This window comes from Columba livia, chromosome 4 (assembly GCF_036013475.1).
Source record: "Columba livia isolate bColLiv1 breed racing homer chromosome 4, bColLiv1.pat.W.v2, whole genome shotgun sequence".
Taxonomy (NCBI): domain Eukaryota; kingdom Metazoa; phylum Chordata; class Aves; order Columbiformes; family Columbidae; genus Columba; species Columba livia.
Window position 1 is genome coordinate 44,316,870 of NC_088605.1, and position 72,089 is coordinate 44,388,958.

The window sequence follows — 72,089 nt, forward strand, 5'->3', positions numbered from 1 at the left end:
CACCAATTTACATTAATTTCCTTTTGTCTGAGAAGAAGGGAATTTTCAATCAGTTGCATTTTTTTCTATTTGCTGCTTACCAGCACAGATAAGAACTTTTTTTTTCTTAAGCAAAAACAAAACCAAAAACCTAAACAAACCATTTAGGATAAAAAAAATGTGCTTCTTGAAATTAGTGGTTTCTAGTGAATGTATAAAATATAAAACATCAGAAGACTTATTTCTGTTACAAAAAACTTCATAAGCAGGACTGTTCCATGAGATCTCTTACCTAGGCTTTTTTACTGGGAACAGAAGTTAAAGACTACTCAGAAATCATAATATATTTTTCCCTCTGAAAAATGAATTAATATCATTGATCATTTTGATACCCATATTTATCAGCTGAATTTAGCTCTAAGAAGCCAGGCTTCAGAGCTAACATGAATATTGCTAAAGAGGGTGAAAAATACTTTTCTTATGACTGTTCCAAAATATTTTTAGTAATTTTGACTTGGATAATCTGTGTAAAATCATAACTACTTTACATATTATCAGGGACAGCTTAATCTTGAAACTGCTGTATAGAATTAGAGCAGCATGAATTGAATAAACTTTTTGTATGCCAGACTACTAAGTAGGGATGGGAAACAGCTTGTCATATAAAAAAGAAATTGTGGGTAAAAACACTTATCCAACAAACAGTAATTATTAAAAAAAAAAAGCCCCAAAACCAAAAAAACTTGGGTACTGTGGAGACACAGCCATTTTTCATGGAATTGAAGTCTGTGGCCTGAACAGAGGAAAAAATGAACTTCCTTGGTAGTTAAAAATATTTTGTCTTTAACATATACAAAAATACCATGATACTGGAGAATATTAATCTTAAGGAAAAGGAAACCTTGTGTTCATCATCTACATCCCTCCTAAGGAAGCTCTGCTATTATTGCAGTTCGTACTAGAGTTAAGCCCAAAACAGTACTAAAAATTTATGTGTCCACCAGTGTCACTTTTTCCCCTGAGCATGCAAAGGCTCTGAATGCCCCATAAAGCAGAGCACTGAAAATGTAAACTTTAACCATGGGATTTTGTGAGCTTTCATCTATTCTTGTTCTGCCCTTGGCAAAACTTTAAAGAACTGGTTGGCTTGTATCTGCATTTAAAAGTGGGTTAATAGGAAAAATGTGCAGGGATGTTGATAGCATAATTACAAAATAAATTAAAGTTTATCTTATCAGTAAAATACTGCTTGTGCGCATTTTGGAGTGGAGAAGGTACAGAGACTTCCTTCTGGTGCTTTAAACTTTTCCAATAGCCAGTATGAAGTCCTGTTTGAAAAGAGTCAAATACTTGCTGAAGCTTTGTACTTGTGTTTGCACATTTATATCATGCATTGCATTATTAATTCACCATGCAGAATGCATATATAAGAAAGTTAAGTTTTAATACAATGTGTGATGTGATCTATAGGAATTTGATCAAAAGCACTTTGTAGACCATTCTTACTTCAGGCAAAAAAAAAAAAAAATAGAACTTCTGAGATTTTTCCAACATATTGCTGGGAGCTCCTTCACTAGATGCAATCTTAACAGTGCCCTGGGAACAAACTACCCAACAAGATTCACCAGAACCATTCTCTTCATTTTCCAAACAAATATTAGTCTTCTATGAGTGATCAGTAGCTCATAGGTACCAATTAATTGACCTGAAGTTTCAAGGGCACTTGAGAACATAATTTCTTCCTGATGTAAGGTTTGACATCTTGGAAAATGGTGATAATGCTGAAGGTGGCACAAGCAACTGTGTGTTATGGAAGTTACCTATGAGTGAGTACAGGTTTTCATTCCAGCCTTGACCTTATCTCAAACACATCAGTGTCAGCAAGGTGGTAGAGGGAACACTGCAATTAGGAATTTCCCACTTACACCAAAATTTGTTCCTCATGTAGAAAAGCAAAGAGCAGTAGGCTGAAGAAAGCACAAGAACCAGTTCATTGCTGAGAAATAATCTCAATTAGCTCAGAAAAAAAATAATCTAAACTTAAATGGATGTTTTCTTTATGGTGCTCTGATTTTCAGCAAGCATAAGGAGCTTGTGTTTCTTTAAAAACACTGTTGCCCAAGAAAGCAATGGATTGTCAAAATGCTCCTGTGGATTTAAACCATGTTTTTACTGGATAGTATCAAGGAATAAAACAAAGGTCTCTAAGCAGAAATGACTTTTTATTATAAAAATAACTAAAAAAGATTAATTTAAGAACATTAAAACCCCTTCCAGTTAGAAGTATCTCACTAATAAGACAGCTACCTTGAAAATCAGAAAATATTAGCATCTGCTATTATTTTTCTTAAATGTATTTTAAAAGTTGGTGTAAAATCAGGGAGTGCTAAAGGAGAAATCTCTTTAAAATTCTTGCTAAATGAAATATTTTCATTAAAAATTCTAGCAAAAAGACTTTGTTTTTAATTTTGAATGTGTTCCTTGTTCACACTGAAAAGCTTAACTGACCAGTGTGGAAATTACCTACAGAATCACTTGCTTAAAAATGCTCTTACCAATGTTAAATTCTTTCAATAAGAACAAATTCTGCATTTATTAAATACGTCAGAATTATTTAAGCTTTGTTTTCTCAATAAGTCAATAAAGCAGAAAAACCGTGTAATCCATAAGCCTCAGCTTGTGTCCTCTTCTGATGTTAAATAAGAATAGACAGTAGCTTTTAAGTGGTAGAGAATATATAACTAGGCAATGCATTTCTTAGCTGTTTCAGGCCTTCCTGCACATTTCCATGACACAATGTCTGTGAGTACAATGGCATAATGCCCACTGGGGAAAAGACTGGAATGCTATTTGTTCCCAAATCTGCATTTCCTTGTAAGGGAACAAGCTTAACTTGGTAAATGGTTTCCAACCTTTTACCACATTTTCAGATAAAAATCAAGGTCAGAGGATTAGGGAAGGAGAAGTAAACATCTTTTTGTGGTCGGTAATACTGAACACAAAGATTCTTCCTTTCACAGATCCTAAGAGGTTAATTCTTAATGTTTAATAAACAAGCTATGTCAAGAGTTATTTCTTAATTATATAAATAGTTACATAGTTAAACCTAACAATGACTTCAAGTCTCCTAATAAAATGCTTCCTGCTGCTGCATTGGTACAGCATAATGCAGGGCTGCACTGATAGGAAAAAGCATGGTCTCTGATGGATGCTGCTCTATAAATGTTTATAGCATAATAAAAACATACTAAATTGCATGCACTGACAAAATATTTTTTAATTTTCTGCAGCTGACTAACACTTCTTCCAGAACAGCAGCAATTCCAGAAATGGCCTTGTAGGAAAGAGCTGAAAAGTTGTATAGTACATTGATTGATACCGCCTCTGAATTTAGATCCGCAGTAACTGTTCAAGCATTTGTTAAATATTTGACATCATGCTCCTCATAGGAACTATTTCCAAGGCCTAGGATAAAGCCATACCATAGCATAAAGCATAATTTAATTTCTTTGGAGGTTAGCATTTTCAGTAATTTTACTTGAATGAAAAATAATTTAGCTATACTCCTTTTAAAATACCCTCCCCCTTTTCATGCATTACTCCTCTTTTTATGGCAAAGGGGGGATTTTGAAGATGGATAAGATTCCAGTGAGGAGGAACAAAAAATGATGGAAAATGCTTCACATTTTTAGAGCAATAGCAGGTCAATCTAGAAGCTGGGGGAGATTAACCCCAAAGGAAGCTACACTGAGGATTAAACTAAAAACCCATTAAAAGTTCTGTGACTGGAAGGCTGGAAAATAAATGTGTGAAATAAAACTGAATGGGAGAAAAGACCCTGACAATTAATTGAGCTGGAGAATGAAAAGGTGAATTCTCAGCAGTCAGAGACATGGATGACACTCCTGTGGAGTAGGAAGCCAAGCCTTCAGGCTCACATTTTACCTCCTGGCTCACTTGTAGTTCTAAACTTTTTTCAGACTTTGTAAATAAACTAAAGGGTCTCCATTTTCACCTGGAGAGAAGACACTCAACATACATCTGATTAAATAAGAATCACCAAGACACAGAAGCCTGGCAAAAGTTCATACTTCCTTGGATTTACCTGTCATCATTCGTGAAAGCTGGGCCTGGGCCGCCCTTTCCTGTATACAACTCAGGCAGTATAGCTATGCAGTAGGCTTCAGGAGGTCCGTGTTCCACATTTGAAGCGACCATGTTCTGATTTAAAAGCTTTCTGTGGAACTGAGGAGTTTGCACGATGTTTCAGTGCTGCTTTAATATCCGCCTGTACACTAATACATGAAATCCATCCTCTTGAAGCAAGTAAAGTTCTCAAACATATCAAGGTCCACAAATGCTCAGTTCTTTACCTTGCACATCCTTAATTTGCAGCTGCAAGTATATAAAAATAGCCCTTGAAAAGTTTGTCTAATTAATCAGTTTAGTGAAAGAACACTTTACAAAGAGGCATACAAAACTTATTAACTACTTTTTCCTAATAAAGAAAAATCAAATCTTTAGGAAACATCTGGCTTCCCAGAATCTGTAGGAAGTCTATAGTTGACTCCCTCTATAGAAACATAAGAAGCATTTGTTGGCTTGAACAGGAGTAATTTAATAAAGCAGCAAACAATCTCGCTTAGGAAAATTACAGTGACAGATAAGACACTCACAAAAAGTGTACGTGTTTACTCAGTGTACCTAAAGCTGCTACAGTGGGAAAAGGAGTGTTAAATAAGCACGACAATACTGAGCAGCACAAGCCGGTACTGAACACAATACTGCTAAACTTCAACAGGGCAAGTACCCCAGTTGCCACATTTGTTTACAGCTAAGCCTTTGTAAGAAGAAAATTTGAACAAAGTCCTACTCAATTATATATAATTATTTTAAAAAATATAGGGGGAGGGGAAGGAGGAGGTGTTGGAATACTGAAAAAGAATAATTTCTGATTTTCATCCAAAAAGCGAAGTTCTGATTTTAAATTGTACTTCAGAAGCTTGAGGAAGACACTGACTTTTTTGGCAATGCAGACAAACAGCTGAACCACGGAAGAAGTCCCGAGAGGCATTCCACAGCTGGAAGGCTACCTACAGCTATTAGATTCGGACCAGACTACAGACAGAACGCAGTTTTAAGATTTTGCTGCCATCTAGTGTCTCTCCTCTCCTTCCAACCTTTAAGAAAAGCGCCCATCCTATTTGCCAAATAACTCCAGAAGATAAAGTAGGCAACAACACACTATTCTGCAGCTGACATTGCAGAGGAAGACAAAATAAATGATGCTGTACATAAATTTAAGGTCTTGGTGTAGAAACAGGATGGAAGGTCCTTTGAAAGTAGTAACTGCAAGTCCCTGCTAATGAGTCTTGGTTTGTTTCAATGCAATAACAAGAAATATAATTTTATGTAGAGTGGAAAGGGATATTAAAATATATGGTTAAATTTTATTTTTAATATGTTTATTGGAAAGAAACTCCTAAATTATGTGACAGTTGGGAGCATCTCAAGTTTTGGGGACATGTAAATAAGCAAACACCTAGAAAATAAATAAGCAAACACCTACTGCCTACCAGCTAAGCTGAAATGAGGCTCTTTTGTTACAAAATAGTAAGTTTCAACTTCACCTACTCCAATTGTTATTTTGCTTAAAAAAAACTTGATATAGCTGGAATTCAGCCTACAGATAATACTACCTAAAGAATATCGTCCATATCAACAGTGCAAAACTGTAAAATACTTGGGCTCAGAAACTTTCTGTATTTTTGATACCTAATAAAATTATTGATAAAGTTATATTATTATGGCAGTAAGGTTTCCTGAAGGATCACTAAAATAATTTCAGTTTATGCTGAATGTTTATGAAGTGAGCACAAAAACCTAACTGTAACACGGTGCCCAGGTATGTATGTGATAATAAACATAAGGAATCAGAACTGATGCTTCAAGGATCAGTCAGGGATTTAAAGTGCTTGAAAAGAACAGTTGCAACAGGAAAATAACTGTCCCAAACTGCCTGTCCATGACATAAGAGGGTGCACATGAACCCTGGAGGGCTGTAGTTAATGTGTGCTACTACTTAAACACAGCTCTTCAATAGAGGTCAGCTGATGGTTGCTGGCATAAAACAAGTTTTCTTTGATGGTGTAATAAGACATGAACTCATTTTATATCAAAGAAACTACACCAGAGCCATGAAAACAGCGGTGCTAGGGCAGACTGAGCAATAAAGGCTGTCTTGCTGAATAGAAGTAATTTTTCCTAAATTCAAGGATCACTGTTACATTGCATTATTAATGCAATTAATGTCTGTTCTTACAAAACATGTGTTAATGCTGGTTTAAAATTAGAGATTAATTGTTCATATTATGGATTTCTATTTTTGTAAGTCAAAGCTGTTCTAGAGTAATGACACATGCAAAAATACAATCACATTCACTTGCAAATGGCAAGGGCTTTTTAATGGAAAAAAGAACTGAACTTTCCATCACATTATCAGCTAACAGTTTACTAATTGCCTTTTATGGTTTGGCTAAGATGGTTAACTATAGAAAACTGTATTCACAAATACGACTGCAGCCTAATCTCCATTTAAGAAGCACCTCTAAGGCTTTCATATGCTTCATGTACACTTCTGAAGCTTTATTGCCTGTGCTTTGGGAAATGCTTTAATTTGCAAGTTTAACCTCAAAACTAATCTCAAATTCTAAGAGAGTACCCTTATTCTGGGCCAGCTCTGATTGCCTGTGGAATTTATCTAGACAACGTGCTACTGACAGAATGAGTCTACGCTTTATTTCATAGAATCATAGACTAGTTTGGGTTGGAAGGGACCTTCAAAGGTCATCTAGTCCAACCCCCCTGCAATGAGCAGGGACATTTGGACTAATGTTGCATTTTGGGGCAGCCTTTCCTATTAAGATCCATGCAACTTCTATTTGTGCCTCAGCCAGCCACACTGAACCAGGGCTTGGAGTGCTATATATTGAAACTTGTCCTTGCAGGTTTGTATGTGGGCAGGTTTTGCTTTAAGTTGGTCAGAAATCTTGCTGCTTCACAGAGTGTGTGCAGGCAAAGTCACATGAATGATAACAGTACTTTAAAATTGTAGCCAAGCATGTTCTGCAAACTTCCACCAAATGTCGAAATTAGGTATCACTGTACACAGAATCATAATATTCAGTCCTAGTGCAAGTGCCCAGCACAAACAATGAGGACATACAGGAGAGGATAATAATATTTTGGAGACAGTGAGGCATCCAGATGCTCCTGTTGGAGGTTAGATTCTACAGCTTTTCTTGATTTATAAGCAAGAAAAAGACGAAGGACAAATTTTGAGAGCCTGTCTAGCATAACTGCTAGCTAAGTACAGTCCATTACATTTCTCAAGCATCTGCTCCTAAGCAGCTATGAACACCAACTTGGCCCTATATGTTAGGACCTTGGCTAGTACATTTAGAAAGTCTGCTGAAAAAAGGGCCTTGAAAGCACACATACTTCTTCCTAGGAAGAGATCCACACTTAAATACTGAGGAAAAATACAGTCTGTCAATTCCACAACCTACCATCACTTGTCATCAATACTCAACTTTACATTTTTGCTTTCAGTCTCTGTGGTATACCAGTTGCAGAGAGAAAAGTAATTTAAGTCTTACCCTTATAGACTATGCTATTACATTACTTGGTCATAATATTACAAAATGCTATTGTGAATCCAAAATGTAGAGGGAGACTGAAAATCATAATTTCAAAATGCAAAGCATTTCAGGGGCTGGCTTATCCTTTCTACAACCCTCCCATGAGTACAGGTACTTATTTTCATCTGACGTCCTTCCTTCTAGCTGAGTCCTTGCGTATAACCTCTTTCTCTGCATTCCCCTCTCCCGCAACCTCTTTTCCTCATTTGACTGATCTCACTGACCAGAATGCTGCATATTTGATCTACAAGTATTCAGATTGACCAGAAGAAGTTCACCAGCTTTGTGGCAGTCAGATACTTGAAATCTGGAAGAGAATGAAAAATATGGAAGGAACATTGCTCTCTTTTTATAGCAGTTGCCAGGTGAACTAAAACATGCCCTCTTGACTGAAAAATTAAGGAGATGAGAGAATACCAAGAGGATTCTCCACATTCAACACAGTTTACCAGAATATACTCTTTTTTTTTTTGTGAGCATCTCTCACTGTAATTTGACAGAAGTTTGAAACTGAATTCATTTAGTCTGTTGAAAATCCCACCCTCAGCTTTTGGAATCTAACCAGGTATTTGTTTTGAGCTGCTTTGCACTTACAGATTCCCTCACTTGTATTTAGGGAAGCACTGTCAATGTTTTAGGTGGAATTTAATAAACTGTACTAGAGATATACAACAGCAAAAGTGTAACTGTAAAAAAACCTCAGACTTGCTCTATGACTTTCTCACTCATCCTTACCTAGGTTTTTCATTAAAATAACCTGCCACCTCACTGTTTAGTAAAACTTTACTAGTCTGAACACAATCCTTGAACTACAGCCCACATGCCACTGCTACTACTTTAGTTAGGCGAGCATTTTAAACACTCTTGGGATATGACCGAGTTGACAATCATTCACCTCAAGTAGCTTGTTTGTTGTGGAAAGTATTTTGAGCTTTTGAGCATCAGAAGAGATGCCCCATAGAAGAAAATCTTCAGCAGGCTGAGGTGGTAGAGAAATTGGGGGGGACATGTCACAGCTCTGCAGCAGACATATGCCCCAGGTTTTGGAGACAGCCAGATTCATTCAACAGGCAGAGAGCCACAGACTTGTTTTGTGTCTGTGGTGCAGGCAGATTCAGAGACCCTTGACTAGTGTCCTGCAGCTTCTGGGAGAGGTTTCTAATCAGGAGATGGCTTTCTGAGGGTAGTTGCTCTGGCTTGATCACACTGACCAAGGGCATTGGGTTGAGGTAGCTAGGCATAGCTGCCATTGAACTGCCTTTACACTTTGGAAACCAGGTAAAAAGTAATCTGAAATATCATTAAGAGTTCAGTCTTAACATCAGATATAAAATGGTGTCTGTATTTTGGATTCCTGGTAACAGAAGCTAAAGCTTGTTCTCCATGCACTGGAGGGCACTGCAGCACTGAGGAAGAAACATGCTTCAAAAGGACATTCCAGAAAATATTGACATTTCAGATACCAGAAGAGGCTGGGGGAATCAGAAGACAGCAGAGCACCAGTCATTCATTACTGATCTGGCACACTCAGTCCCCCTTCAGTTGGAAGTGTTACAGCTTTATATAGACCTGCAAAGGTCTCAGCAAACCTCTATATAGGCAGGCTCCGTAGCCTCAGATATGTGCTCAATGTTCCCTTTTCAAGTACAGTAATTTTCTTCAAGTACTTAAATTTATTTTTTTCATGTATTACAGTATGTTTCAGATTTTAGTGAACAAAATACACAGCTAATTCTGCCCACCCAAAAAGAGCCAGGTAAACAGCAGAAGAGGTCTCAGTTTTGCAGTTTGTGTGTTATTTGGTCTGTCCATAATACAAACCTGAATTGGGTCTTTTTTTTTAGCTCAGTGATGTTTTCCTGAAAACCAGGATCAGGTGCCACAGTACTTTTTCCTTGTTCCTCCAGCCAAATCCTTTATGAGAGCTCCATCTCTCTGCATTCAAGGGAAGGAGAGAATCTTAGAGGTGATGGCTCTCCACTGCATAAGAAACAGAAAATAAAAAGGTTCTCTGTAGCGGAAACAGGAAAAAGAGTGATTAAAATAATAGTTAAGATATTTTAAGAAAAATTCTTCCTGTGACTCTCAAAAGCAAATCCGAGATACACCGTGTAGGTGTGATGGCATTCCTACCTTTGCATAGTCAGAACATGGATCAGAAATATGAATCCTTTTTTCACTTTTCCTCCCACTCATAGTATTTACACTCCTTTTCAACTCCAGTTGTCAATTATCTACCACTCAGGCACTGTAATAAATTGCAATTCTGTCATTTTCCATGTTACTGCTCTAAGTCTTATATGTTATTTCTCTCCCATTGCAATTCTGTCCCTTCACCCTCCATCTTACTAAGAAGTGTCCTCCCACCTTCCTTTTACTTGCCAGTCTCCCACTCTGTGTCTCACCCTCCATTCAAAATCCACCAGCTACATCTCAAGGTGGTTCTTTTGGTTTCAACTTTTTTTGCACCTCTTCTCACACACACACACTTGTCTCTCTGCTATATGTTTACTCAAGGTCACAAGTTTCTTCCCTGTTTGTTGAGGAGAGGCCTGGCTGCAGCCCTCTCCTGACAACTCTGCTCAGGTCTCTTGCCAGCTAATGGGGAAGGGAAGGCTGACAGCAAGAGAAGTAACCATTGAAAGGAGTGAAACTGTGGTGTAAAACAGGTTGCAATGCTAATGGGAGAAACAGGCAGACAGATCTATTTAGGGTTTCTGTGAAATTGCTCCCAAACTCTGATTTCATGCAAAGCAGTAGGATCAGTTTTTACCTCCCAGGTTGCAACAACCTCAGGGCATGCACATCATCAATGCTTAGGTCTCTGTCTCAGGGTGGCAAACAGTGATTTTACAAAGCAGAAAGCTATGCCACTTTGTGAGGAAAAAAAGGATGGCAAATACAATTACTTACAAGAGACAACATTAACTCCCAGAGCCTGGAACAAGGTATCAGGAAATAAATGCATTTGTCTTACAAGCCTATGATCTTCAGTCCCACCCATGCTGGGCTGTGTACCAAGTTAAGAAAGCAGAGCTAGATGTGCTTTAAGCTTGTAGCAAAGACCAAAGCAAGCTCTTGCTGTGGCTGTAAATCACATTCTGTGCCAGGTTTCAGCAATATAAGCTAGTTACGCAGAACTGAAAATGAAAAGAAAGTGAAGTGATTATTTTGATTCAGTAATATCTGTATCAATACAAATTAAAATTTTGTATTTTAAGCTGCATGAAGTTATTTATCAGTATAAGTAAAGCTTTCAACAACACCAAAATGAATTCTCTATTTGAACCTTATCCTAACAGGGTTTAGTTCCTCTGGTCCTTACACTTGGTTAGTTTTATTATAGAACCAGGCATCTTCCCAGACAATAAAATATATATATGTATACACTCAAGCTTATAAAACCTAAGTAAAACCAGATTTCTTGCTGTCTGTCTACTAACATCTGTGCTAATCAGTAATGGGAGGAGACAAGAGGGGAAAAAAGGCAAGAGCTATTTGTGTGCTTGGCTATGTCTTGTGATAACATTATGCTTGAATCATTCTTCCATTGCCCTGTCAAACTTGTTTAGATTAAAAAGGTCAATTAAAAAATGCAGAATACAGAATTACTTGTTCTGAAGTGAAGAGGTGTAGTATCCAGAAAATGTAAACTTCTACTCACACAAAACACCATTTTCAAGAAGATCGCAAATCTGTACAGCATGCTACAAATCAAATAATTTGTTCTGACATAATTTTGATATAAACTTAAGCTTTTCATGCTCTAACTTGTTTAACTGTGCAGGGGCTAAAGATGATCTGTACCACTCTTTACCATGCTAGGATAACCCAATACTGCAGGAGCAAGACACACATCTTTCAGAATGGTGCCACTCCTCACATGCATGTAATCCTGACAGGGTAGAGAGAAGCCTGTAACTTGCTTCCACCCCTGAAATATGTTGCAGGAAACACAGCTGGACTATGAAAGCTTCCCTCTAGAAGAAGACAGTCCTAAGGATTATAGATGGTACTATTGGCTACTTTTTTGTAGGTGCTAGCTCAGTTTTTATGACATGAGCTCATCCCCTGCCTAGAAGAATGACATATCTGCACCACAACACATTTCTCTCTATGCCAGACACCTAAGGTAGTTCAGAACTGTCTGGTTGGCTGTACTGGTGAGTACAAATACTCAGATATGGTGCTTGTCTTCTCTTTAGTGTCTTTGAGAGGAGGTCAGGTTAATCAATCAATTCAGTTTGCAAATTGTACCTAGTTCTGGAGCTGGTTTATTTCTAGTTAGCTGAGCATTTCTACTTCATTTAGTGGGTAATTAAGGAGCTGAATAAAAGATTCAAATTCAAAATTATGCCAATGTACATGAAATATTTGTAATTGTCTCCAACTCAGAGTGTTAATGCTGCAGAGAGCATAACAAGCTGATTTGATTATGCCCAGTGTTATTCAGCAAGGGAAATACATTCACTCAATGTTGCTAGGCTACCAGACTTATTTACAGATAGTTAGAAGCTTCCAGGGCAGAGAGAGCTGAAAGGCTTCAAGAACAGATGTAAGATGGGGAAATAATAAATGATACTGATGATGCATTAGAATTCATTCGAATTTTCACTGTACTGTGAGATCCCAGTGAGTAAACAGGTAAGCAGCAAACACCTCAGTACTTAAGTAACCCATCACACTGCATGCAATAGAGTTTGAGAAAACAGAGAGATGGAAAAAAAGATGGAAAAAAAAAAACACTGGTACTGCACAGCAGTTAAACCAGTTGAAAAATTTAATACAGACTTTCAGTTTTGGAGTTAGCAGTTGAAAAATCAGGTCACCAAGTATGTGTATAAGAACAACAATATGCACCTAGAGAGGAAGCTATTAATATAAAAATTCACTGTTAATAGATGCTAGTTGGGCTAACCTAATGAAATGGAATCTTTTTCTTTGTATTTTGTTGTTGTTATTTCAACTGGACACATACCCTGGTGCATACCTTATTTAGCAATGTGACTACCCAAAAGGAAAAGCCTTGCCTCCAACAAGCCCCATACAGCTCATTTTGGAGGTTTGACAAGCATTGGCAGTGTTATAATTATAAAGCAAACCTACCTGCAGCACTTCACAGCTTGCCCTCAGGGTCCTTCACCAACTTTGTCTTTGCAGGACACAGCAATGTCCAGCTTCTTTCTTTCGGATAGGAACCCAGGAGCTGAGGGCCCTCACCCATGGCACTATCTCACAGGTCTGGACATGGCAGACAGAGCCAAGGGCTGCAACATGGTTCAACAACGGTCACAGACCAGCAGAAGGGATGGACCATGCCAGGAACAGCAGAAGCTTGTCTAGAGACAGGGCTCTAACACAGCTCCAAGATCCAGCCAAGAGTCAAGTTATCAGTAGCACAAGTCCACAATCCAGCTGGGAGTCAGAGCTGGAAACAAGCACACTCACACTATGGCTTAAGGAATAAGTAAGGCCCAAGCCTGAGCTTAAATGGTTACTTGGGCCTATGAGAAGGGAGTGTGTGGGTGGGGGTCCCAGGTGAAGCTATTCAAGACAATTAGGGCCTCAGTGCCCTCTGGGCCTTGATACTTTAATGTATTTTACGGGTTTTCCAATGAACAAAATGACAAGATGGGAGAGAGAACGAGTGCAGTCAAGCATGGGTCTGTGTGACTGCATGTTGAGGGTGTTATCTAAGTACACAGCTTCCCCATGCTCCTAGTTAAAGCTGAATATGTTTTTCACTAATAAAACAATTTCCCTATACAGGAAAAAATCTGATTTATGGAATATGACCACATCAAATTCAAGGCAGAAAATAATTTTTGCCAATAGAGTTCAAGTTCTGTCCTGTGAGGAAACAGATACCTGCAACTCCAAAATAAATCACTTCCACAAATGTGACAGTGTCAGCTTCAGGTCTAACAGGTTTAGAAACAGATTTCTCTTGATGTTGCTACTGAAAGGTATGTAAACATACATAGGTTTGCACACCAGCAACCTTAAAGAAAAAAAACCTACAGATATACAAGAGTGGCTCGTTCCAGATGAAGGAATAGAATAGGAAATTTGCAATGGCTGAAATGCTGCAGTCTGGGTGCTAACCATAGCTGTGCTGTAAGCTTGATGACTAAAACTCGACGAACACCGTGAGTCATATTAGGCTGTACCTCCCCTACCCTGGCTGGCTGAGCCCGTTCATGTCAGTATGATACAGTGAGAGAGGATCTCAGTTGAGAAAAAGAGCACATTAAAAAACAAAGAGAGGAACAAGCAAAATGTGTTTACAGCCTGCTCTGTTGGTTTGCAGCTGGCATGCATTAACATCCACCACTTAAATGTTTAAGGCTCTATTACTCAAGCAGACGAGTGGCAGTAGCTGCAGGCACAGAAGCAAATTTTACTCCATTAACTCTCAAATACCACCTGGAGTAACTTCTTATCTCTGGAGTTCCTTTGTTTTATCTCAGTGTAACAGAGGACAGATCTTGAGTCATCTAATTCAGACAGTGGGTGGGAGAAAAAGAGGCAAAATGTGTAGGTGGTATCAAATGCAGGGAAGCCATTAGTACATTCCTGCTCACAAAGAAGGAGCTGTGGGGCTGTGCTCCCACAAGCACATATGTGAACAACACACCCTAGTCATTGCCTAAGACCCAAGCCTGAGCCCAGTGACCTGCACCCTCTTGGATTTTGGAGGTGCACAGCCTCTTGCATTCCCTGGTGCCCAGATCTGCTGGCACCCAGCCTCTCTGCCAGGGGAGGGGGCCAGCAGCATGTCTGCTGGTGTATCTCACCATATTGCCCTGCAACAGCAGTGGGCACAGTGGTTGTCTCAGGTCACCCTTGGCGAGGAGGCACATTGCCATTGGCACCTGAGCCACCTGGGAGCTGGAGTGAGGGGCTGCTCTTCCACCACAGGGTCCTCATCCTACACTACTTAAACCATGTCCCCTATCAGCATAGCTTGTGTGGCTCCTGAGAAAGTCAGTTTGCTCTACAAAATGAGTCTTATTCTGTGGGACCTCATCCTTTCTGTGCACAGTGGTGGAAAGCAGGTGCCTACTTGGCATCATAGATGTTGTAAGATGCTGCAAAAATGTGCTGAGGAGCACTGAAAGGTACAGGGTCCTTCCAGACTCACACCAATTAAAGACTCTTTTGTTTTAAAAATACCCCTAATCACTTGAGGCACACAATGTCTGATCGGAAGAGCTGGAATTAGTGACTTTTGGAGATGATTTACAGCTTAGCTGTGTTAATACAGACCTCAATTTCTCTGCTTGTTTTTACCATGATGACTAATACGAGCCTCTGGCAATGAACACGGATTTTTCTATTAGGCACGCATTCACCTTATGCAAGACTAATGCTTGAGTGTTTGGGGGGGAAAAATGGTCTTTTCTGGATACCTATCTGGAATATTTGCATTATTGTATTTATTATGGCATTAAAATTTAGTCTGTGACAAAAAATATGGAATGGAAATTAATGTATCAAACTTTAAGTTTTCCAAATGTATGAGTTGAATGTCCCCAAGGAATCTCAATGTCCGTGGTGAAACCTTGAGGTTTTTCACCTTTTTTATCTCTAAAAAACAACTCTGATTTTTTTTCCTTAGTCAACTGTGATAGAAACATTTAGCAAAAGCAGGGGATTTCTAGGTTTATTTAGAAGAATTGAGGTGTAAATGTATCTATTGACTTCAGCCAAATATGCGTGATTAGAAATTCATTACTTCCCATACCATCTGTTACTGAAAATACAGAAATCTTACATCATAAATTCATTCTTTAGATTTAGTTTCCTATTTATTTTGAAAGCAACTGTTTGCTTTCTCTAAGGTAAATCTCATCTTCTTAAGTGACAAAATAGGAAAAAAAAAAGGCTAAAACCCCTTCTTTTTTATTGAATGTTAATTTTTTATTGGAAGTAGTTGAAATTTTAAGGGGGCAGTGTCTGTTTTCTTGATTAAGAAGAGTCAGTTAATCAACTCAATCATTTTTTTATCAAACTCAAACTAATTCAGAGGTCTTAATATTAATGGATGGAAACATTTAGCCTGGCCTAGATCCGTTACTTGAATAAAGAAGAATGTGAATGTAATTTCAGAACTACTTGAAGCCCTAAAATACTCTGGTAGTGTACTCCTTATAGCCTATTTCCCCTGAAAGGAGTCTCAGACCCTTGTTCTGTAAAACCCACATTCTCGTGGCAGGCACCTGTCATCTGAAACTGATTCCTACAACATGCCCTATCTGGGGACTGACAAATCAACAGATCACTGTGAAATATGTGGGAGGGGAGGTTTAGATTTGATATCAAGAAATATTTATTTACAGAAAGTATTATCAAGCTCTGGAACAGGCTGTCCAGGGAAGTGTTTCAGTCACCATCCCTGGAGGTGTTTAAAAGACATATAGATGAGGTTTTCAGGGACATGGTTTATTGCCAGAGTTAGGCTAATGGCTGGACTCGATGACCTTGAAAATGTCTTCCAACCAAAATTATTCTGATTCTGTGAAAAAATAATGAGACTTTACAGCACTATGTCCAACATGTCAGTATTTCTGAGGTCTCCTTTTAGTAATTAAGAGCTAGTGCTTTGAATGAGGCAACTTTGGCTATTCCTACAGCCTCCTGGAAGAAAAACCTGGCACTAAGAGATAAATCCTATTCGTAGTAGGTGTTCAATGCACTTTGAAATAATTTTGGACTGTCAGTTTTCAGGTAGTTCCCATGTGCAATCATAATTTCTGCAGTTTCTGTTTCTGTCAATGTTTTCCCTGAAATTTCTTGGGTTTTGTTCACCTAGGCCTAGCACAGATAAACTGTTTGAGTGAAGGGAGAAACAGAGGACCTGGAGAAATTCTAAAATCCAAATAAACTCCTAGATCTTTTAATGAAGGCTCATATTCTTTTGTGTATTTTTGCTGCCTGCATCTGGAATAATTTTCCAGAGAAGAGATTCCCTTTTCCTACTCAGTCCTTTTTCTTTTAAGATTTTTTTTTTCTTTGTGCTATTTTGGAAAAGTAATAAGATGCAAGTAGGCTAACGTTATCTGAAGTGGCTTTATAAGTAGGACAAAGTCTGAGTCTCTTAGCACAAACTTGCACAAAAGTACAGATCCTCTTTTTTTTTGCCAAGTTTTACTAGTATTGGTATTACATAACACACAACATGTGGCTAAATTTAAACACAACTTCAAATAAAAAGGTAACATTAATTCTTTTATACATCATCTGATTTTAAAATAAACAATTGTTAGGCTTGATTATTTCTTTTTTTTTTTTTTTTTTAAATGTTTGTTCTCAACCCTTTGGCTTTCTAATACACTTGGAAATATCATTGGAACAAAAATTTTGTTATGACAACAGAAATGTATTATTAAAAGCAGACTGTCTTACAGTGTCATTTCTACTTTGCTCCTGTTCAGAAGCAGTAGGCACACAGATTGGGTGCTCAGCTGAACAGGTACACAGGAGCTGGGAGAACAAGTAGTTAACTGAAATTTTAACCCCAGAGAATGTTTGGGCTGTATTTTCTGGATGCAGTCAATCTCATCAGTTTAAGTGCCTTCCCTGACTTCCCTAGACAGCTCTCCTACTTGATCTGATGTCTCGCTAGAGATATCAACCCTCGCTGTAAGAGAGAAGCCCTCTTATTTTCCTCATGCATTTGTTGTAGCTTTAGGCTACAACAGAGCAGAGCTCTGGGCTCTAGATTGTCCTATTTTTTTCCACAACCTTTTCTCAACATCTTTGCTGTCAAAAAGCCGCAGTTTAGTGGGAAAGCATGTGACGCAACCCGGTCGAAAGGAGGAGAGGTGATTTACATGGAGCACTATGACAGATCTCCATCTGTGCAGTTCAGCTGTCTCACGCGGCCTCCTGGATGGGAACGAAAAGTGTGCTAATAGGCTGTGACTTCTCCAAGGTGCATAAACAACACATGCTTCTTTTGATGCATGACTTGCAAAATATTGTAGCAGCCTTAAAAATGTCACAACATGACAAAAAAGGAGATGTTCTGTGCAAATTATGAGGGGAAAGTATTAAAGGGAAATGGAGGAAGTCTTAAAGGAAAAAAGGAGGTGCCAAATTTGTCAGCCATAGAAGCTGCAGATGACTGTGGAACATAGGAAATCAAATCAGATAGTTACTTTCTGTCAAGTATCATCTAGAATTTCATTTGTTTGTCTTAGTTTTCTGATTTGTAATCTTGTCCTCGGGAAACCCGTACTTTGCTAAAGGAAAGCACAGTTAAACCTGTCAGGTTTCAGATAGAGACAAATTAAAATGGATCTACTAGATGTATATATTACCTCAGGGCTTCAAAGCCAAGTAAAAGCTTTGTATTTGGATATTTCTGGGCCCTGAGACCTATTCAGGGAACTCTGGAACTGCTGTATACTTCCTGCCAACCTAAAAGACTAGGAGAAATTTAGCACTGTTTGAAGTTAGGTCATTGTAAACTTTCCTTGGTTGGCACGAAATACAATATTTTCTATGTAGGAATGCAGTAAATGAAAATTGCCTTAAAAGAAGTGTTTTTAAAAATGAATTAAACATTCCTCTGGCTAACCAAAACCAGCTTTTGTGTGGCAAGTGGTTCAGGCAGAGCAAGCTTCTGTATGTCCACAGCATATTTTCAATGGAGCTAATAATCTCTCTCAAAGCTTCTGCTAGGCATCAAACCTGATGCTTTAATCTATGCAGGGAGCTGAAATTTCATATTTGACCATGGTCCTGCATGTGGTTTTAATGAGAACTGCCAAAGTGAATGGAGGTCACTAGAATGTGATATAGTTTTGCTTTTGAGGTACCGTGATGAACTGAAGTATTTGCTAAAGTTTAGCAGATAAAACTTCTCATTGTTTCAGAAGATACCTAAACATAGCTTTATTTGCTTAATTTTCAAGAGACATTATATTGTTTGATATTTGCTCAGCCATGAGAACACTACTAAGAGTTTCTTGAGAAACGGCATATCCAGCTCAGTCTTGGAAGAAGGAAACTGCAGCTGATTTGGCAAGACTGGTGTCTGAATATGAGATGTAAAGCTGCTCCTAATGAGGCACACAATCTATCTTGTACATGCATCGCCAACAGTACAGCTGCAGGCGGAATGGGCTTCAAAAGGCAGTAGGAAACGGCTTATGTTTTTCTAGTGGAATTTTTGACAGCTATTGAGGCATCTAAACTGCATTTTTGGAAAAGATCACATTTTATGTAGATTTTATTTAGCTGTTTTTTATGCAACTAAACAATTATTATATTGCCAGGGTTGCTCAGATGTTGCTCTGATGAGAGAATAACTTATAAAAATATAGGAGCCTGGCAATATAATGCAAAGACTTGCAACAATTCTTAGCACTTATATATCTCATGCTTTCTAACAAGTAGAGACTGATATAATTTTTAGCACTATTGAAACTTCTGTAAAAATATGTTTTTATACCCTGCTGCTGAAATGCCCTGTAATGGTCACATTCAAGTCATTGCAATTGTGTGACCCATGCTGTATTACTGTCGACAAGGAAATTAATTATGTGAGAAAATGGATTTTTGCCTCAACCTATTCCAGAAATAAAAAAAAAGAGGAAAAACTCCCTAAACTCGTGAAACTCACTCCGATACAGAAAGTGAGAACTCTAACTGAACAACTAAATATTAATTCTAAAAACCTCTGCATATGAGTAAAGGGAATCATAGCAAATTATCCTAATCAGAAGTTGGATAGACTGCAAATTATATAGCATAATATAATATGCAGATCCAAAATTTTGGGCAGCCTGGCAACACTTCTTTGCACTCCTTATGTTTCATGAATTATTGAATCACACAGCAGTAACTTACTGGGCTGAATTTGCTATGCACAGTTAAAATGTCTTCCCTCTCTAGTCCAAGAGAATGAAGTAACATTGTAGTAATTGTATAAGCTTTAAGACTAGTAGTTTTTTTAAAAAATAGTATTAATCAGGTGCTCCTCCATGAATATCAGCTGCTTTTATTTTTTAGAAAACTATATTACAAGGAAATGAAAGTTGTAAATACCTATAAATTCTTACTGACAGAAAGAGAGCTGAAAGACTGCTGCTGTATTTCCATATATATATATATATATGTATATTCAGAGAAAAACAGAGAAAAGTACACTAAAAGTGGAGCAAAATTATTTGTAAAACAATGCAAAGAGTAAAGAATAACATTAAAGTATGCAATAAACCAGCAGCAAAATGACACTAAGGTCTGTGGTTTCTTTCTGCAGAATACAGTGACAGCTATAAGGAGTCCTTTTTGCTGGTCCTGATATTTTTTTTTTTTTCTCTCCCTATCCTTTCTTTTTGAACTCTGGAAACCAGGAACCGTCTCCCATTTGGTTGTGGTACAACAGTAACCAAGAGAGAGCTGCCCTCTTAGCTTAGGCACAGCCTTGAAGGAACGGATCTGCTGCTCACTGCCCAGCAGTGCTCGAGCTTCTCCAACCTGCAGCACACAAGGAAATTGACACCAGTTGCCAGAAAAACATCAGGTTTTATTCCTCTGCAGCGTGACCTGGTTGCAAGTATGAAATTGGACCAATATGAAGAAAGGTGTCACAAACGCATATTCTGCATGGAAATATGGAGTTTATTTCTTCTCCAATTGAGCAAATGGTACAAAATTAGACTTGACAGCAAGGTACATCAAGAGCTGTAATATTACTTTATTTTTTATTATTTTATTTTTTAATTTTTGGTTAGCAACTTGCACTGCTTATAGGATCTTCTCCCCAACTTGCTTTCTACATATTTTCTTCAACTGTCATTACCCCAGTAAAGCTTTAGAAGCTTTTACAAAAGACACTTGCACAAAATGCTGGTGCCTGTGCCAGTGTGGAAGTCTTGTGCTGCAGTGGGTTGCCTACTTGGATGATGCAGGATGATGTGCAATTGCCCAAATCTTCTTCACCTTTCTCTCAAGAAGTAGGGCTGTATCCAATTAAAAGTCGTTTGTCAGTAGTGGTGAATAACCTGTGGCCTGAACTGGCCCAATGTTTTTCTGAGTCAGGCTCTGTTCATTAAGCACTGCGTTGTCTTATATTTCATCTGTCATTTAAAATCTTTGGAGGATTGAAAAATGGTAAATAAAATGATTGAACCTGATTTAAGTGAAATACAATGACCTATGAACTACATGTTGAATAAGATGAATTAATTTTTATTCTGGTCTTAAAAGCTGTGAAACTATGGAGTGAATTAGCATATGCAGTCTGACATTGCTGTGTGCATCATGTTGATTGTTGGAGGTGTGTTTCCCTATGTGGTTCCCTTCATACTTCGGTCACTAGAAACAGTTAACCCAAATCTAACTTATATTAAAAATTCACTGTACAGATTTTGTAACTTGACATTCAGTGAGAAGATCTTTAAAACAATTTATATTTCTGTTTATAATTAATTGACATTCATCTCATGCCAAAAGATCAGCGTGGTAAGCATCTAAGCTTCTGATAACTATTGCGGGCTGAACTGACAAAACGGAAAATATTTTTTTTCAATATGTATTTATTCTTTGCATCTCAATTGATGGCTCTGCTCACCAGGAATTTTCACTCATGATGGATACAAATGATCCCAGGCTAACTTAAGAAGACTGTCTCAGGACTGATTGTCAACCCAAAATGTGCTTGTGACCAAATACAGAGGCAGGAGTTAGAGAGGTGCTGGCAGAAAAGTTGGTCAAGTTCTGCATGGTCAGAGGAGTCACCCAGCAGCCTCTGTACCACTTGAGCTGGCAACTGGAGGCTGCACCCTGTGGTGGGTTCACCCTGTCTGGCAGCCAAGGTGCCCACCAAAACTGCTCTATGACTGCCCTCCTCCACTGCGACTCATGGGTCGAGATAAGGACAGGTAGGTCACTCCTTAACTGTCATAATGGGCAGATGAGACTGATAGGCTCAGCTTTGGCCAGCAGCGCATCTGCCTTGGAGCTGGCTGGCATTGGCTCTGTTGAATATGGGGGAAGTTTCTGGCAGCTTCTCACAAAAGCCATCCCTATAGCCACCCCCTCACCCCTGTCTTCCACCCCCCCGCAAAAACGTTGCCATGCAAACACAATAGAGCCCCCAAGTTGCTTTTCCCAATCTCTTTGCCCTTTGGGTGGGGAAGTAGATATTTCTTTCTCCACAGCAACTTTTAAACTAAAGAATCTTTCCAAACTTAGTAAAGTATATAATTTATCATGGCTAGAAAGAAACGTTTTGTTGAGAGTCTCTGGAGGACTATGGCAAGCTGAACACTTTCTTACCAGGTAGAAAATTATATAAGTAGAGTCCATTACCTCCCTTCAGGCTACCATATATTATTGTCATCTCTGTATGTGAAATGCAAGTGACCAATCACACTTTGGAACTGTGTTCAGTCTCCCTGCAAACTCAACTAGAAGTTTCTGCATACATTTCAAATAACAGAAGCAAAGAGTTTGGATAAAGTTGAAAAGTTTCTGTTTCCACGTTCTACTTTGTACTGTGGAACAATGCTTTTAACTGGAGTCAAGTAGGTCTTTACATCAGCACAACTGGTGTTGCAAAATCTAGAGTGTTCTCAATAGCTTCACCTCCTGAAAGTGTAATTGCACAAGAACCTCAGTTTTCTAGGTCAATGTTGCAGAGATAAAAGAGAAAACATAGTGTGAACTTATCCCTGGAGGTAATTTCTCATTACTTTCAAACCAGCACAGCAACCTTGCCTTTATAATTTTTTAAAAACTCACTTTGTAACCTTTGTTAATCACTAAACTATTTGGAGTCCCCACCAATAGAGGAGAATTTATGTGCTAGACCGAAGTGTGAATGGCTTTAAATTGTTAGATCAACCTTCCAATCTCAGTATATTCAGATGAAGCCAACTACAGCTGGAACAGAATAAATTATCACTGAAATACTTAGCATGTGAAATAATCCAAATAGTTTCTGATTTCAGTCAAACTGGAACAGAAATTCAGCCAGTTTTTAAAAAATGCAGTGAATCTACCAGGCCCTTCTAAAAGCAGATTTCTTCTAGTTGGAAAAAATTCTTCACACAAGCCTACAGGTTATTATGAGAGGAACATATGGAACCAGCCAATATTCCCAACCTATTTAAACCCTTTAGAACCTGTGAACTTCTGCAAGTTTCTCCTTGTGAGCAGTTGCAAACATAGTTTCAAGAATAGTATTACATTTCAGATGTTTGGCTCGTGATGATCCTTTTCATTATTGACCTTAAAACTGAGACTATTTTAAAAGAAGAAAATGAATCACAAGTTTTAAAGGTGTATTTCCATGACACCATGTAGCAGCTGCATTTCAAGAAGAGTGATGCAATCCTCCTTTTTGCATCACCTGTATGGTAGACAGGTGTGGTCAAATAAGGCCTTAATTCAATTTATACATGTGGATTAGGTATGGCTTTAACCAAGCACAAATTTGTAATGTACATTGTCGCCACCACAGGCTTGGTGTTTGAACTGAAAGCTAACCAGTGGGAAATACAAAAAACAGGCCCATTGATCACGTGTGCTTTCTGTGTTGGGTGTCAGAAACAATATAGCAACAGAGGCACGTCTGTCCGTCAGAGATCTATATCCCCAAGGCCCCCAAAACAGTAGCTTTGTTTTCCCAGAGATAGGAGACACTCAAGCTGTTTCATCTCTCAGTTTCTGCTGTAATGGAAGCAGCATTACTCCTCTTTCAATTGAGTTCCTTAACAACACAATCAGATTCCACCTGAAGTGCTTTCCTTGGGATGTAAATGAGTTTTGCACTCCCTTGTGCGCAGTGGACGGAATTCCAGAGGATGAAGGTCGGCAGTGGACAATAGGCAATGTGTCATAAAATCACCTGCATTCTGCTCAGAGCACTTCTGTCCTTTTGCCATATTTCTTCAGAATTAATAATATTAGCTTCTATTCTGAGCGGCTTCTCTTTCTGTGTGTTTGTTTACTAAAAAAACCCCTCACTTCACAACTTTATGTAAAAAATAAGTAAGGAATCTGTCCTCAACTGCCATTATTTAGTGCTGAACTGAGTTGAGTCAGGAACATGACTGTGGATATGAACAGGTTTTAGAGCCCAAAATTTGAAATTAATGTTATACTTATGTTCATATCCACAATCCATTCAATTGTCATGACAAAAGAAACTAGAGAAAGAATGGTTTGTTTACAAGCACAAATGCCCTAAACTCTTCAGGACCATGTACTGAAGTGAAGACAAGATCAAAGATAGCTTCACAGTTGGGCAGGTTAAGAACCAGCAGTTCTGTAGGAGAACCAAGTGATTTTAATTTCTAAGAAGGTATCTCTGGATCCAAAATATTATTCACGGTAATGATCTACTGGGAAATCAGAACTGTTGTATGAAAATTATAAATGGAAAACGATAGGTATTGTCACTCATTCTGGCACAAAGAGGAGCTTGGTGAAGCAGCACAACTCAGGACTGTCAGAAAGTGTTCTCCCTTGAGTATGCTGAAGGGTTATTATAACCTCTTTCTTCTAGTACTGTTAAAGCTACTACACTTTTCTTTCCCTCCCTCCCCTGAAGTGACTCTTTTTTTCTCCTTATCATCAGATCTCATGTGAGTACGTTTGATTGAAAAGTTATTAGAGACTTTTGATGTGTGAACAGCTCTTCCATGTTGGGAATTTAAGGCTACCTTCACAGATATCTCTTTGCGTGGCAAAATGAACAGAAAATTGTCCAAAAATTATGCTGACTCCAGCAGTCAAATATGGTAGCCTTGTGTATTTGAGGACAGATTGTATTGAATTCTCTAGACTAATACACCTTTGAGTACAATCCTGCTCTTCTGTAAATGAACAACAAGAAAGAAGATTTATTTAGGGTAGATATAATTGCTTTTACAAAATAAAGATAATTTGACACATACATGTGCTATACTATCAATAAACTACGTGTATTTGTCAGTCAACTTTTTAAAAATATTGTGCTAAACAGTCAAAATATCTTGTGTTTTAAATGGAATGTTATTTTTCTCATAGAGATGGACTGAGATGACTAATTTAATTTAGCATTCATTTATAGCATCATTTAAAGGGAAAAAAATTACAACCTTCACGTTTGTTTGGTTTTTTTTTTTCCCCCATTTCTGAAGATCTTCATTTGTTGATTTTTTTTTCTTTTTTCCTGTTTGACATTTTACATTTAATAGTGCATGTTACTTCTGAATTTTCCATTCTGGTATAAATACTGTTGATTTATGCTGAAACATTGCCAGAGAAGCTTGCAGTGGGAGGGCCGTGCAATGTTGAAATGCTCTGCAATTCCTGACATGGGACCTGCTCCTTCTCAGCACACCTTTCATTGAAGTTGCTGAAAAAGGGAAGCATCAGCCATATGTGATGCTGATGTTAGAGATGTACTGCTATGTATTCTAAGAAATATAATTATCATTTTAAAGAGTTGTGCCTGATATAACTTGGAATTTTTTAATAACTGAACAGCACATATCAGTATGATATTTTTGGAGTGAACAGAATTTATGGTCTTAATTCACCAGGATTGTTAAAAGGGTGATAATTGCTAAATGTCTTCTATTACTTCCTTCCTTTCCTCTTGTTAGCTTAAAGACAGTGCCAGTGACGTCTTGGCTGAAAATAATGTAAAATATGATAAATGGGTGTTCTGAATCAAATGGATTTGTTTTCCTCAAGATCTTTAATGTATCTGCTGGCACATTCAAGGATTAGCTAACTCTGTTAAAAGAACTGACATACTTTCATAACATTTTGGTTGAAAATACGTTTACTCAGTGTGAAGACAGGAGACAGAGGAGGCTATGGAAACTATCAAATTAATAAATCCATCTGTTATGTAATTCCTGTAATTTCCTATCATTTTACAAGCCACTCTTGGAAATTTACTCCTTTAATATGAACAAACTCAGTCTGAATCCGGAACGCTAGCTGATGGCTCTGTACATGCCCTTGCAAGGGCAGCATGACTCTGAAATTAAAATATTTCTATGGCTGTTTCTGGTCCTTTCAGTTCATTTCACAAAATCAGGAGCTGTTTCCAGGAAAACAAAACAAAACCAAATCAAAAACAAATTAAAAAACCCCCACAGCATAAGAACCTAATGTGACTCCATAGTTACTGTATTTCAAACCTCCAGATTCTCCATTCTTGCCATTAGATGTCTGCAGAGTCCTGACCGTTGTCATGAACAGGAAGCGAGAAAACAACAGTTAAAATACCAATGGCCAATATTGCTGTGGTTTCATTTGTGACAATAGCATGGCTGATAATAATCATGGGAACTTTGGTGAAAAATCTGAGGTAGACAAAGCCCTCCATCGCCGTTCCCCATGAAAAACTCTACAGCTATCTTACCCACTCCTCACAGTCTCATCTTCTGTCTTACATTTCCCCTCTTTTAGGGATAAGCTTAACTTGTCCATGGTTTGCATAAGGGCACAGTGAGGCATGAAGAAATAACATGGCAAGACTTGAACAGGTGAGGTCTCAGGTGCCTTTGAGGAGGTTTTCTGTCCTCTGCATGAACAGCAGAAACCACCGTAGCAACTATGATAGACCAGCTGCTGCAGAGTATCTGAAAATTTATGTTAACCGCAGCCTAGTGATTCAGGAAACCAGAGGTTTGTGCTTCCAGCCTTTTTTTCATATTTGCAGTGTGAATTTGAACCCAGTTGTCCATAACCAAATATACTGGACAAAAGATAAGCTGCTGAGTGTTAGAGGGAGTGTACCCCTCCTCACAGTGGGATGCTAGAAGGTTGGATATTAAAATGCTGATATTCCTCTATCATCTTAGCCCTGTGCTCTACAAATCTATCCTGTTCAGGTCCTCAAATAAAGACCTAAATTCAGGACTAAGATATCTAAACTATAAAACTGCACTAAGAGTGGTCCTGGGAGGGGAAATATAATGACTCTTGGATGTATTTCATACTGTATGTGGTAGAAAGAAGGGTCGGTTAGTGGTTTTATCTAAAGATCACGTCTCTGTATGGGTTCTTAATTTGTAAAACTTTGGCAAAAATTAAAAGGTCCATTTTTAAAATGAAAAGTTGAAAAAGAGTTCAATATAAGAATTGCAAGTATTTCTGAAACTTACATCCTCTTCTCTTTTTTCCTATCCCCTTTGCCCACTTAAATAACTATTTGTTAAATTACTGTATTATCTTGACCAATTTGAAAAGAAGATTTCAGTACACAAATTGTCTGAAAAATGTCACTCAGCTCTGGTAACACTAACTTCTTGTATAACGATGTTCTCTTTCCTAGTGTTCCACCTTCCCGACTGCTAATGAAACTGTGGTTAGCCCTATGTAAGTACCTAGAGGTCTGATACTATTAATAGTCTAAATCTCAGTGTTGTAAAGTTCTCTGGTGAAGGACTCTTTTTGCTTCCTAGACATTATCAGGCAATCAAAGAACACCAACAAAAGCCCTAAAGTCAAAATTCTGCATTGTGTGTAAGTAGCTAGTAGGTTCTTGAACTATGTTTGCACGTATGTCAACAGGAACAACTACTGTGCTATGCAACATTAGATAATCTATACCTGAAATAAATTAGTGACAGTCCAAGACTGAAAACTACCAAAGAAACAGCAGCAAATTAACAAAAATTGCTTTACAGCAGCCACTGAGTATGGGTTAGGTCCAAAATCAAGAGACTGCTCAGTAGAAGTTTGCATTTAAATCACATTTTAGTGCAGTGTCTTATGAAAGTTCCCCACTAGAAAGTATTTGCACTTGTTTAAAGTACTAGTAAATTAAAGCAACATTTACTAGACCTTAATTTCTATCCATTCCAAATTACCCTTTCCATGCTAGACATATCATAGGAGTAATGTTCTGACACAGTTTCTACTGGTTATATGTGTAAGCAGAATTACCAAAGGGAAAAAGAATGGACTATGACAAATGTGAGCTGGAAAGGCATGAAGTATCTCTGATGTGTGCTGAGCACCCCAAAACAACCTTGAATAGGAAAGCTGATGAAGCTGAAGTTGTTACAAGTGGCTGCAGTATCAATCTTTCTTAAGCATGATTTAAACTATTCTCATGGGAAAATTTTAATTGTACTGTTCAGGCAGTTTGCCCCATGACATCTATTAATATCGACAAGATACGGTCATGCGTGCCTAACACTGAGCGTATAATATCACTCCATGCCACCACTAGGAACTGGTATCTATTGGCTTGTTACCGAACAGTGGCTTCTGATGCATTCTTAGTGGAAAAAGGTTTTACTGTTACCGCATTAAGAGAGTCACTGTAATGTTTTGGTTGTAAGGATAAGGCAGCAAAGTGCTGTTCAGATGGTACAGAGCAGCCAAGTGCTCAGACTTTGTCTTTATAAGGACAATGGACAGACTTTAGCCATTAATACCATAGGAGAGGAGAGGAGAGGAGAGGAGAGGAGAGGAGAGGAGAGGAGAGGAGAGGAGAGGAGAGGAGAGGAGAGGAGAGGAGAGGAGAGGAGAGGAGAGGAGAGGAGAGGAGAGGAGAGGAGAGGAGAGGAGAGGAGAGGAGAGGAGAGGAGAGGAGAGGGAGAGGAGATCGTTCCTTGAATCTTTAAAGAGGGAGGAAGTATTGTCACATTGATCTCGGTTTGGGGCCTTCAAAAATTAGTTGCAGAAATGCATGAAAATCTGTGTTAATAAAAGGCACGAGATGAAAACAGTTGATCTAACCAGAATATAGAAAACAAACAAAACAAAACCAACCTTTCTCTTTGGAAAGCTGTATTTGTTGAAAGAGTAACTTTCTAAAGATGTTACTTGTATATTCTTATAGCATGTGCTCTGTACCTCTAAAGAGGGTGTCTATATCTGACCCAAGCTTTTATATCCTTATCTTCCTAGGTTAATTCAGATGAACTACACTTAACTCTGCATTTAGGTTATCTAATATAATTCAAGGTTGGGTGACTATGTATGTGACACATAATCAGCACCTAATATATAGGCAGTCTGCTTTTAGTGGGGAGATCCCTGAGTTACAGATCAGTGACATGCATTTCACTGCCTTTAAAATCTGTTATATTTAGGAACAAATAAAATTCATCCTTGTGCAAAGGTCCTGCACAGATACTTTTGTGACAGCTATGTCTCTTTGGACCCCAGAGCAGTAACAAAATGGTACACAAACAAGCTGTGTGTTTAACACTCCTCATCTTCTGTTTACCCACTGTATCAGGCTGAGTACGTGGCTTTAATCAGTTGCTTGGAAAAGGAACTCCACGGTGTGCATTCTTCTGCAGAAGAAAAAAATGTCATAAAGTATATGCTGGATAAATGATAAGAAACGGTAATTCTGATTTTCAAGCAGCTAAAACAATTGGGACTCCTAGTTGACTTTTCCTCACAAATTTTCAGAATCTGTACTTTGAGGTAAAGCAACTTTGAGTCATCGTGGGTGGTTGTCAATGTAAGAGGGAAAATACATGACAAAAAGTTTCACACATTTTAAGAGCATGATTGAGGTTTAGCTTGATTGTCCAGACTGTCTGGTCATAGAAGCCTTCACATTCTTTATCAGTTTTTATGGAGTGTTCTTTTGAAAACAAAGTTTTTTAAAATGACAAGTCAGTATAAAGGTCCTTAGCCCTCGAGATTTCAAAGCTCCCCTTTCTTGTTACACTTGTAACTGTGATGTATGAATTCCATAGTATCAAATAGCCCTGCTGTTGTACCAATGTGTCTTACACTGCTTACAATTTAGACATGAGTCTACTTTGCGTATTTGGAAAATGACTTTGAAATGCCTCCAGAAAGCATTCAGAAACACTTGCTTCTTCTTGCTTCTTCTGAAATAAAGCCAAGTGTACTGACATTTTTCTGACTAACATTTTCCATTCCTGCTATAAGGAAAAGTTCCTTTGGGTTTGGTGTTTTTTTTTTTTTTTAGCTTTGAAATCTGTGTCTCTATAAATAAGTCTGTCTCTAGAATAGCCAAAGAAGATGTGTTCATAGTTTCAGAATCTAAATTCTCACATAGTCCATTAGAAAATGTTTCCACTTAGATAGCTGAAGAAGATTTAGGATTTTTTAAATTCTACTCAGATACCAACAGACTACAATGGTTATTTCTATAATGTGCAGACAAGTATTCCATGAACAAATTTGCCAGAGTATTTTAAAAACCCATTGACCTCAGTTTTCCAGTGTGGTTGAAAAGAGAAAATGAGATTTTGTAAAGCAGATGTTAGCCTGCTCTTGTCTGTCTCCATCTAAAGTTTCTGAGACTAAGCTGGTCACTTTGTCCTTTTCCACATCATACTACAGTCTTCATATACCTAGTCTATTCTGGATATTAGCAGCCCTGCTTGTCTTTGGAAAAGTCACTGCTGAAAAATATTAGAACAGCTTGCTGATGAGATCTTTGAACTGCTGAAGCCAGCATTTAATATACCTTGTAATATGGCAAAATTCTTATTAAGCAAAAGGTGGGTAAAGATGCACTGGTGGCTAGGAATGAAGAGGGTGACCTGAGTAGCTGTAGAATGCTTAGTTTGATATAAAGGTCAAGCAAAATAATTAAAAATGCTGCTGTGGGATGTGAGGATTATTAACTGAAGAATGTAAGCACAATTAATGCCAGTCAATTGGCTTGTTTCTTTTAATTGAAAACCACTCATGTCAAATAAACCAGTCTGTCAAATAGTCATGACTCCACTAGGAGACAGAATAACCCTTTTAGTCTAAAAAAAAAAAAAAGTCCTGCACTGTGTATTGTAACAACAAATAGGTGAATCTTAGTTTCATGAGGTCATTAAAAATTATTACACCTCAGCTCCACAGTGGCCTATTTTCCCATGTGGTGATTAGCTTGCAGGAAACTGGTGTGTTAGTGTTGCAAATAACAAATGTCAATGTCACTTTCTGAATACCTTATTTTCAAATATAAACTTCTCTCCTTGTCATCCCTTGCCAGCTAGCTTACAAGTACACAGAGATCTACTGCACTGGTGTGGTCTCCTGTCCCTGCACCCTCTGCAATTTCTCTGCTTCCACTGTCAATACAATCACCCCTAATCATTCTCTGAAACACTGAGGACGATTCCCCTCTTATCTACAATGCTGAACAGAACTTTTGGTCTACCTGTGACACTGAAATGGAGATTTTGTAATTTTAAATGAAGAACAAAGAGAACCCTGCAAGGTGACTGCTTGCAAGTCAAGATTCATTTACGTTAGTGTGCAGAAGAGAGAAGGAACTCTCCTGATCATCCACATTTATTGATTTTTGATTCACACTGTGGAACGATTTTGGAGAATATAAGACAGATTCCTTCCTGACAAAAATAAACCATTAATATGCATTCAGTCCAGAGTTATAATTACAGCATAGATGTCAGATTGTTGGCACCAGCTACTTTGATCTGCAGACGTACTGTACTGGTGGAGTCATAGCCTCCAAATATTCTCAAAATTGTGTTTTTTGTTATCGAAAATGAGTTCACACCTAGATCATCATTGTTGCATTTTTTTATATCTTATCTCACTTTATAGTGTAAATCTATGTGGTTGCCTCAGTGCAACAAACTAATTTAGCTGATAAGGGACCTGAGTATGAAGGTATTGCATTATCTCAAAAGGACTGTTAGATTAGTAGCTTTGTTAATAAGAGAGACCATACTGAGGATAACAAATTAACCAAGAATAGTCAGGACAGCTGAGTGACCTTGCTGGCAACTGAAGGCCCATGTCAGAAAATGAGATCTCTGAGCAATCATAGGAGTATTTACATATGTTTGTCTAAGTAGGTGGCCTTTCAATAGACAGGGTGTCATCTTGAGTCTCTCGAAAATGAATCCTTTGGGAATTTCTGGAGTCATATATATATTTTTTTCAGATGAATTTTAATAATCTAATTTGCCAGGGTACTGGAAGACTTTTGAAAAAATATTTTGTAATTTTTTTCTTGTTCTGTACATTTTTGTGCTTATGCCAAGAAAGGTAGTATTTTGAATTGGAGATTTTGAACTGAGGAAGTTGGCACAGAGCCTGAAGTGATGGAGCGACTTGGCTCATTTTATTAAAGCAATATATGCATCGGTTGTAGGCCTGTCCATTCATCTTTGCTATGAAATCTGTAAGGACCTTCAGACTTCTGTGGTATCCACCTCCACCTTGTCATGATGCCAGAGTTTTCCTGGCTATTGAGAGCCCACTTCTTCCTGAACTTCTGACTATCAGCTCTCCAATCAGCTTGTGCACATGGAGTGGAGATTTACCTTGTAACTCTTTGGAAAATCTGGAAAAAATTATTGCTGTTCAAATAATCTCTTTTAGGAATCTCCTTCTAATATAAATGGTTTTGTTGAATTAGATCATCAAGAGTTAAAGTCTAAGCTAGATTTAAATGAAAATGGTGATTAAAAAGATAGATTTGCAGTAATAGAAAACACTACAAAAAGATTACAAAGTCAACAGTAACGTCATACATACCAGAGAAGATTTCTCTTAGCTGCCCCAGCATCTCAATGGTTTGTGAGGCTGCCTAATGAGTTTTGTGACTTTTATTCCAAATCTGGCTCCTAATCAGCTGCTCTTTTTGTAGCACAGTAAGGTGTTTAAAGGATTTCTGATCTACACAATAAGCTCTGTAACACAGATGACTACAGAAAAGAGTGGCAGTGCCATTAAAGTGTCTTCTTGAAATCTTCTGTCTTTATATTTGTATTTTTGTTTTCCATTTATCCTCTCCTCCTTCCTCAATCAGCATATAAAAATTCAAACATTTTAGAAAAAGCTATATGATCAGAAGTGAGCTTAAAGCTCAATTAGACAATGTACTACAAGCCAAAAAGCATAATAAATAGGATAGCTAACTAAAGGATCTTCAGAGAAGAACTTAAGAAAAATTTCTTGCAAGAATTCATACATTTAATCCTTCTCTTCCCAGAAGGTTGAGTTTTGTGTTCAATGATTTGACATTCAACGTCCGTGTGTGTAATTCTCAGCACATTTCCTCTCTAATTTTGTCCTACAGCATATTTTGTGTCCTTTGGGGTACAACCTCATTTTTAGTCAAGTTAAAATAAAAAAAAAAAAGCTTAGGGCCTTCTTCAAGGTTACTTCTGTTCTCCTGAATGTTACATGTAGAGCTTGGTTAACCTTATCTGTAGCCTCCAGAGATTACATTTATCAAGGACAAAGTTACTATTGCCTATGGTGAAAATCATTCCTTCTTAATTATCCAAGTACCAACTGGAGCAGACAGGTATTGTATCATAGCAACTATTCCACTCTTAATATAATTTATTTTTGTTTCTCTCTCTCTGTGCTACTCTTTACAGATATCAGATATAGTATAAGCATGTATTCCTTTACGTAAATTGATCTTACCTTCATAAAAAGAATGCCCTCCCGAAATATCAGATGCCCTTGACAAATATAATACAAGTAATCAAAATGGGATTCTGGAATCCACCCGGCAGCATTACCATAGCAGCAAAGGCGTACAATAGAAATGTAATAGTCATAATGAGTAAGTATTGTAAAGTGAACTACAACACATGCTGTACAGAAAAAGCCTGCTAGTGCTGAATGTGTAATAAGTGATCGTGCCATGATGTTAGCTGAGCTGAAACATTCCCCTTCAGGGACATGGATTCCGTAGCTGCCTCAGATAGACATGGTAAAGACTCTGAGAAGTAGCTGTTCCTTTATTTCCACCAGAGATGGGAAAAGGCTGTTGTAACAGAAGTTTAAAGATTAATTTTTCTTACCAGATGTTAAAAATTGCTAAGTCTATGCGCACTAACAGAGTATGCATTGGTATTGGACCCTGGAGAAGTTCTTAATAGCATATTCGACAGAACACACTAGAACACTAAAGAGACAATTTAGTACTTGCACATTCTAATTAACCACTTGACTACTGCTGAATAGATACACCATATATTTTTAGCAGATATGTATCTTGCATCCTGACAAATCAAACGTACCTGATATCTTACAAATATGAACCACTGATCTCAGGCAATTTTCTTCTTTAAAATGGCAGTGAAGTACTTGGGATAGCTTACCAACTCTTTATGAATTTCATTTTCCTGGTGTCAAATCTGATGATTGAAAAAGCCTTCTGGAACAGAGAAACACCTCTGCTGAACCGAGAAGTGGTCAGATTATTAATTCTGCATCACATTTTGAGCTTTGACAGGTTTCACACCAGTAATAGAATGATCTATGTCACTGTAGTAGCAGTCAGTTATGGCCAGAGTAAGCCAAGTCAAAACATGACTTTTTTTTGTACGTGGCATTACATGTCCTGGCAAGAACTCAAGCAAACTTGTCCTGGGGGTTCTGTTCCCACTACATTATGGTATCAGTTGCTCAGCTGTTGAGTTTCAGGTTTAAAAGCAGTTTCTATATTTACCCTCCAGCTTCATGGACGAAGCTCTTGCAAGTACTTGTGCAGAAGCAGAACTTGGTGCAGAAGCAGCACAATTTCAGACCGGCACATTTTCTGCATTACTGAGAAAGTCAGTGGTCTGCCAATGCAGTAGGCTTCTGTGGTCTAGGAAGTGGTTAAAGCCCTAAGGTGTCACCATCTAGTTCCTTGGCATGTCTCCTGCAGTGAAGTACAGAGGAGATACCGCCCCATGCAGGGGCAATGCTCTCCTCTGTCATGGGTAAATGTTGGTGACCAATCCAGTGGGGAACAAACGCTTGTCTTCAGGATCTCTGAGGGAGTCAGTTCAAACCTAGTTTGCATACACTGAAAGCTGCTGTATTTGGCTTTTGGATTCTATATAATTCTATGAGAGACTCATTAGGAGCCTCTTATTCCCTCTGCACTAACTTCCTACTCATGTGGTCAACACAATGAAATCCTCAGTGTGGCCAGCTACACTTAGAAGTATGTGTTTCTTTTGTCACATAAAATAATAATGTTTACAAGTGCAAATTTTGCCCCTATATATGCAGCTCAGCAAACTCAGTCTTGGCTATCAGAAGCCCTTGGCTTCTTTCCATGTTGCACATTATCACTTGTCATAAAAAACCTGCATGTGAAATGATGCCCTTTTGTTAGGTCGATGATGCAATTACCTTAGTGTATTTGGCACTGACATGATTAAATAGATTAAACACCTCTATTGATATAGAATAGGGAATGGTATTGCAGCTCATTCAGACTTGTGTTGGTTTTGCCAAGGCTGTACAGTATAAAATGTTTCCCCAACATGAACTGACATGATTCACAGCACACAGCAGGACTTGGTTTTAATGCGCTGGCACAGGCAGTCACTTTGCAGAGCAGGACTGTATATTAGAGTCTGCCTCTTGCATCTGTTAGGTCATATTTATGTAGAAATGGATTTTCAAAGAATATACATCTCTGTCCTTATGACATCTGCTGAGCCTCTTGGCCCTTTATCCTTGCCAAATCTGTCAGTTCATGTAGCCTCCTTCAATGGGTCAGCAGAACTTTTCTTCTCAATTTCATGAAGTGAATGTCAAGAACCTCATTGAACCCTAACAAACATTGCATGTAATTCACAGTGTAGATTTTAGGGACAAATTTGAAGACTTGTTTTTAAAATCTGAATGTTAGTATAAAGGAGAATTCATCAAAATTGATAGAAAGAGCAAGATTTACTATTCCTGCCTCTGCAATGAGCCAAGTTCACCTTTTCTACTCTCAGGAAGAGAACAGCTTGTCCCTGCTCCTCACAGCCCCGGGCCACAGACTGGCTCCCAGAAGGTCTGTCTGGGGATTCAGAGTGGAGAGAAAAATATCAGGCAGGTTCCCTCCTCCAGTTGTTGTCTGCTGATCAACACCAGACTTCTAGTGTTTGACTTGCCAGTGTTCCCATCCTTTTATCTCAAAAGAGATGCTAGTTGGCTTAAGATGAGGAATGAAGGTCAAACACAGTCCAGGTCAGATGGTGTGTGAATGTTGTTTTGTTTTTTTGTTGCTTTGTTATTTTTTTAATCCCAGGTTTATTTGACACTATCTTTTAAGATGCTGTTAGAGGGTCAATAGTTGTTTTCTCCCTGTCTATTTTGGACTATTATGTCCACTTTGAATATAAAATGAGTGGTGGGGTGGACATTTAATTTCAGAGGAAACTGAATTCTTTAGGAGACTCTGCACTTCACTGAAAATAAAAAGCCTGCTGCTCCCTGATCTGCTTTAAATTTGTTTTCTTTGTGATAAAATAATACTCTTTCTGGTCACCTTTGGGAAGAAAAAATGAAATATTTTAACTAATTTCACCTACCCAATACACAGTAGAAAGCTAGAGCAACAAAAGTCTATTTTATTGTATGCTAATCGTGCTTGCATACAATCCAGTGAAACTGTGGCAGTATAGCCTACAAGGCAAACGTTCATAGTTAAATTAACCATTCTCTGGGCATCATAGTAATATATTCATTAGGACTAAATATTGAGGAAAGTGTGGGGGGTGTAATCTGAATCTTCTGTTAATCATAATGTAGTCAAAAGACAGCTAATGCCAAACATACTTCAGATTTTAAAAAGTGCTTTTTATTTAAGTGAAGGAAGGTAGAATTTTCTGTAGTTAGTTAGTTCACATATTCAGTTAATAGAAATGAAGGATGCAGTTTTTTAAAACTAATTTTTCTGGATAAGATGTTGCAACTTTATCAGAACAAAGTAAGAAATAAAAATTGCTTGCAAGATAGATGGAATATTAGTTGGATCTTTAAAAATTTTAAATGAGCAGTGAAGGATATGTTTATAAATTAACTTATGCCAATGGCTGCAACAGGCTGCCTTACCCATTTGTGATTCCTCTTTAACTATATTTACGGTTGTGGTTGTTCTCTGCTGAGTTACCTAGAAGCTCTTTATTGTAAGACTTTCTCTAGTTTCGTTATTGAACTTCTGACACTACATCAAGTGACAATTGCCCTTGATGGAGGTGGATGCAGCTGAAGAGTACTGCAAAGGATGTTAGTTGTCTGAGGTTCAAACAAGAAAAGAGGCTGAAACCACAAAAACCTACAGGAATTTGGACTAGCAGGTAAATCTCACTGTGGAATAAAATACAGAAAACTCTGTGTTATTTTGAGGATCACATTTTGGCAAATGGACCTCCAAAACAGTCTGAATATGAAAAATCCACATTTTCTTCCTGTCAGACATGACACCAATTACGAATTACTGTACAATACCAGTCCAGGGTAGGTGATATGACGTACAGTCCAGGATAAGACAGCTATGATCAGATAACACTGTAACACTGTACTAATTAATGACAGACTATCGTAGAATTATTGAAGAAGGAAACACGCTTGGTATCCATATTACTGTTGAGTGAACCAGCTATGATTAAGACTATACAGGCAGTGTGAGAAAAAGGCATACTTATACTCTTCAGAGACATTTAAAGTAGAAACTTCAGTATATGTGTCTTATTTGGTTGAAATACCAGAACAGGTAAAGTAGAATGAATATGGCGTTAAATGATCAAATGTAAACTGTTTTCAGAGCCAATACCTATGACTTGAATTCTTGGGTGGCCTTTGTACTGTTTTCATACTTGTTTTTATAATTGGATCAAAATTGTGTTTTGGAGCACTACCAGACTGTATATTTCAAATTGGTTTAAATATCAGCTCATGATGCTAGGAATCTTGGCTATGTTCCTAAAAGGAGAAAATAGGGAGAAAAGATTTTGGACAAAGGTATTACAATTAGAAGTAATGCTATTTGTCTTTCTGTAATGATTCCTCTTAGAGGGCTAGAATTTTTCATATGTTCCTTGAAACTTCTCTCAGAATAATTGATGCTCAGTAAGAGCTAAAACATGCAGATAAATACTCAATGTTGCTGACTCGAATCGAGTGCCACATACTCACTGATGCTTTCAGGACTAGCTTTTTCATTAAGAATACACTGAGCATATAATATTGGCAGCAACAGGTCCTTGCCTACTAATTTATTGAATAAAAGCTGATTTAGAATACTACAATGGCTAAATTACTAGTCAGAATTGCATACTACCAATACATACACTTCAGAAACAAAAAAACCCTAATCAACAAAAGTAATTTCAGTGGCCCTGTAACATTCATTCTGGAGGAGGTGAGAAAACACTAAAACACTATTAGAGGATTATAAGAAGCCATGACTTTCAGTGTTCCATTTAAATATATTTATTCATTTTTCCCCCTTTCCTAGCTCATGATTACACAAATTCTCAAGTTGCATGACTTGCAATGGTGGCTATATTTTACTTTACTCCTTGCAAAAACTTAAATCTAACCATTTCTTTTCTTTCTCTTATGAGACATGTTGGACCATATACAATCCAGAAATTGAGTACCTACTTTAAAACAGGTTTCTGCTAGGCATAACCATCTTCTGTAATGAATAAAATCACAATAAACTTGTTGTGATCCCTGCAAATGCTTATACATGCCTCCAAGATTGTATGATAGAGCAAATGAGCCAGTGTAACTGTTCAAAATTAAAGAAACAAGATGCATTTCAGGAAGTCATGACACATACATCACCTACCTGTTGTAAAGAAAATCACATTACCTTTGAAAGCTCTTTCATATACTGCAACATACTTTATTATATCTAAGTAATATTTGGAGACAGCACTTGCATTATGCCCTGATTTCAGTTGCTTTAATCACATTTTAGGGTGAAAAGTCTCATGCTTGTTCTTTAGTACATGGTAAATGTTTTGGGAGAGTTTGGGTAAAATTGCATTTTCACTTATGATATTTTTACAGTACTCTTGTCTGGGTAATTTTGTAATGCACATACAGTAGTATGAAAACATCTGTCTCTATAAAGTGTAATCTTTCTAAAATAAACATTGTAGATCAAATCTGTTAAGAGAGGCATCTGGGCTACATGTAAATTAATCTGAAATGCTGATTGAGTTACATGTGTTTATTTTGTTTATCAGTAGACCATGCTTTAAACATATTTGAATTCTACATACATGGGTATGAGTGTGTACTTCTTGTAATTTTGGACAGAAACATATAGTTTCAGGAAATCTTTGCAGTATGGTCTTGCTACCGTCAAAATGTGTGGCAATGGCAAACCACTCATTGTTCATTCTTGTCTCTTGTATCTTTCAATGACAATCCAAACCACTCCATTTCATATTTCATGAAATTCTGTTTTAAGTCATTTAAACATGTTTAAAAAAGAATGGGAGCAAAAGACTTCTGATATATGTTTCTTTCTTTCCTTCAATGTCTGACTGAATGTAAGAAAACAAACCTAATAAAACAACTAGTTTGTATTTACAAGAGAGAGAGAATATGTAAGTATAAAGAAAAGGCCAAAACAGGCAAACTTCGTTAATGCTGATTTCCAGGCATTTGGACATATTTACTTTTGGACCTTCATTCAAGAATAACAATGCTTTGTTTGGAAATGTATGAAGACTGGACACCTACACCTCTGTTGTCAGGCTATTTCTTGCTTGAAAGAGCACTATAATAAGCAACAATCAGAATTAATAGACTTGATGTTCCAGGGGATACTGGTCTCAAAATTAAAAAAAAAAAAAAAAAGAGAACAGGAAAAGGAAGTTTTTCAGTACTGTAAATGTGATTCTGTAGTCACAAAGCTCAATAGATTAAAAAAACTACTGTTTTTCAATGTAAATACCAGCAATGCTAAGACTGATACCAATGTAAAGTCAAAGTGTCATAGAATCTGGACTTAGGTTTTTAATTTGGTTTGAAAGTACCATAAAGAATTTCTCAGCATCTCTTGTTTTCTAACCTTTCAATTTATGGGTTTCCTCAGAAAAGCCTTTTGGAAGTTGTGTTTAGGTTTCTTAAGGTGCTTTCTGTAAAGGAATAGCTTCAAAGGCTATTATACACCAGCTTCTCATATGAACGATTTCACTCCGTGCCACAAACTCCTCTCTGTGATTCAATTTGCTCCTTTTGCAACTTACTTAACCTCATCTACCGAATGGGTGCTCTGGTTATGAAATAAGTATTTGTAGAGAGAACTGATGTGCACTCGTTGTACAAGAAATGCCCACTTTAGTGTATTTAATTAAAATCTACCTGCATAGAAGAAAACCTTTGCAACTTCAGTACTTGAAAACTACCATATCATCCAAAGCAGAAGCATATCTGTAATTTTCCAGTGCTATAACATGGCTTATATAAATATATGCCTCCATAAACTATCACAAGGCTGTGTGTTAAGTGATAGTAGGATTAAAACTCCAACCTGTTTCTTTCTCCTTAGCTCTTTCTGAAGGGAATACAATACCTCTTTGTTGTCTGAGAAATTAATCTAAGCCATTTTGATTTGGATAGAAGATTACATCTAAAGCCAGTCTGACTATTGTTATTTTTCAAAAGGCAGATAACTTTATTATAAAATTAAGACTTGATAAAAACTCATACTGCCTCCATCATTGCTTCAAATCATTGATATTTTCTTTTGCTAGCCATTAGGAATTGTTGGCCCTGAATCTAAAAGCAAATTGATTTGTTATCAGTACCCTGCATATACTGGGTAGATCTGTTTTATCTTGAGAATATAGACCCTGCTTTCATTCTGTTTTGCTTAGATTTGCTGCATTTCCTAAAAAGCCCTCACAAACTCAGCACCCTGCTGATGAAATGAACTCTTCTGGAGTAGTTGGCATGTAATTAATAAAGGAAGAATAGGAACATCTCTGCAGCACAGTAGTAATCACTATTTCCACTGGGGCCACGACTTAAAAATGCTGTGTTTTTGTTTGTACACGTTCATCCTCTTTTAATTTCTGCTACCAGTGCTAGTCAAAAAGTCAGTATTATTCAGAGCTTAAAAAAATTATATCTGAAGTGTTAGTCATGGCCAATTTATTATGTACTACCTTTCAACTTTGATTTTCTTTCTTAGGTAATGGTTCTTCTCAAAAGGAAATCTCTGACAGACATACAATTTATACAGTCCTCATCTCTGGTAATTTTGCATGTCATTTTGAGAAAACCTGTGTAAAGGCTATCAGAATCACCTATTTATACCTCTGAGGTTTTTTAATATATCTGAAGAGGCATAAAACATATTTTTACTGAGATAAAAAATCCAAATACAGGCAGGATTTCTCTCAGCAGCAGCACTGGAAAATTAGCCATAAACAATCCTACATAAACCTCTCTGAAAATCCCTGGCACTACTTAGATGTGTCTTGTGTAGCTCATTATTCCCAATTTGGATGATGTGCCAGGAGTACTGTGGAGGAAGGAAGCCCCCTCACAACATTCATACCAATGTGTTCCAACTGTGAGCTCAGGTTATGAGACCTTAAGCTTAACCTTTATGCACATAGTGAGAGGAGGAAGGATTTACTAAGTGTTTTTTATCCTTTCTATTTAGGTTCCTTATCACTCTCAGGAGCAGTGCTGGGAATTCTAATTTCTGCAGTAAGAGAATTTTGTAGCAGCATGTTCTTCTGTCTCCTCCTCACAAATGCCTGCATGAAACTGTATTTTGATAATGCTTTCCTTGGCAAGTTAGTGCTTGATTTAGTGTGTCAAGGCTGATTCATATCGCATAGTGAATGGTAAAATTTGAGACACTGATCTAAGAGAAAAAGTAATGTCAGATCTCTTCAATGCTTTCTTCTGGAGACCAATATGAAGCAAATCTTTGTTTCCAATGAGATGAGACTGAATCAAATTTATTTTTAAAAGAAAATTTAAAAAATGCACGGCTGACACATTGCATTGATGGAGATTAGTGAAAAGATTAAATTTGGTCTATTAGAAGAGGGTTTTGAAAAAAGAATTATTTAAAATAAATACTTTTTCTATGGCTGGAAGAGATCCAAGTAAGAGGGCATTATGGGAGCAAGTTTAAGAATAGGAAGAGGAATAATCAGAAAATAAAAGGGTAGAGGAGGTGTGACTCATTTGATAAAACTGATAAGAGACCTTTAGATGACTGTGGTTGTGAAGCATTTGTTATGTGTGTCAGAATTACAAGCTGATAGGAGACGTGGAATTATTTTGCCTGCTGGATTCCAGAAAAATGAGAGAGGAGCAAGATGGAAAGATAGAGTAGTGTGACAGAGCTGAAGATGGTGAAATCAGGGGCTACTGATCCCATTGTTAAAACTGAGAGAAGTGAAATTACTAGGATCTGATAAATGAACAAAGAGGATTAAAAAACTGTCCCAAGAGCAATGGACCAACTATACTAGAGTGATGGAATATGTGCCCTATTACAGTGTTTCAAAACAAAGGAATTGGAAATGAGCTCAACCACGAAGCAGGAGATGTTGCTGGAACACGACTGAGAAGCACCACCTGGTTTGCTGTCACAGGATTACGACCAGTCCTGCAGATAACAGCCTCATAACCAATGTTGTGCATACTTGCTCACAAGGTAAAATGGAAATAAGCTATAAAACAAGATCGAAATGATCCTTGAAACAAGTGCGTAGAGGAGACGCTGTAGAAAACTGGTAAAATTAAAGCTTCCCTCCTTGATCTCGATTCAATTTAATCCTCTTTTTCAATCCATTCTAAAAAAAAAAAAAAAAAAACAAAAAAAAAACCCAACCAAAAAACCACCAAAAAAACAAATCCAAGAAACAACAACAATGTCCCCCAAAGAACAAAAACCCCAACACTAAAAGACCTACTCCACCTCCCAAAAAATCAACATAAAGCAAATTTTAGTGCTAAATAAATTAAAACCGTAAAGCAAATCAGAAAATCTTGATACAAGTCAAGACAAATAAAATATCAGAAATGCACCGTTCCACTCAAAATTTTGTCTGAGGCCCACCACACAAGCAAATAAAGCTGGCTACATTTCAGAGCCATTGGACTACAGCACTTTCTCGAGTCCCCTTGCTGAAGAAAACAGAATGCTGACTGCCAACATCTGAAAAACCCCCATATTTGAGACTGTCCTCACAGTCTTTGATAGTTGGATCTTTCTTATTTTCTCTTGAATATCTGAATTCTCCTTCACTGGAATGCTTTGCTAATGCTTTAGAGGAAAAAGCTCAGTGTTCACCATCTTTCTTGAGTTAGGCTTTTGAGAAACCCAGTTTCAATGAAAGGTGGCAAGTTATGAACACATTAGATCGGGATCTTTACTTATTACAGTTACTTTTTGATATAGGTAATTTAAACAATGCTATTGTCATGGTAAACAGATGTCTTTAATGTGCAGGTGTATTTGAAATGTGAGATTTTATCTGGTTGAAAAATACTAACACATCTTTGAGAAAAAATCTTGAATATAGTTGAAAAACATAACAGAAAAAACACTCCTGTGTGTTTGTGTTTTTTTAGCTGATATAAATGAAAATTTTAACTAGAGCTGAAAATCATTTTTCATTAAGATAAAAGTTTTTTACATTGTTTTTTTTCTTATCGTCACTGCCATACTATTCTTTCCCAAACCCTTTAGCAGTCTGAAGTTATATACAGAATTTATAGGCACAAGACTGTGTGAAATAAAGGCAGCAAAGAAACTTAAGTACCTGCAGTATTTGTTCTAATGTTTCATTTATATTCTGCCTAGGATAAATTAAATATTTGATTCAGTGACCAAGCTTCCTTATTTTTATCACTAAAGTTCTGGTTATGAGAAAAATGTATTCTAACTGCAATATTCTAACTGTTGGGTGTTTGGTGTTTTTTTTTGTGGTGTTTGTTTGTTTGCTGTGTTTTTTTCTTCAGTTGTTTTTGTTGTTGTTGTTGTTGTTTATTTTTTTTATTTTTTTTATTTTTTTTTAATTTGCAAACTACTAATTCAGCCAGGTGAATTTTAGAGAGCGGATATGAATAAATTACCTTACTGAGTTCCTTAATAGACAAACAGAAGCCTATACTTGTTGTAGCTGTGCTTCCATTGTTTCTGAAAACAATATGAAACAATTGCAATTCATTTGTATTCAAATGATCTAAATGCTGCAATGTGGAAGACAATGAGCTGTCCATCATCCACTCTGACTAATGGTCTGTCCAAGTGCAATTCTCAGGGGCAGAGCATTTGCCTTGCTTTGCTCCCACTGGAACAATTATGAATATTTCAAGAGAACAAATGGGAAGCAGAAATAGGACAAAAATTAGAGATTTCCCAGCTGTGTGCTCTCAGCCCAACTTTTGATTAATTTGTTATTATGTTCGATTTCACATTTGCTAAAAGAGATACCTCCAACGCTTGAAACCAATCACCATTTAAGAACATTTTCCTGCTGTGGTAGACTTCTGGGTATATCCCACTTAAACTTATACCAAGCTTAGTTTCTCAAATTTTTCCATTTGTTTCAAAAAAATGATTGAGACAGCGCTAGGAAAAAAAAAAAAAAGAAAAGAACAACAAACAAATGCAAACAAACATAAGAACTATTTGTAGTATTTTTTATCCTTTTAACAATGTTTATTTGTTTTCCTCAGGCTGGCGAACTAGTCTGAAGAAATTAAGCATATATCCATATATCAAGAGTGTTGTGCCATGGGTAGCATCCTTGGAAGCTTGAGTATCAGAAACGCTATAGCTGTTACCTTAAAATGAAACCTAGGGTAATTTATCATGAATTAGTTCTCATATTTCTGCTAACTCATCCTGCAGTAGTTTATGTGCTTTCAGACAACACTGCACTGTGTATTACATAGTCCTGGGTTTACCTAAAATTCTATGTTTAATTATCAAAAGTGAACATTGCAAAAAGTTCTAGCACATTATAACTGCTGGAACAGAAAGGCAACTGGAGCATAAAGGCAACTGAAAATGACTGATTAAAGCCGTGTGTGTCCTTTGGAGGGTGTTAGGATGCTGTGCTAAGGGATGCTGGGAAAGAGGTGAGTGGAAAGCAATGAGAAGAAACATTACATTAGTACCACAGGCACAGAAGTCAAGTGCCTCCAGAGAATCATTCTGTTCTACAGTATAGGGTCAGATGAAGCTGTAGGCACATTGCACTGCCATTCCAAAGATTTCTGCATCGTGTACAGCCGACGTTGCAGGTTTCTAGAGTAGTTAAAAACCGTCCCTGCTCACTTCACTGCTTCTGGCCCACATACAGTTTGCAAGTTGTACCACCTCTAATGCCCTGCTATTAAAAAAATAGCCTGCTCAACAAACAGGTAAAACTGTTACTGGAGATAGTTGTCTAGGCTGATCCCAAGTCTCACTGCCGTTATTGGTGACTCAGAGAGGAACAGTAACAGCAATGATGGCTTACTGTCCTTCTTGATACAGAAACCAGATAATATGATGATTTTGTCAAATTTACTTCTCCATACCCATACAATAGAGTGCAAAAGTGAAATTTGAGACCATACTCCTATGATGTTCACCTTTAGTTTGCACAGGGTTGGGTTTTTTCCTTACTTAGGGAGACGGTTCTTCATAAAGCAACTGCAAACTGCTGCCAGCTCCATGTGATAATGTGGATAGCAGAAAATCATCCAATACTTATATGAAAGGAGGTAATGAGAACAGGTAACGAGAATAAAGGGACTGGCCTGAGTAGAAAGGGCCTAACAAAATTTTGAAACGCCATTCTGATTTGCTGTAACTCTGTATCACGCTCGCCAGCGTTCCTTCTTCAATTGTATTTTATTCAGTGTAATTGCTAGGGGGCATTGAGACTTACTAGTGAGGTAAGCACTTGTGACAGTGTTAGAAAATGTGATAACGGTAATGATCATCTGTAATTGGAAGGCTGTACATCAGCTGCAGTGATCTAAAGATGTGGGCATAAGAAAAGTTCAGAGCTAAAGATTTTGTTGTTGTTGTTGTTTGTTTGTTTAGCTTGAGCAAATAGTGCAGCTATTATTTGACCGTATGGCTGCCTTGTAAAAGCTAAATTAGAATATTTTTAAAGATGTAAATTACAATCTCTTGATGTGATCATATAGCTAATAGTTGTATACAGAAAACTTACATGGGCTTGGTAGAGATTGTTCTTGTATTTAGCAGTAATTAACTGTTTATTGAACCAATGACTAAAATATGTTTTTTCTCTGTTATCACTTGTTGATCTCTCATTATTATCTCAGTAAATGGCATTTTAATAGCCTTATCTGTGGCATGCTAAACTCCTAAATTTGTTGCTGAAAAATGAAAAGCAAGGAAATACAAAAAACAAAGGACATGTCAAGAGAAAAACGGGGGACTAAAAGAATGGGAATTAAAGAGAGAGTAGAAAGAAAGCGATAACAATCAAGAAATAAAAATAATAAGCAAATCTAATTTCAAAAAGACTAGTCATATTGCTGAAATCTTCCAATTAGGAATGCATGAGGCTGACATCCAAGTAGAAGCCAACTTAGAAGCCATTGTTTAATAACTTTAATGGTAAGACAAATTTCTCAGATGTTCAATATAAACTGCATTCCCCAGTCTGCTTGCATAACTATTGAAGGGTGCTACATGTCTGTAATTCAAACTAGCTTTTTAATACTGAATTTCCACTGATAGAAAGGCCAGAGAGCAGGGGTGACACCGAAAACTTTAGGTCTCAAAGGGCTCATCGCCTAGAGGCTGGATGGCTGGCAGAGCCCAGGCAACTACTGAGCACTAGTCCCACCCTTTGCTACTGCTCCTCTGTGTGGCCTTGGGCAAGTCACTTAGACCAGAGACTCAAAGACATCCACAGAGGTGCCTCACCTCTCAGTCTGGGTTTCTTCTGTCTGTCTGAGCACAGAGGTAAATAGTAAACCTCTGGTTTACAGGCCTGTAGTAAGAACTAATAAATCATACTGACAGAGTGCTTAAAACTACCAAATACTTAAAGTGGATATCTTTCAGGATCTAATCACTGTTATATTCTTTCATGTACAAGTTCACTGCCAGCTCACAGATTTGTGTAGCTCTAGGCAAAATGGAAAACATCTGCCCCTCACACATCTGCAGTCACCCATAAAATGACAGTCAAAAGACATTTAGCTGCCTCTGCTACCTCTGTCATGGCCAGCCTTATATATTTTATCTAGCAAGCTACATCCAGCTTCATGCTGAACTGCTTCAGACTGATATTTTTTTTCCCCTCCTTTCTGGGGACATAGAAAGTACAGGAAATGGCTCCTGCACTGTCTTTTCAAATTCCTGTTCTCTGCAACAGAAGAAGGGAAAAGATTTTCTCAAAGGAGGAGAAGGGAACATTTGAAACCATATCTGTCCTCATGTATCATGAGTAAGATCGGAAAAAACTAAGAAACAAATAAGGAGGCAGAATGCTAGAGGGAATGAAGCTTTCAAATATACAAGCTCTGGAAGAAATTAAATTCACAGACACCACCAGAAAGGGTATAAGACTGGGACTAATAGTTGTTAGGCCTCTTGATAGTTATCAGAGGGGAAAAAAAAAAGGCATAGAAGAGAGAAGAGCAAGACAGTATTACAGCATGTATCAATATTACAGCAAGACAGTGACAGTGTTTTAAATAAACTAACTGGAAAACTCAAAGCAAGTTTGATGCTACTGAAAGAAGAGAGGGGCCTGAGGCACAACATTCAGATCTGACCTAAAATCCCTCTTTTCATGCTTGCTTTCCAAAATGGCCATTCAGGAAGTGAATTCATAATGTGCATTATTTCTATCTATATTTTTAATCTAGAATATTGTTTGGGAACCTCTTTGGAAACATCACAACTATGAATGCTTGAATGCTTATTTGCAGAGAAAATTATAAATAAAAGAGTAATTTCAAAGATAAGTTGATAAATCTTGTATACTAAATGATTTCTTCTTCACAGTAAAAACTGAAAGAGTGATAGGGCTAGTGAGAACTGCTAGCAACTATCCCAGAAAAAATATTGTAAATATTGAAAACAGACAACTTAAAAAACAAACAAACAAACCACCACCAACAACACAAAAAAATCCCCACATCAACTCAAACTTACATATTTCAGGCAAAATTTTCCAAACCAGCTAAAACCTAAACTTGTAAAAAGAAATAGACTTACGTGAAATTTAACTTCAAAATGTCCAATTTCCTTATAACACATGTAGCGAGAACTAAGCACTTTAAAAGGAGGTATAAATAAACCAGCTCAAAATCTCCAATAGAAACTGCTGAGAAGGTTATGTCCTTACATGTGTTATACATGTATTGCATCTAGATGTTGTGAAAACTGCACTGAGTCACGCATTTTCTTCCAGAAACAGAACACCGTCCTAATATCAGATTTCAAATACCTGGTTTGACACAGAAACTTAAATCATTATCTTCCAGAGAACTGACAATCACTGTAGATGATTCCGGATGCAGTCTAGAATACTGGGAAATTTTGTCTCTAGAGTAAATACTTTGTTGAGGCAGAGGGCAGCTGAATGCTATCAATAAGTTTCCAGATAAGGATGAAATTCCTACTGAAGAAGCTCTCTGCTGTATATGGGCTGATGTATGTGTATACAGACCCAAGTGTAGAAACACTGTAGATGGAAGAAGCTGATGTAAATTTAGGTAGTTGGAAGAAAGGTCTGTGGTCTTAGAACAGGCCAAATAAATCCCCTGCACTGAAAAAAACACAAACCAAGCCAAAAAAACCCAACAACAAATGACGGATGAGCTTTAGGTCTTCTTTCCCTAACTGTAGTCTCTATTAAGCATTTGCTTATGCTTGGTTTTGGGCACAGAATACTGAACTAGATGAACGATTCAGCTAAACCAATAAGTCTAATATGTTTTTGAAAGAGATTTGAAAAAGAACAACATGACTATATGCATATATTTACAGGAGGCAAACTCAAGGATGGCACCCTCGAAGAGGAAATTTTTCTTTTACTCAATGGCAGATGGTAGAAAGGGATTTGTCCTTAGACTCGGCTAAGGACCTTCTGCTGAGCCCTTTTCCCTGTGAAACTCTTAAATTGCTTTCTACAAGAAAAAAAGTAGGCATAGGACGAATACAATGGGCTTATCTGCTTCAGAACTTGAACAATTCATAAGTGAAAGCCATGTTTTCCTCAAAAGTATATGGCTACTTTACCAGAAAATTACTTTAACTCCAAGCAGGTTGTCCCTAACTGAGGTTACTTACTCAATCCAGAGGCCTCTTCTGCTATTTTTCTGTCAGACTGAGGTAATTGGGTCAAAGTTTCTTCCTCATTTTCTTTTATTTCAAAGTTTTGCATGGTTGGACATCCCTCAGATCTCTCCTATACTTCCAGAACCATTCCAGCTCTTGCTTAAAGACGAATTGAGTTTTTCTGAAGATCAAAGTGCAGGGACTCATTCAATATGCCTTTAGTAAAAGGCATATATATTTCATTCTTTTTTAAAATCTGCAGGCTTGTGCATGATTACTTAACATCTGATGTAAACTGCTCAGTAAGGAGAAGGATTCTTTCTTTTTTGAAAATGGTTTATTTTAGGGCAGAGCTCTGATAATTTACTGCTACTGTTCATGAAATTTCAGTTAGCATATTCGTCCTGCTTGTAATGCTGAGAGTTTTGGGGGACATTTGGATTGGTCCTTCTATATCCATTTATTTAGATTTTGCTCCTGAAGAGATCTGCAGGACAGGAAGTCATGAAGGGAGAAACCATAGTGGGTTAACAAGTGAAATTTCACCTCTTACAAAATGTAATTACAATCTACCTTTACCTTTCAGTGGTATAAAATATAATCTTTAGCACTTATTTCTTCATGAACTTTCGTTCTTTCTTTCTTTGTTCCAGTCAAGATTCATTTGTTAAATTTGAGAAACTACAGCATTCTACAAAATATTAAATCAAGTTTAGATTTTTAATTGTTGAACTAATTTTAACTTGTGTTTTATTATCTTGTGTTATGCTTCTTTGGGGGAAAAAGCAGTGGTGTTCCAAATTGCTATAACAACAGGCTGCATTCCCTAAAACAAGATAAGCTGTGTGTCAAAGTAAAACTGTTGCCATGGTAACTGGTTGCATATTTAAAGTGCAGCAGCCTGGTTTAATCATTCAAATTGTCCCTTTTCAAAAAATCAAGTGTATAGGCATTCATATATTATAGCAGAAACAGTGAAAGGAGGGAAATGTAAAAGTTAATAAAAAAATAGAATCTCCTCTTTATTTTCCTGAGTGATAGCTTTTGATTCAGAAAGGTGTCTTATTCTGTTTCTTTCTCACAAACCTGCAAATACTGGATCCTGTCTTTTATCTTAGGATTCTCAGATATTCTTCTCAGCTGTGCATGATATGTTTCCCGCAAAGAGGTTAACAAGATATTAGTATCTAAACATGTAGTGGTAAGTTCATGAAACTACCCAGTCACAATAAAGCAGATTTATAGTCTCTCCATTGGAGAAGAATTAAAAAATAGCAGGTGAACTTAAATCAATCCTTTAAATCAGTATCTGTCATTTCTATGATCTTCATGATTAGATGGTCAAAGCTAAAAGCTAATTCATCCTTTTTTTTTTTTTTTTTCTTTAAATAACAAAAAGTATAAATATATGCACTGAAAAATAGATTGCTTCTCTTTGGGAGGAAGAAGAGTTTGCAGCATAGATGTCTGTTGTACCATACTTAGTTCTATTGTGTCATGTCAGATTGCTGTCTTTTTGTCCCTGAAAGTCAATGAACCATCAAGAAAGTGACATTTAAGCCTCAGAAGCATGCACAAAAGCAAAAACTGTAGCATTTTAAAGGCTACATATACAACCCACAATCACTATATGGTTCTTTTGAGATACTAGTTGATACGACAGAAGGTGAATAGGGTACATTACCTGAACACCACTATTGTGCAAATATTAGTTAACCTCCCAACATCTCTGGGAAGTGCTATTAGCTTACCCTCCCTAGCAAGAATTTGAGTCAGAGAGCCTGACTCTCAGTCTCAGTGGTAGAGTTGCTTGTCCTATTTCTTTTTTAGCCTGAAGAACATAGCTGCATATGGAAAAAGACAGATTCTGTATATTTGGAAAGGTTTCCTCCTCATGAACATCCAGTCAGTGCTGCATTAGGAATTGCAGCAAAACTCTTAGAATGAAAATGTCCTCCTTTAAGAGCAATACTCATAATTTTGTTAGATTGAGTAGAATATCACTGATGTGTTATTGTTTTTTTCAGGAAAAGTTAAAAAAATCTGTGAAATTTAAAGCACTAGATTCTTTTTGCATTCCTCACAGAGAGCATATATACTGTTTCTATTATGTTATTGTTCTTTATATCAGTTCTGTTAAGCCTTACTGAAAAAGAAAACTCAGGATTTCAGAGAGGCTTTGCCATTTTCTAATGCAGTATCTGTATGCAAGATAATACATATCCTGGTGAAATACAGTGAAATCTTCCTCCAAAACCTGGTGAACAGTTGTTAATTTCTCACATAGAACAAATGTTGAATACAACCAACATGATTACAGAAAAAGTTGGATTGTGCTTTATGCTTGCATATCTCATTGCTATTGTGTTATGGTTATATGAGGGTGACATAAGAACTGAGACTTTCAGAAATTAAATATGGCTATCTGTTCTGTTTTATAAATGTCATTTTTTTTTTTTTTCCTGCTCATGGTGATAAGCCTCCCTTCCTGCAGGTTTTATAGTGCTACTGAGACACTGTTTTGTTATTGATATATGAGGGAAACTGCTAAAGCTATCTGGCCGAAGATAAATTCAACATATCAGGGTTAATCATCATTTTATGATCAGCCCTAAGGACACTGATTCAGGCTTTGAAGGTGTTGGAATGATATGGTCTGGAATCCTTTTCCCCCAGCTGCAAAGAACATTCTTATACTCACTTGTTTGAGTGACCATCAGCTTTAGCATTTGAATGAACCATATCACTCTCTGCTGCACCACAGCAGATGTTGGGGCCTGTGGGTTGGCCTTTTTGTTTAAGGAGAAACTGGGCAAAAGCAAATCTTTTTTTGTAAGGGCAATATAGCTAGAGCAGCTTATAAACGGAAGTAGTCACTGCAGTGTGAAAATAGCTGCTGTCAAAAATCCTGGTCCCAAGTACTACTTCTCTATGCAGGAAGCAGATGGTTTCCGAAAGCTGACTCGGAGGATATTTTTATACTGCAGCCAAGATACAAGTACAGCTTATGAAGATGATGAGTGAATCTGAGGTAACAGGGAGCTCAATGCAGCCTGCGGTCTGTGGGAGGGATCCTTGGTGAAGACTCATGCAGGTATTTTATCTGAAGCTCTGTGCCACAGATAAATTGCCTGAAGCTGAACGTCACTCCATGCTGTCCTTGCATTACTCCTGAAGCTGAAAATTTGAAACTAATTGGAAGCCGTGGTGTAAATACCATCTCAAGATGGAAGACAAACTTACCTGCCGATTGCCATGGCATTACCAGAGAAGGACCAACACTGTAGCATTTCTTCAGACTGAATCCTGTTCAAGTATGACCCTTTCTAAACTACAAATAAAACATAGAACTCCTCAGCAGGCTACTTATAAAAATGGATGTGGAAGGCAACCTTGGAACGAGATCCAGCAGCTGCAGCCTCTGAGAATCCAGGCACCTCACTCAAACCACCAAGGCTTGCTCCATGGTGAGCAGCTAAGAGGTGTCCACAGATTCACAGCAAGACACAGGAGGGGTGCCCTCGAGAAGCACCCACTGCTACATAGAGTGCAAAAAAAAAAAAACAAAAACACTTTTCTGTAAACTTCCTCTGTAGTGATGTTCAAATCTCTCCCTATAACACAAATTTGCGTGCGATTAGCATGAGACTTCAACCCTTCACTTTAATATGCTGCAGTGTATTTGTTCTTTCTAAATGTAGCTGTTGCATGTACCCTCTTCACACCACATATACTTTTATCTTCTCACACATACTAGTAGCAGCTAGGAAATAAAAGGAGGTGTCAGTATCAACATAAGTGACTGTTATGATATATACAGACTGCTGCTGTATGGCCTCCTTCTCACCACAAGTCTAAGACATTACCACAGGTATAGAAGAATTCTTTGCAGTCTGTGCCCAGAGCTGATCTGCATACAAAGAGGAGCTTGGGGTGTTTGTGGTGGCAGGGCTAGCATAAGGCAATAGAGAAAATAAAATAGAAAACTGTTGTGCACTCCAAAATTCGCTTCAAAATCCTGGTCTTCTGAAGGAAGACAGGACGATTTGTTCTGAGTAAGACACTCTGCTACCTAGATAAATACATTGAACCTGGCATGCAATGTTTAACATCACTACAATTTCATAATGAATTGAGTTGTGGTACTTTTTCTCCTTCTCTTTTGCTCTTTCCCTTGGGCATTAATTAAATACAGCATTTACAAGCATGGCCCCTTTAGGAATGATTGTTCTTTATATGTTACAAATCTCAAGCTGTGAATGCATGGGATAATTGTATTAATTTCTAATAACCATTTTTAACAGGCAGCAGCTGCACTGCATCTGGCCAGCAATAGAAGTCTGTACAAATTTAAATACTTTTGTCCATTAGCATGCAAATACAGAACCAAAACAAATAAAATAGAATCTTATGGATAGAACAGTAATTTTTTTTTTTTTTTTTTAGAAAAATTCATGAAGAAAGAACTCGAATAGGCCATGGTCCTCCTGGAGACAATAGTTTATCATCTATACTTAAAAACAAATGCCTCAGAAGTTTGTGCAAATGCATGTGAGAAATTCATACAGTACAAAAAGATATATCCAGCTGTGCCTGAAGAGCATGTAAAAGAGCATGTGGGAAACCCATCAGAAATATATAACATCTTTGTCAGACTGTGACAGGATTACTAATTCTAAAGAAAACATTTTACTTCTGTAGAAAGAAATTATATATGCAATATAGTTTGCATTTTGTATTTTATATTTTTATTCTCAAACCGAATTGCCTTGTTTGTGCTTTGTTCATTGTTTAGCCCTCATTGGTGCTTGAAAGCACATTATTTATTTAGGAAAAAAGCATACTCTTTTATGCAAGTAAATTCTACTACAATCAGTCCTTGACCTAGATTCCCACAGTTCTCAGAAATTATGTTTCTGAAGTTGTTCAGAGACTCCATTTCATAAGAGAGTTTTTGGAATGTGGTATTTAGTCAAAGCTCAGTATGTGAATCAAAATCGGACAAAACTTATATTGTTCTACTCTCAAAAGGCATTTTTAACATGTTCAATAATTACTTCACAGCTGGCTTTAATAAAATCTGTGTTGGAAGGAAGCCAGGTTCATGCAATATTTAAATATATGTTTAGCTGGAAAATAAAATGCACTATTGCAATGTGATTTTTAAACTGGTAGTCATGAGACAGACAGACCATGTCTTTTAGTGCAGCAATACAGAGCTCAGTTAAATATACAGCCCTTATTGTAAGCATAAAAATAACACAATGCAGCTTGAGTATTAGAAAAATGCAATAGCTGGAACTGAAATATCAGAGCCCGTTTATAATAGTGGTGCTTTTTGAGATCTTCAGAAAAAAAAAAAAAAAAGAATACATGACGTTATTTAAAGAAAAGAGGAAAATAGGAGCCTTTTTTACCAACATCCAGTCTCAATAATTAGGAAGAAAGACTACTTAGAATGATATTCTAGGACAAGGTAATAATTCCTGGTTTTTTTCCAGTGTTAGAAGCAAATCAGGAATGAGAGAGGTGCACGATCAGGCTCAGAGATTGGGTGTGACATTCCAGGTCAGGACAGAGCTGTTCTTGCAGTCTAAATGAGCTAAGATCAAAAACTAGCTAGAGTAAGAAATATGACAGTTCAAAGGAAGGCCAGATGGCAGACAAAACTTGGAGCAAGGGTCAGCATTTCAGTGTATCCGTACTTACCACATCTAGAGGTAAGATTTTACGCTAAAGACAGAAAGACGACTGAGGAAAAAAGCGTCTGGAACAGGGAAAAAAATCAGGTCTACAAATCAGGAGCCACTTTCAATACAGAAATGGGAGAAGACAAAATGTGGATTAACAGGAAAGTAGAAGTCCAGTTCTCAAAGTGCTGAGAGGCTGTTGTGAGTTGAATTAGTTCTTTCAGCCTACAGATGTTTATTCATTTTTCCAGCACCGTGCCTAACAGGAGCCAGTGAAAGTGTAAAGCATCCATATGCATGTGTCATATAGTTCAAGGAGAACAACTAAATCCTATCACATTTTTATCTAATGTAAAATTTGACTTCATAGGTTTCATTTTGTGGATAAGACTTAAGAAGCTGGGTTGGCTAAGAGAAAATTATATGAATTGCCTTGGCTGTGATATCAGAATTTCTTAATTGAAAGAACAGTTTTTGCTAGTAACATTTGCCATCTGAAGATCCTGTTAGATTGTTACTAATGTTTTGAAAGGTCAGAAAGTATCTGTAGCCAAATTTAACCTGAATTTTATTGGTACTTGGCATGACAGATGCAATGTTCACATAGAGGAGGACCCAACTGCAGAAACTTTACTACCTTGTGCAGCATCCACAGATGTACTGGGAATGTCTGCTTGTGTAAACACAGGTGCTGTTTTGCAAAACCTTCTAGTTAGCCACTGGATTATGAGTTAGGCACTATGTTTTCATTTAAGAGCTGCACTTGGTTCTATCTACAGAATTGTGAAAGGCATTAGAACAAACACATGACAACAGAGAACTCTTTATCTGGAATTTTTGTCCCTTGCTCCCTGCCCCAATTTTTGCCCTTATGCTCTCTGCAATAAGCTATAATACTCTTCTGTGGAAGGATATACATAGTAATAAAAAGGGATAAGTGTCGTCCTTTTGTTTAGATGAAATTTCTTTGGAACATGGGCTTATTGAATGTGATATGTCACAGAGATACAGTGGCTTCAGCAAAATTTTCAATAAGAAGGATTTTTTTTTTTTTTAATCCTGAGCCTTCTGCTAGCTTTTAAAGTTTGAGAAAATGGAAAAAAAAAAAAAAGAGTGTTAGAGCAAAGAAACAAAGAAAAAAAAAGAGGCAAATTTAATAACTCACTTCTTCATAGATATTTCATCATACCTCTGATACTGTATTCAACAGTATTGCCTTGCATTCTAATACAGATCAAAAGCAAAAAGAAAAACCTCAAAGCGTGCCATGAAACTGAATATTTGTCTTCCACAGGCTTTAGTGTTTAAATAGGTGGCCTATTTATCCTTTTGTGGAGAGTAAGAGGAACAGATTGCAATCAGGGAATTTAAAGGAATTATCATATTTGGGATCAAATTACATGTATAACTACTAAGGAAATACAGAAAACAGTCTCTGAAATCAAAATCTGGAAAATAAAACTTTGTAGCCCTTCTGGTTCAGTCAGACTTGGCAAGATTTTTTTTGTCCTTTGATGCTCAGAAAAATTATTAGTCGATGTATAATTAGATCTCTCTCGTGTTCATACACAGTACCTCTGCATATAGAGATACTAGCTGCACTGCTTTGCAAGAGGGAGGTACTAGTAGATCTATGATGCAAAAAATCTTATTGCAACTGTTTCAGAAAGGGACACATGAGCTTATTAATTATTAATCTCCTTGACAACATAATTAATCCTAGTATTGCTGTTCAGTCTTTCAAAGTAACTAGTATATTATTTTTCTCCAATTTATCATGTGTGTAGTCTTGTAGATAACTCTTTAAACTGTGATTGAATGAATTGAGCTCTGAAGTCAGAAGTTGATAATAAATCATTCTAATGGGGATCCTTTTAGTTGTCATAGAATACAACTGTAAATTGAAAAAGAAAATTATCCTACATTTATATTTTGTTTAGCAGATATTGGGTTTTTAGTTATTCATCTGACGTCATGGACATGACTTTCATGCACAAGGGTTAGGTGTTTTGCTCCTAATTTTGGTTGCATCTGCCTCTCTGGTGTTCCTCAGAATGTCACCCATATCACAGGAAGCTTAAAAAGCTTTTCCAGTGTACAGCTGCACTGCTATGTTTTGCAAATGCTCAGTCCAGTTAGGGCACTTAAGGTCCTTGTATATCAATGACAACTGTTCAACCAATTGCTAGTCAAAGAAACACAGGTCACCTGTTAAATAAAGCTCTGATGATGTCTTTTGAAACACTGTTCTGAGTAAGTACAGACATTCTTTTCAAGGATAATCATATACAAAAGTTAGTCATTGATCAAAATCTAATATTATCTTCTACACAAAACCATCCTGACTAGACACTGATAATGTCATGACCTTCAGCACTGCCAAGAGTTCTTGGAGAGGAAGTTGGATCTTTTGTCTCTTACTTAATATTAAATATTTAGTATAAGTTGTATGCATGCAGTCCAAAAGTTTTAGGTCTTGTCTTCTGTGTACTACCTCTTATGCAGTACAGAGTGAGGCCCTCATCTTCAGATAGTTCAAAATGCCACTCTCCTTCCTTGTTAAGCTTCCAAACGAGCATATGTGTTCTTGCCATCTTAAATCAGATGGAACACAGCACAAAAATGCTCAGCAATATCTTGATCTCTCTGAAAACACTCCTTATAACTATATTTTACCAAGTAGAACTTCTTTAAAAAGTCCTTTCTCCTAATTATGTTTTTCATCTTTTAATAAACTCAGTAAAGCTATACAACTCTTAAATTTTGTACTGTGTGTAACTGCCTGACTCACAAAAAGCAGAAACTGGTTGTAACATTCCATACCAGGTGAGGGAGTAAGTTCTGAAACTGCAGTTATCAGAACTTCATCCCCAGGTAGTTCATGCTTCTTTCTAAGTTTTACAGGTGTTAACAAGTAACTGGAGTGCCTGTGCAAAGAACATACATAGAAAGTAAAATAACTGCTATGTTTCTCTTTAGAAATTAGAAAATTAAGGAAATGCCAAATAAACAACCAATTTTTTTCTGATAATATTGTAAGTGGCCAGCAAAGTTTTCTCATGCATATTGGGACATCTAGGCAAATGCATGTTATGAAGAGCTTCTAAACCTGCATGTTATTTATGTGGTAGATATAAATGATCACTTGAGAGCCATTATGGTCTATTATGTAAATGAGCATTTAGGGACTTTTGAAAATTTGTAATTATGATAGTGTAGTAGCTCTAAATTGATTTTCCATAAATGTTTTATGAGACATTTGTTAATAGCACTGTTAAGGTAAGTATCTTAATTAAAGCATTCTACCTTTTTGTCCCTAACAGATTTTAAACATACTGGAAAGATAATCTGTTATAAAGCATTTCTCAATTAAGCTTTAGATTCTGACACAGCACTTTCTTTAACTGGCTATTCAGTAGAAAAAAAGGTGTCAGAACATACTTCTAACATCAAGATGCTGTTAAAACATGAGCTTTAAAGGTCCAGTGATTTTCTCTCTCTCTTTTTTTTTTTTTTTTTTGTTTTTTTTTCCCCTAGATCTCTAGGGAAATATGTAAAAACATTTTATTTTTTATTGAAATTTCAGTTGTGAAGCGGGGAGAGACATATCGTGAATTTTCACCTATGTCCTCTTTACTTCAGGATAATCTCCTTCAGGAACAGAGGTCTGAATTGGATTGTCTCGGGGAATAAGAAGGAGGAGTTAGAAACCTGTTGTCCTGGTTTTGTTAAAAAATGAATTTATCTTTTAGTGAATTTGCCTGTCAGCTAAAGCCTTCATATTAGCTGCATTTTCCTGGAGAACCAGATACATGTTTTGGTAAACATAGCAATGGAATGCTAACTTATTGATAAGGGCAGATTCACATCTCCCAAGAGGGGCAACGAGAAACAGGTGACCAAGAAACTGACCAACTGTGTATAACATTCCATTCATGTGAATACTTCATGTAAAAGTGGGAGATCACAAGGATCTCGTCCCTTTTTTCCCTTTTTTCCCTTCTGCTTATGGCCGACATTAGGAAAGGACCTTGCTAGTCATCCTTGAGAACTGAGGCCTAGTGAGAGACTGAATCCAGCTCCGGTTGGCTGCAGAGTCCAATCCAGGACTTTGGTTGCTGGCTCTGCAGTTGCTGAGACTTTCAAGATTGGTTTTGTATATTTTGTATTATTTTCTCTATTCTTATTAGTAGCATTAGTAAAACATCTTTAATTTTTTCCAACTCTCTTGTCTCTGTCCTTCTTTCCCTCCCGATCGCCTGTCCTGAGTGGGAAAGGGGGGAGAGGGAGGAGCAAAAGGGGGAAGTTGGGGGGAGAGGAGGTTAACAATGCATCTGCCGGGGTTTTATTGTCACCCCGCAATCTAAGCCCTCAACACCTGTGTTCAGTCAGGAGATTATAATCTAGTGGCAGTTATACAGACATGGTGGAACAGCACACATGACTGGAATGTGGTCATGGATGGCTATGTTCTTTTCAGGAAAGACAGGCCAGCTAGGCGTGGTGGTGGAGTTGCTTTTTAAGTGAGAGAGCTACTACAATGTATTGAGTACTGTCCAGGCACAGATGAGAAGCGAGTTGAGAGTCTATGTCTACTTACTTTCCTTCTCTCGTGCTTGTACTAATTTTGAGCAAGATAACTCTTCTACTTCTGCTAATCTCTTCTACATTATGCAAGGGCCAAGATACCCTGGAGACATTCAAAACCAGGCTGGACAGGGCTCTGAGGAACCTGATCTAGTTGAAGGTGTCCCTGCTCATTGCAGAGGGGTTGGATTAGTTGATCTTTGAAGGTCATTTCTGACTCAAAGTTTTCTATGATTCTGTGCAGTCAGAAGACTTTAAGTCAGAAGTGTTTAAGTAGGAAGGAAATATTTTATTGAGAATATATTATTTATTATTCTAGAAGTTTTAAATTTAGAGTTAATCTGTTATGAAGCAATCATGACATCTTAAGTTCCTTAGAAAAGGTACATCTCTTCAGAAGTAAGAGTCCCAGAAGTAGAGGTAGATTAAATACAGACATCACAAGAAATAACTAAATAGAACAACACATAGAAGTTCATGGAAGTTAAATCTGATCACATCAAAGGGATACTGTGTAAAATCTTCCACTGTAGTGGAAGATTTTTTGTCCAAAAATAAAATATGATGAATGACCATCTTCTACATGCTTCACTCATCTTCAACCCTGACATTTAGATCTGGGTATTTTCTGAACAAGGTGCACCTTTAAGTCTTTCTGTCATTCTCTTAGATCTTAAAGTACTAGAAAATGATTCCTCCTTTGACCACTAAGGGCTTATTTGCAGCGTAGGCAATAAAGGACTTCTCTGTCCATCACCTTTTGATACTCTTATGTGGAGACAGCAAGGAGACAGAAGCCATAAAAGAGCCAGTAGCTAAAAGTCAGACCTCTCAGAAATAAACGCCGGAGTAGCTTCTGGATTTTACATTCAGAGAAGAACCGGGAAAAGAAAATAAAGAGGAAGGGAACAAAAGTCACACACAAGGATACAGAAAGAAGACCAGGTCACCTGTCTATTGAATGCTGTGTAACAACCAAATAAGCTTTTCTCTGTAAAACTGATGTTAACTGATACAGCTATAATTTTAATTTCATCAGGTTTGCATAAAATCTTGTATTAACTGAATTTATTTACAAAATAGCAGCAGGACCCACAAAGTTATCATATTGATTATATTATTTGTAAATAAACTGTGGTTCCACATCACTGTGATTTTTTTTTTTTTTTAAATTAGTTGACTAAGGAAGCAAGACTTCAGCAATTGTTCTGGCATCTCACCCTTAGCAAATTTTTATCCTCTTTGCCACCTTCACTCAAAGTTGTCAGGTGCAGTAGAGGTTTCAAAGTAATTAACTTTATGCAAAATTTGAGAAAGTAGGCAGCAAAGCTGAGAAAGAAGGTCTGTATTGCTGTAGTGGGAGGCAGTAGCGTGAACTCAGTTGTCACTTCAGACAGTAGAGAATACTCACTGGAAATGTCCACTGTTCATGGAACGATCTTTAAAATGCTTGCATTATGCTATTGTCATATTCATGCTTTTGGAAGCTATACCACTTGGAAAACAAACCCTTTGATTAAGTCTTACATCAATATAAAGGGCAATTGATACCATTTCGCAGAGGAGATGTTGAAAAACCAATTAAATATGGAGTGCGGGATACTATATTCTCCAACAGGAATCGTATGGTTTTGGATAAAGGACACAGGCATTATATATTTCGGACTAAACATCTAGAGCATTATATAGTAAAGAAGAGAGGATTTTTTTAACAAATAGCATGCCAAAATAAGAATGTGTTTTAGCTTAAATTGCTGTAATTTAATCACGCAGCGCACAAGATGCAAAGCTTATCTGTCATTCATTTTTACAGCTTAGATACTGTTTGAAAATAAGCAGAAACACTGCTAGAATTCTAATGAATGCTTTGCTCCTGTGTGTTATGAGAACTATAAAATGCCCTACATTTCAAATCTACTATTTGGTATTGCTTAGCCAACATTCTTGAGACTCTGTATTGTACTCCAACTAATTTCCTTGGATTAATATGTAAGACTATCATTCACACTCAGGCTTCTCAGAAGAAACAGTTTCCAAGAAAAGCAACAGAAACTAGTCAACAGAAGCAGATGGGCATCCTGGGAATCTAGAGTGATGAAAATAATGTAAGAGAACACATTAGCAGCATGTGTAGCTGATTTATGCAGCTTTGTGATCTTATTACTATTAGTTTCATCTTCTTTCTGCTTTTCCCTCTTCTCTTTAAAGTCACATTTAGTATGGAATTGGTATATAACATTAGCCTTCCCCACAGGGCATGGAAAAGAAAGGAAACTCAAGTGTGGAAAGAGCAAAAGTGGTTTAAAACATTGGGACTAAATCTAAGCAGAAAGTCAGTGACTGCAAAACTGAACAAGCACATCCCTTCCAGCACTGGAAGAACAGAATTAGCCACCCAAGATTTCTACATGAGGAGAAACTTATAAATTTGAGAATAAAAGTGATGCAAACACACGTGTGGTTGAGGGGGTGTGACGATGCAGATGTCAGGGTGTAGCAAACAGCAAATTCCTGCCTTGTTTCACATGGGGCTCTCTTTGTACCTCCTGCTCAGCTTTGAACAGAATAATTAGATTCATTGGACCAGAAAGAAACTATAGTTTAGTGGTTAGGGCACTCATCCAAGATGAGACCTGATTTCCAGTGTTTGTTTCAGTCAATACTGAAGTAATTGACGTTACTTATTCCTTGTGGCAGAGACTGGAAGGGGACATCCCCCCAAACCTGAGCTCTCTGGCCACAAGACCATGTAATTCAATCTAGTTGGGTAGTGTCAACCAGAGCATGGACACTCCTCCAGGAAGGATCCCAAATAATGGTGCTAATCATAAAGTAGTGGGAGACTCATCTTCAGAGTGTGATAAAACTTCCCATCAAACAGGCACGCTGTGGATAAAGTTAGTGAATCAGGTCTTAAAGGCCAAAAACACACAGAACTTCGTTACTGAATTCAGCTAAAGGAAGCTGGAGTCTATGCTGATCATACTCTCAAGCAGAAATTTAGGCACAAAATAAGCATTTCTGGTGAAAATGTAGATATATGGCAGTTTCTCCTTGAAGTCCTAAAACCTATAAATAAAAAGAAATGAGTAAATTTCCGATTAAGTAATTTCTATCTGAATGGCTTCTTTTAATTTTAAGCCTTACAAGAAAATAAAAAAGAAATAAAATCAAATATTTATCCTAGGAAAAAATGAGACAAATTTCTGCATACTCAGAATTGATCAGTAAATAGTCTAATTAAATACTAATTATATGAGGTAAGTATTAAACATTAATTTTTAATAAATAGTTAGTATACTAAATATTTAGCATTGTGTATTGTAAATGCCAACATTTTAATAAAAACATTATTTTAAATATTTTTATGATTCAGGAAGCAATTATTAAGTACATGGTTTTTGATTAAAGTGTTTCTGAGCAGTTTGAAGTCCTGCAGCTATTAATCTTTCCTACAGTAGGTTAGCACAGCATTCTCTATACATCTATAATGTATAATCTCTACATATAATACATAGCAACCTTATGATAATGAGGAATTCATAATTTTATTGAAATGAGGGTAAAGCCAGTAAAATTTATCTTCCTTTATATCAAGGAAGGATAATTAAGAAATAAGTTTAGGAAAGCAAGACCGCTCTATGCTATCAAATTATTGCAACACATGTAATATCTCATCTACTCTTTATCAAATGAGATCAGCTTTCATTCATTTTCATCATAACAAAAGAATAAATATGTATCAATTAGTATTGATACTTAGGGATTTGTTTCAGTAGACATAGACAATTATTGTGGAATACAGATGATCTTTTGAGGTGCCTTCCAATCCCTAACATTCTGTGACTTTGTGAACTGGAGATAGAAAACATTTAAAACCTAAAGGGCTACGTAATCATATCTGTGACAAGAAATGAGAATTGCACTCAAAAGTGTTTTATTTGAATATTTATATTCAATTTAAACACAGGCAGAATTTGAAACACTAATGTCTCTTCAATTTTTCTTGCCATGTCTGCGTGTATCTGTGTTTTTATATCTTGACAAATTGATAAAGGCAATGAGGAAATTAAATTTTCTTAGGAAACTATATTAGGAGCAGTATTCTAGGCAGATTTTGACACAAGGTCCTGCCTAGATAATTACTCATCCAATTTTCTTGTTGACTCTCCTTCAGTGCTAACATAACTAAAATTCCCCTTAGGATCACTATCCAGTCTAAATGTGCAATAACAAGAACACTCTGACCGAAATCAGATACTAACGTTAGTCATAATTTGACTTACTAAAATAGTTGAGTGGATTTCATTTTGTATTTCATTAAACAAGCTTGTCACTCTGTTAGATATGTCCAAGTTAAAATAGGATAGGAAATTAATTGGTATGCTCAAAACTGCATATATGTCATACAAATGAAGCAAAGAGAGGAGGGGTTATTGTACACTGTATTGCACTTTTTCATCATACTCAATAATCCACAGACACTTTTTCCTGTTATTTGCTGTTTATCCTACTGTTGGGACTTGCCAGTGAACTCCACTTGCAAATGTCATTATCTTTTAATTTTGAAGAGATAATATTAATCCATTAATTATCTGCATGTTTACCCATATGACAACAGTTACTTCTTTACCCTTGTAAATTGTTTATCCTCAATACAATTCGAGAGTGATATTTGTACAGCTTAAAATTTAGTGTTGAACACTCGTCACTTTTAAAATGTAACTGTAGTTTCACTCCATCACTGCAGCCAGATCTGGTTTTCACTCAGATATTCAGGCTTAGATTAATCCAAGAAAGGAGGAGACAAAGGGTCAGGGAATTTCTGCTCTCTTGTAATTCGTTTTCACTAAGCCCAAGCCCAATAGTACGGTAGGATTCAGCATACGTTGAAGCAGTGAGGTGGACCAAGAGGAGCCTCTGTGGCTCAATAATTTGAAGCCATCAGCCTGGAAAAGAAATCCTACCTTCCAGGTCTGTTCTAACTTCTGTTACTATGTATTATCCTGTATATCCGACAGTAAAAATACATCATAATAGAGGCTAGAACTGATGAAGACAGCAGAGAAACTAATTTCAGGATTCCAATTAAATTCAGACACTGGGGAGATGTTAACTTAGCCAGTCTGGTAAATACTAGATGCTGTAGTATATACTGAAAAGGAAAGCTTCACATTTGAGGTGCTTTAATAGAGAAATATATAATTTAATTATTTCCAGCTTGCATAGGCAACAGCTTGCACAGGTATTTTTATGGCGTGGCCTTTTCTGCCCATTTACTTATCTTTTGCTTACATTTCAGCTTTAGCTTCTTAAATCTTTCTGGATATGGCCATTGAACTTATGTTTTCTTTTTAAATGGGGGAGAAGGATCTGATTTTTTTAATGAGGGTAGAAAAAAGGCAAGAGTTTCCTGTTTGTTTTCTGTTAATTCTTTATGTCTTTATGTGTTTCTCTCCATGCTGAACAGAGAAATATAGATTTGATGCTATAATCACTGGAGTCAATCATACAGCTTTCTGATATGAAGGGTTCAAAATGAAATCCTATAAGCCTCTGCGGTACCATCAATAAGAGTATAATTTCCCATTGATCCAAGAGTATATCTGATGAAAAGGTGGTACATAGCACACAATTTCTTGTCAGGCTCAGATAAAGCATTTTGGAAAGAATTAAAGATTTAAAAAAAACTTGAAAGTGGGGGCAAAAAGCTTATTGCTCAACAGAGTCTGAATATATATTCTGTTTGTCCCAAGAAGGTGGTGTTATTTGAGAAGACTCCTTGAAAGTTTGCTTTAAAAATTGTTAGGTATACTGCATACCATCCTGAAGGTGTGAAGCAGGATTGTGAATTTGCAGAGGAATAAATCACAGAAGATGTACCTGCAGAATTAAAATGGAAAACTTTATAACTGAAATGTAATTACCATACATCAGAAACTTGGTTTTCATTAAAAATGGCTTTATCTGAGCATCTGAGAGTAGCAAAGTTATGTATAAAAGTATTGATTTTAATAATTGGTCATAATTCAAAAGGTGGGTGGTTTTTTGGACACCAGTCTGTATGAACTTTGCTTTTGGAAGAAAAATGCACAGTATTTCTTAATTCTAGTTAATATGTAGTATAGGAAAGAATGCTATATTAGACATGAAATGCAGGTTCTGTAATCGTACTTACTTCCTTCTTTCTTCTTTAATCTCTCAGTATTTCCCTGTCTGCTACTCACTGCTAAGCTCATTTCTCTCATCTCTTGTTTCTCAGTTTAAATCTATTTTTATCTTATTGGTGAGTCACTCATCAGTCTGTAGTTTAACACATTCTGTGTTTCTCTGGATGGTCTCACATGCTTTTTATATAAAGGGAGAGGAGGACTGTGTAATTGCATCGTGACTCTATTCTGTTTCACTCTACAAAGAAATTAAGGTGGTATTTATTTATAGCCTGAAGTATTCTTGATTTTTTTTCCTATCAAAATTTCCATCAGGTTCCTACGAGTGTATTTACCCAGGCCTGCTACTACGTTTTTCCCTCACTCATAGCCTGTTGTCAGTTCAGCTGCAGCTGAAATCATTAAATTCTCATATAATTATAGTGGTTCCATTCAAACAGCTAGAGTTAAAGTGTCAGCAATTCCATTACAAATCCTTAATTTAAGTGGTCTGCAATAACTCAACCATAAAATATGTTTTGAGCTGAACCTTGGCTTGTAAGGTTTCAGGGCAGGAGCAACTTCCTTTGCAAACCAAAAAGGAAAAAAAAAAAAAAAAAAAGAGAGATAATAACGTTCTCTAATAATTCCAGAAATGAAATTAGTGCTTTTGAAAAGGATCAGTTTACTGCCTTAGGAGCTGAGCTGTGGTAAAAGTCTGCAGTGACACAAGATGTGAACTACAGGATTACAGGTTTCCTGCAAGATTCTGGTCCTAATTAAGATTATAGCTTGGACCCTCTGTAAACTGACTGGAACTGGTACCACCAAACTGCACTTCACATGTTTCCATTCACCAAGGGACCATTCAGGATAACGTGGCCTGAGTCTGAACCATGGCCTGGAGGTAAAAGGCCCTTATTATTTTGTTCATAAATAATCTGGTTCCCCAGTTGCTTGAGGCCTAATAGGGGGACACTAAAAAGAGACTGGGCAGAGGCAACATGACCATATAAATGTGTTAGTTCAGATGCCTTCCACATTCTTTTTCCTGCCACTTTTAAACAGAGTCATTTTTTCTGGGTTTCTCAACTGTACCAAAGCACATGACGAAAGAAGAGCCTCTGCCTCCATATTTGCAGGTAATTAGCTAAAGATGTCTTCCTAGAAATCTAGCCAGCATTCTTGATAACAGGAAGATGTGCTCACTCAAACAAAATAAAAGCAAACAGTAAAGCCCCCAGATGTAACAACTCACAGTACATTCTTTGCCGGGTGATATCTCACAAACCCCCACTTAACATATGAAAACCAAATAGCTTGTAAAGCTCTATTGATATTTTAGATAGTATAATCCAAATTTAGTTTGAAATGAGCTATAGCTGGCACAGTTCAAAATCCATATAGAAAATAGGTTAATGATAAGTTTTAAAAATGGATTTAGGACTTTCCTAGTGAAGTGCTTTTGGCTGTGCATTTCAGCAAGTCTCAGCTGATTGTCTTGGGATTTTGCATAGAAGCTTTTGTCCTGAAACTACTGTCCCTATTACAGTCACTAACAAAACTTCAGTTTTCATTGGGTCAGGATCTTAGTACATGTATCTAAGGCAATATTGCCTACAGAGACAGTCTGAAGGTAAAGGCTCTGCTATACTGAGTTCTAATTATCAGCTTATAGCTGTTTCACACAAATTTGTTCTTGTACCAAGTCTCATGAAGATGTGATTTTATTTTTTCTTTTTGTTATTTTTTTCCACTTATAATTCATCAGCCTTCATACTTAGTCTTATTTAATTTTTTTCCACTATATTTTTCTTTTCTTCTTCATATTGTTTTTACATAGTGCATTTTCATGTTAGCAGTATAAGAAGAGTCCATCATTTTAAAGGAAAAAACATCAACTCCTAATGTTATTAGCATCAATTTAAAATATTTTTAAAGTCTGTTAAAGAAGATATCAAAAAAATGTCTATTTTCTGAAATATGACTGATTAGAAGTTATCTAATTCTTCCTGGAAGAAGGTTGTGCTATAAATGAGTCCTTGCAGCAGTATTTGTAATAAAATATAGGACTGGACCTCTTTAAAATCTAAAACAGAAACTCATCATTTTCCCTTAGTTTATATATACTCTGCAACCTGAAAAGACATCCAAAGCTGTTATATTTCATGAAGGGGTTTTGATCAGCAATTTTGTACACACTTTCATATTGGTTAGCTTGACTGTGTTTTCAGTGAGAATTTTATCTCTGTCTGTATTATCTAGAAAGTAATACAACCATATCTATGATGCCATAGAATATGAGCAATGTTACAGGGATGCTATCTACTAAATGTACAGGAGGAAGACAGATAAACTGGTAGTTCACTGGTTATCTGTTTCCTCATTAGTGTCATCTGGTACTATAATATGAAAAGGTTTTGACATCCCTGCCCAGAGTGGACAAACCTCCACAGAGCCACCACAGTCACAGATGTGACAAGCAGTGTCACCCTGGGAGTAGAGATGACTTAGTTACACCTGCGGAGTGCACTGCTTGTGTACTGCACTGCTGTAGTGAGGCTTCCATTTTAGGGCTTGAGACAGCCTTTCTTCTCAGCATCAAGCTGTGCTGTGCCTCCTGAAGAAAATTTGCGAGACACACATTCAAGTGCACACAGACATAGCCAAAAGAAAGCATGAGTGGCTGCAATCTAGGAAAAGCAGTCAGGCCTTCTAGCTTTAGAACTCTTCTACCGTTTTACAATAAATAGGCCAAGTAAATTACAAGATCTATATAAACAACTGTCCTGAAGTTCTAATTCATACTTTCCCAGTTTCAAGATTTGTCTTTTGATTGTTTTCCTATGTCAGCAGCTCTGATAGTAAAAGATGGGCAACATTGAAATCACTCACAAGATTCTTCCATCTTGCAATAACTCTTCCATTTTGCAGTAATGTAATTACTTGCACAAGTAGGGCCAGTAGGACTGATTGCACTGAATGAACAGTTTTGGTGTTCATCTTAATGACATAGGTAAAGGTAAGGAAGGACAACTTATTGACATGGACAGTGCCAGTTGTATTTGTTCTGCAGATCCTGGGGTCATTGACTTTGATGAAGGATTCCATAATCATAAGAGAGTAGTTCCTTCCTTTCCTCAGGGGTGAAGAGTATCATTACATTATGGCATGATGCAGGAATAAGTAGCAGCTTATGCTTTAACCTATTAACTATTGTGACTCACTTTTTCAGGGAACAGTTGTCTTTAAAAAATCACACACACACACAAAAATCAAGTTTCTATTCTTTCCTGCTGGCAAGTAACAATGAGGAAAAAGTGACAGTAGCTGAAAACAAACCAAATAAAATGCTCAGCTCAGCTGACCTTTATATTTAGCAGTGAATCCATTGTTTGTCATGGGCTACCTGCAAATGCTTGCTGGGTTTCACACTAGATGTTGTTCCCAAACACAGTCAGCTTTAAGACTTTTGCTATGCCTCATGAGCAGAATTGCTCTTCAGCTTCTGTCACACAGAACTCTTAAGCTTATTTTTGATAGAGCGATAGCCATGATTTCAGCATAAATGAATGCAAGCAAAACTATTTCTGTGTAAAATCACAAGTATCTGGCTGCTTGTCTTTCTTCCATTCCACTTTCCCTCTTCTTGAGTACTCAATCAGACTTTGATACATTGGCATGTACAGTATGATTTCAGGTGGTGCGATTTCTTCCCTACCCATATATAGAACATAAAATTATCGTAGCCAAGGTAACATGCTAATTTGTGTTGTATTCAGAATGCTCTTTAAGACATTGATTTAAAACAGCAAAAGAAAACTTCAGAGTATGATCCAATCCAGATATTCTTCCCAACAACTGCATTACTCCTTGTGAGAGGTTTTATTTGAATCCAAAATTGCTTCTCTCTCTCAGATTCCTATTTTCTACTTCCTGCAAAAGAATCACTAGGGAACATCTTTTACTGCTAATTTGATGCGATAAGAGCAAGCTGAAAGTTAACGTGGCCTAGATGTGTGCCTGTGCCTTAGAGATGCAGTCTCTATCATTAGCATCTGAGTCATTGTCAGTAATTACCCACTTCATCAGCACAAGTCTGTTTTGTTGCCTTATGGAACTTTTTAAACCTTGTTTATATAAAGAGTTTTACCTTTCCATTATTGACAAGATGTTACTTAAAACTTCCTTTCTGACAGTTTTTTCACCTCTCACAGGAATATTGATTTATTGTGCATTTTTTTTTATATGGGCTTTCGATCACTAGGAAGGTTAGTATAAACAGTTTCAAGTTAACTCTTTTCCTTTATAGTTGATGGAAGTAGGCTTGACGTTATTTGCGTAGTATGTCATGACTGTTGTGATATCTGACTTCAAAACCATTATATTATACATTCTTGCAGGCAGAAATACTTGAATATGATTAGAGATGACCTGAATTCGTTTTGAGCTTTCATCCTTTTAATCTTAAGGTGTTTTATTTGTAAATTTAGATTATTGTTCCTTCCTAGAACATTGGAAAGGATCAATAACTGCAAAATTAGACAACTGGAGACCTTTTAGTTGTAATGAAAATGAAAAAAACAGAAAGTCAGTACTAAAGGAATACTTGTCTATAACACACCATCAGGAACTTCGCTAGTAAAAATGCATGCACAGGCAAACCAAACCATAGCAGCTGCCACTTGTTTTAGTTCTTTTTGCCAATTTGGGAAAGGACAAGATCAATAATGCAACTTGAAGCATTACTATCCAGGTTCACAGTGATACCTTGCTCCATAATTTATGTGACTCTGATACTTTTGAAACAGTTGCTCATCTGACACCCATCTTCATATTTGCCCTAGCACTTTCCATGGGTTCTTGCAAAAAAAACCCCACACATTCTGATATTGGACCACAATTAATAAGCTAGTCTGCCCAAAACCCTGTAGTCAAAATAGGTATTCCTGTGATTACATGCCTAAGCTAAAATAACTCTGTGAGTAAACCACTCACCTCAGTACTGGAGCAGCTTCAGCCACAGAAGAGGTTCCAGCAAGCCTTCAGGGAAAGAATAGTGGACTTTGAATTGCATAATGCACACAGAATCTTTCTTTAGAGAGAAATGTGAGGGATCTGAAATAATATGTGGCTGGAGATTAAATTATAATTGTTATTGGGAAGTCTAAATCATTACCTGAGGAACAACTTTCTCCTAAACATGCTGCTTCTGGTAAATAGAGCAGATTGTACACTGAAGAGCAGGTGAACCTTCCAGGCAACCAGGCAACATGACCAACCCTCCAGGTAATTTTTTAGAAAAGAATTCTTCTTTTTCTGTAGTATAATTAATGCTGTCTTGTATAGTTTATGTGGTCTGTCTGTCTGGGTAGCATAAGTACACTATACCACTTAAGATTCTTATTCTTCAGAAAGTTGCACAAGGAATCCCAAAATGAGGAAAAATGAATGCTCTTCTGCTAAATAGTTTTAACCAACTGGTATTTAAGCTTTTATTGATCATTCTTACTTAGAGGAATTGAAAAGTTCAAACAGTCTATTAAATGTAAATATTCCTTAAATGGAAAGGCTACAGATACTCACACCTTCACAGATTTCAGAGAAAGAGTGTTGTGAAAGCTGGTTGAAGGAAGACCTGTCTTTTAGTAAAATATACAATTTTGTCTTGAAAATACCACACAGCTGAGTTTACCACCCCCTGCAGTAAGCTGTTCTGATACTTGCTTATATATACTTCAGGTTTATTTGAAGGCTGGATTTCTCTGATATTTTCTGTAGCCATTGAGCCTTGTTAACTCTTTCCTGTAATGACATTTTCATGTGCAAATAAATACATACTGTGATTGAGTCATGTTTCAGCCTCTTAAACAGAATAGTTAAACCTGATCAGCCTGACGTCACAGGTTTGTTTTATAATCACTTACTAATTACAGGCTTCTCTTCTGTGCTTTCTCATTGTTTACTTGTTTTCCTGGGGCCATTCCAGAAATGCATTCTAGCACTGATTTTTACTAGTGTTGAGTATAGAGGCACAAACACTTTTCTACTTTTATTTGACACCACTCCTTTTCATAACAATGTAAAGAATTTACTTGCCCTTTTGGCAAGACATTGTAGGAAGAGTTCACAATGAGGTAACTAACTACACAATGACCTGTAAGTCATTTGCGAGGGACATTTTTTTGAGAAATTCATTCAGTAAAAATAGTTGAATTGCTCAGGTTTCAGGTATATTATATTGTATTTAACTGTACTGGAATGTATCTGTCTGGATCATGGCATTCAAACAACACCAGTCCATTCTCTAGCCTTTCTTATTTTCCAGGAGTCACCTATGCAATTTAACTTCAATGTATTAGTATAATTTTTTAAAAACACAGTTAAAAAAAATTAATAATGTAACTGACAGAAGAACCAGTAGGCAACTGACCCTCTAGTAATTTGCTGACACCTGCCTGTTAGAAAACATTTATTTTGCATCATTTTTTAAAATCCAGATATTTATTGAAGAAAACCATAAAATTAGACTAATGTTACTTTCTAATAGATTTTGGAGGTGACTTTTTTGTGAAACTGAAAATATCCAAGGAGATAACTTTAGTTTTACATCACTTGAAATTTACTGAAAACCCTAATTTTACTGGTATCGCTCTTCACATTAAATGATGTTTCAAATAAACTTTCAGAAAGTGCCTTTCAGATTCCAAATGACCTTTATTCTTGCTGGAAGCCAGCTCCCTCTCCTGTATTTTATACATGCACAGGAAGGAAAGAGAAATATTGCAGCACTGCGTGGGATAGAAGCAGTACCAAGAGATTATCATACATACTATATTGAAAATAAGATCAAAGTTATAAATGCTGATTCAGTTATCAGGACACCGTGTGTTTGCTCTAATTTATAAAATGACAAATCACGAGGGCCCATAACAATTATTAAGGGTGATGTGGTGAATTTGTATGTCCTGAAAGTGAGATATGCACTGCTGCAATAGCCAGA

General features: G+C 37.0%; 1 long non-coding RNA gene across 1 annotated transcript; it reads right to left on the minus strand.

Annotated features, from left to right (window-relative positions):
* Positions 1 to 8,100: 8,100 nt before the first annotated feature.
* On the minus strand, positions 8,101 to 13,122 carry LOC110362914 (uncharacterized). The gene is made up of 3 exons (XR_002420608.2): positions 12,786 to 13,122; positions 10,593 to 10,819; positions 8,101 to 9,659 (listed from the first exon to the last, which is right to left on the minus strand). It is a non-coding gene; the product is annotated as an uncharacterized LOC110362914 (long non-coding RNA).
* Positions 13,123 to 72,089: the final 58,967 nt, after the last annotated feature.